This window comes from Zingiber officinale, chromosome 1B (genome assembly GCF_018446385.1).
Source record: "Zingiber officinale cultivar Zhangliang chromosome 1B, Zo_v1.1, whole genome shotgun sequence".
Taxonomy (NCBI): domain Eukaryota; kingdom Viridiplantae; phylum Streptophyta; class Magnoliopsida; order Zingiberales; family Zingiberaceae; genus Zingiber; species Zingiber officinale.
The window spans coordinates 159,647,655-159,713,518 of record NC_055986.1 but is presented as its reverse complement, the minus strand read 5'-3'; the positions used below and the strand labels follow the sequence as shown (position 1 = coordinate 159,713,518).

General features: G+C 39.8%; 4 protein-coding genes across 8 annotated transcripts; all 4 read left to right on the top strand.

Annotated features, from left to right (window-relative positions):
• Positions 1–8,172: 8,172 nt before the first annotated feature.
• LOC121986306 (probable histidine kinase 4) lies at positions 8,173–14,391 on the top strand. The gene is made up of 11 exons (XM_042540189.1): positions 8,173–9,076; positions 9,508–9,741; positions 9,824–9,993; positions 10,371–10,589; positions 10,673–10,859; positions 10,930–10,981; positions 11,068–11,297; positions 11,495–11,593; positions 11,786–12,504; positions 12,921–13,412; positions 13,744–14,391. Exons 1-11 carry the CDS (start codon positions 8,795–8,797, stop codon positions 13,991–13,993), a joined length of 2,934 nt encoding a protein of 977 aa, XP_042396123.1. The 5' UTR covers positions 8,173–8,794; the 3' UTR covers positions 13,994–14,391.
• A 26,742-nt stretch (positions 14,392–41,133) lies between these two features.
• Positions 41,134–42,028, top strand: LOC122014836 (homeobox-leucine zipper protein HOX11-like). Its single transcript, XM_042571323.1, has 3 exons — positions 41,134–41,524; positions 41,709–41,893; positions 41,994–42,028. Exons 1-3 carry the CDS (start codon positions 41,356–41,358, stop codon positions 42,018–42,020), a joined length of 381 nt encoding a protein of 126 aa, XP_042427257.1. The 5' UTR covers positions 41,134–41,355; the 3' UTR covers positions 42,021–42,028.
• Positions 42,029–42,033: 5 nt separating this feature from the next.
• LOC122014605 lies at positions 42,034–43,019 on the top strand. Of its 4 annotated transcripts, none has more exons than XM_042570963.1 (3): positions 42,034–42,122; positions 42,295–42,468; positions 42,582–43,016. In XM_042570963.1, exons 2-3 carry the CDS (start codon positions 42,399–42,401, stop codon positions 42,965–42,967), a joined length of 456 nt encoding a protein of 151 aa, XP_042426897.1. In that variant the 5' UTR covers positions 42,034–42,122; positions 42,295–42,398; the 3' UTR covers positions 42,968–43,016. The 4 variants fall into 4 exon arrangements, with proteins under 4 accessions (XP_042426897.1, XP_042426979.1, XP_042427139.1 ...); XM_042571045.1 differs by lacking the exon at positions 42,034–42,122 and adding an exon at positions 42,176–42,195; XM_042571205.1 differs by lacking the exon at positions 42,034–42,122 and having other exon boundaries at positions 42,240–42,468; positions 42,582–42,791; positions 42,948–43,019.
• A 198-nt stretch (positions 43,020–43,217) lies between these two features.
• On the top strand, positions 43,218–44,521 carry LOC122014498. Of its 2 annotated transcripts, XM_042570844.1 has the most exons (4): positions 43,218–43,266; positions 43,418–44,112; positions 44,225–44,281; positions 44,477–44,521. In XM_042570844.1, exons 2-3 carry the CDS (start codon positions 43,524–43,526, stop codon positions 44,257–44,259), a joined length of 624 nt encoding a protein of 207 aa, XP_042426778.1. In that variant the 5' UTR covers positions 43,218–43,266; positions 43,418–43,523; the 3' UTR covers positions 44,260–44,281; positions 44,477–44,521. The 2 variants fall into 2 exon arrangements, with proteins under 2 accessions (XP_042426778.1, XP_042426696.1); XM_042570762.1 differs by lacking the exon at positions 43,218–43,266 and having other exon boundaries at positions 43,302–44,112.
• The last annotated feature ends 21,343 nt before the right edge of the window (positions 44,522–65,864 follow it).

The window sequence follows — 65,864 nt, the reverse complement described above, 5'->3', positions numbered from 1 at the left end:
ATTTTGGTAGATTATACTGATTTAACATCATCCTAGAGGTTTCAATTAGAGTTTTATTTTATTTTTCTACTATTTCATTTTGTTGGGGTGTCCTAGGATAAGATCATGATAATATCCATTTTCAAGGCAGAATTGATTTGTAACGACCACCCTCCTTACTACTACTCTCTAAGGGTGGACGCTACTTAACTACTCATTCTACTTAACTGATATTGCTTACTCTAAAGATAGTAACACTTAACCCCCTTTAACTGCTCCGGAAAATAAGAACAGAACATGTAACTTACAGCAACTAATGCATGCAATTCAAGTGTAATGACTATATCATATTAAAATTTTCAAGCAACCTTAGCTAACAATAAGGAAAATAGTTAACCCATCAATGAATCCCCTAGCAGCACGAAATAGAAAGTCTGATTCCAAAATTTTCTTATCAACTTAAATAAGGAATTAATCTTAATAAATTCTTTAGCAAGGTCCCAAGGCTTCCATAGTCCATACATCACACATTCATCCCACACCTCCTTGTCGCCTTCCTTCACTGTAGCTTTCCTTTTCCTTTATCTGCAGTAAGAGGAAATGCAACTATAAGCGGATGTTTAGTAAGCGCTATCTAACTCGTAAAACTCGGATATGCATGTGTACAAAAAGGAATCTAGAAACTGAATGCTTTAAAAGAAAAGCTGCTCATGCTCATCTAATAGCAAAGGAACCGAAATCAAAGAAATCAATACTGCAAAGCTAAAGGGTCGGCTGGTCATACCTGTCAAGCTAACAGAGGAATCAAAACAGACTGAAATGCTAAACATGTAAGGCTGTTCATGCTTGCAAATAGCAGTAAGAAAGTCTAAACAGCATGCTAGAATAAAAGAGATAAACTTGCTGGTTTTTAAACCTATGTGAAGCTTATTTCATTTATTCCCAAACTTATACTCTTATACTTCAAAATAATAATCTCTTGGACCCAGGCTTAGTACTATTGCGCGCTCCCTAATAGAAACTGAGGTAGCGAGCCACCGGTCCTACGAGGGTAAAGACCTTGGTCTTACCAGGGCCAAGACCTCGGAATTGGTCACCTGAATTTATTTAACGACAACCTTGGAAGTCGGGTACTAGCTTTTTCAAATAAAATACATATTATCTTTAAATACTCCTAAAATGAAGTGCCTCGGCATTTCTCCAAACACTTGGTGTATGTTTGATCTCAAATTCTGAAATTTGGGATTAAATTAAATCCTTGGTCTTTTCTTACTTATAACTACTCAAATATGTGATCTGTTCATGCTCAATAACTCAACACGAACTAAAAACAAGTAAACTGGGATGCTAAAGGAACATCTAAAACTACATGTCGGAGCGTAGGTAAGGCCGTCCGTGCTAATTGGAAAGCAGAAAAGGTCTAAACGACATGGTTCAAATAAAGATGTTCTTATTCATTGCAGTAACAGAGCAAACCAACATGGTATACTTAAAACACAGGCTGTTCATGCTCCCTAAATCAGTAACAAAACTAAAAACTGAAATACTAACATGCACAATCAAGAAGCAAGAAAACTCAACTAACGTGCTAAGGGTAAGGGGTTGTTCATACCCCATAAATAGCAAAAGAAAATCTAAACTTGCTGGAATTAGACTTCTATTAATTGTCTATTGAAAAACTCAAACTAAAGAAGGAAATAAAGATCCGAAAACTACTCCTACTGCAGGCGAGAGCACTTACCTATGTGTTCTTGAACTTACAGCCGAGAAGAGAAGCTTCTAGGGTTTCAGAGGGCTTGAAATCTCGGCCTCTTCTTCGTGCCTACGGGTTCTCCTCGACGAGAGGGTCTCGAATCTGTGAAGAGCTCACGGAATTACCCCTTGGCCGGTCACCGAAGACGAAGCCCTAGCTTCGGATTCGTTTTCGCCCGAGCAGCGCCGTCGCACGCGAGAGAGGAGAGGATGAGAGGGTTTTGGTCGTGAGGAAATAACCCGATTCCTTTTATACCAATGGGTATTCTCGGTTTCAGTTATTACTTAAATTTATTTCGCCATCACTTTGATCACGAAACACCTGCTTGAGCGCTTGGCTATCGCGCTTCGCTTAAGTCTTGGATCGTGTCGGAGGTCGCGGGTTTGAACCTTTTTATTTTTTACAACTTCTTTCTTTTGGTAAAAATACCAAACGAACTCCGAAAATTTCATAAAAATACTATAAAAATTCTTTAAAATCTCTAGAATATTCCTAAAGCATTTCTAAATATTTATAAGCACTTTTAGAACTCCAAACAATTGAAATTTGGGGTGTTACATGATTGAAGTTGTGATTTTTAAATTCACTTCCATTATCACTTCTGATTCTTTTAATTTTTCTGTCCTTTTCATTTTCAATTTGTTTGTAAAAATTACTAAACACTTCAAATGTTTCATCCTTACTTTAAGAATTTTACCCAGGTAAATTTAGAGTGATCATCTATTATTACTAGGCAATAAAGGTTCCCACTTATTGATTTTATTCCATGGGAGTTAAATAGGTCTAAGTGCAACAGTTCTAGTATATAATTTGTTTGAAGTTGATTAGTTGACTTGTGAGTTGACTTTGTTTGTTTTCCTTGTTGATAGACATTACAAGTTGTTGAGTCTAAGTTAGGTAACTTTGGTAAGCCTCTAACTATTCCATTTAATTTACTTTGATTTCTAAAATTTATGTGTGACATTCTTCTATACCATAACTAGGTTTCTTCTTTTTGTGTTAAGTGACACTTAAGTGAGGAACCAGTCAGGTCTCCCCCTGAATTATTGAACATTTTGAGTTTAACTTTTGGATTTATGTCGATTACTTTTATAGTTATAGCTTACTTGATGGTAATTTGATCCATTTGTTATGAATTTATTTCGTACGTTTGATTTTATTTTATCTTTTAGATTTAGGTTTGATTTTGTTTCTTTTTTAAGTTTAGACTTTGATTTTAGGAATTCATTTTGGTTTTAATTTAAGAGTTTAGTTGGATTTCATTTTTTGGTACATAATATTGATTAATTCCTACTTGCGTGGTTAGACGCAACAACCCAAGCTTTAGCTTGATTCTTATTTTGGTTAACTAATGATATAAAAGATTTGTTGGTTGAGTTGGACTTGTATCCGAGTCCGGACTTATTGTATACAACTCTTTGTGATCCAAGTATCATATCAAGCTCTTTATCGCGAGCTTAGAGAGGTGCTAAATCGATTGGCTAATCAATTCAAACCTCTACAATCGATTGGGTAATCGATTGAAGTGAAATTTCGTAAAGCACAACATTTTCTATGCTAAATCGATTAAGAAAGTCTTCAATCGATTGAGAGAAGTTTGCGACGAACAGTAAACTTTTGAATCGATTGGGTGATCGATTGAAGCCATATAATCGATTGGGAGAAGAAGAAAAGAGCCGTTGTGAAGTATGGATGACTAGATTTGCTAGGATCTAATGTAGCAATCGATTGGGGGTAAGGTCAATCGATTGGGAACCCTAATTTATGCAATATAAAGGTTTTTCCAAAGATTCAAATTATCTCTTCATCGCTGGTGCTTAAGTTGTGGAAGAGAAGTGTTGCTGTACTTTCCAAGTTTCAAGAGGCATTTATAAGCAACAAGAGATCAATAAAATAATATTTTCATTTGTATTGTGTATTTATATCTTATTTTCATTGAATTCTTACATGTAGGCTTGTACAAGATTTCTCCACTATCGGATTGTTTCTGAGAAGGAGTGTTCTTTATAGTGAAGTGTGCGCACTATGAGAATCCTTAGATTAGTCACCTCATGGATACCAAGTAAATCTCAATGTTAATATTATTTTAAATTTTCTGTTGAAATAAATCATCAACGAAGTAATTGAAGCTAATAATCCTTTAACTCCTGAAGTGTCATAATTACTAGCACCCTATTAAAACTTTGGGAGGAGATGAAGATATGAAATCTTTGTTGAGTTGTCGATATCATGCCACAAAGATCCCTCTCTAGCTAGCTCAATCATCATAAAAAGATAGCCCCCACGGGCGGGATCAACCGGTTATGACATGGTATTCTTGCAACATGGGTCGGGAGGTCGAAGGTCTGCGGCAGCAATTGCGATAACATCAATATCTGTCCGTGCTAAACACCTTCGACCGCCATGTCATCGCCGGGCCCGTATTCACCGTGATTTACTCCCTCTCATACTCGTGGGGCAGGGGTGAGGGGGCCGCTGGGCGGCGGGACCCGCCTTTTGCAACATCATCATAAAAAGATAGATTGAAAAATTTTGAAGGAGTTATTTTTACATAAATTGCTACGATCAATTTGCCTTCTTAATAAAGTCATAAAAAGCTTAACTTGAAAATATCACTAAATCTAGAATCACTATAAGCAAACATAATCACTTAATTTTAAATTATGTCACCAAGGTGTCCTATTTTAATAATCAACCAATTAATTACACAACAACTCATACAATCTACTATCGAGTCACTTTTTTAAGCAAGAAGACTTATGATGGATTAGTTAGCATGTATAATACAAATGCCCATAGCCAAAGACAACTTTAATTATTTGCTATCAAATAATAAAAAATATCAATCATGGTCCTAACTTTAAATGCTTTACACTATTCAACTTGATGACATTTCCTGCAGGTATTATAATGTTATATTACACCAGTAGTACAAATTTAAAACCTGATACAAATCAAATACAATGGCATAAATAAATAAATAAATATATAAATATATAATAATTAGATGAGAAGCAGGAGGACCATCTTCCATCATCAAGTATATATTATTTCAAATTATTAAGGTAAAAGGTTGTGTTCGTGAAGAAGTACTGAAGGATTGATTTGGTAGGTGGGGCCAGTGTGTCCCCCGAATGCTTTGACTGATGACATGGCTGTCATAATTTAAGATTTGAATAAATAAATCAAATCCTACTTTTATAATTTTAGATTTTGCCTCTATATAGTCAAATCTTTGACACTGTTTTGCCGACAATACACAGCATGATGAGTACTGGTTTTGAGGCACTCAAGTTTAGTGGGACAAATGCGCAGATCACTTTTCATATCTTTTAATGATTGTGCTATGAAAATCAAGCCAGCTAGATCTCTTCAAAATAAATAAATTATATTAATAATAATTCTTAGTTATTTCAACCTCCACGAATGGTCTTTTTTAAATATAATTTATTAACGAGCCATTTATCAAATATTTTATTTTAAAAATATCTCATATTTAATTTTATTGTAATAATTACTGATCGCTAATAGTAGAGTATTTTTAAGCGGATAGAAATTGATCATTAACCATTTTATATAAATTTATCATATGATGATTAACACGGAATTTTAAGAATTAGGATTTAATCATACTATGTATAAGTATAACTACTCTGTAATTACTATAACATGTACAAGCATTTGATGGCTATTACAATTTTAAAAATCAACTATTTCAATATTAGGATTGAAAATTTTAAGATTTAGGGTTTAATCTCAATGTGTAAAATTTATTCAGTAATTATTATAATGTGTAGAAGCTATTATATGTATAACCTACTTGTTAGCGGTTATAATGTAAAAAATCAATTATTTTCATTAAAATTTTAAATTTTAAATTTTAAATTCTAAATTCTAAATTAGAAATACTATTATATCAAAATACTCTCTTACTTAAAATTGTTTAAATTTTATTAAAATTATTTAAATTGATTAAAATTATTTGAAAATGATTATAACAACTGAGCATTCACATCAAATACCCTATTAAAAAATTTTACCTTAAATTTTGGATAGGGTAACTAAAAAATCTTTACATTAGCTACCCTATCGATTCCTTAAATTATGCATTTATGAACAGTACTTCTCTAAATTTAGGGAATGAATTCTATTCCCTAAACATTATAGAGGAGAAAGAAGAAATAGGGAATCTGATATATGATGTATTAAAAAGTGGATATCCAAATTTAATAAAGTAATTTTTTTATCCTAAATTATACATTTTAGATAGAAAAACTGATGTGGATGGTCTAATAGGTGTTATAATTGATAGTAGTTATTATAATTATATTAAGTGTTATTTGTTGTAATAACTATCTAAGTAATTTCTATCCAATTTAGGAGCTAGTTGTATAGATATTTTTGAGATAAAATATGTAACGGGAGTCCTTTTGAATTTCCTTAATGAAAAATAACGCTTTTTTATATTTACTTAATTCGGGACTTTTGATTTTTACTCATTAATCAAACCATATATTTTAAAACACATATAGTAGGACATGTCATAATTCCAATAGCACAAAATCACAGTGAAAGCCTATCACTGCCACCAGTCTCCTTCAATATTTCTATAAAGTGGGCATATCCATCATGATAACTTAGTCGATGGATTAAAAATCTTATCTTTTCATCAGATTTTATGCCATCACTAGGATTTTTTTTCCTTTTCCCTATTCACATAAAATAAAGAAAGAAAGATAATGAAATAATAATAATAATATCTGTCCTAGCTATAAAGCATTAGTGAGAGGCCCAAATCAATTGAAATTAATAAAAAAAAGTGAGTCTGATACAATTCAAAAAGTCTGATGTATCGCATCATGAAATAAAGGAATCACTTTTGCTGCAGCATCTGCGTGCAGAGTGGCTCATGAGCTGAAACTTCCATTGCTGCCCCAGTCTTCATATTCATTCTTTTATGCCATATATTTTCATGCACTGTATCGTTTTTGCCAAAAAAATTTAAAAAAAAAAAGAAAAATATTTATTTTTTTGACGTCACGTCAGTTTCAATATACTGTAAATTATTATTATTATAATTATAACCCAAAGAGAGCCATGTGATCGCTCTCTGGGTGCGATGGACCACGGTCCGTGCCTTTCGCTATTCACCACCGAGTCACCACAACCGTGACGTCATTAGACAAATCTGTCCCTTTTTTGACGCGGAATTACTGACAACTCCTGTCATATTCTCATCCCATATGGGGACATAACCGTCCTTACGGAGCGCGATTGGCTGCCGCTGAATAGAAGCCGACAGAGAATGGTACAGAACCATTGGTCAGGATGGGGTCCAAACAGGTGGGGCCATGTATCTGGCCAATAGGGGAATCGGTGGTGATGCAAATCCGGAGCAGGAGAGCCCACGGAGTTGCGGGTGGTTTAGTCATTTCAGGCCGCTTCGAGGAAACAAATAACTGCCACTGTGTCGAGGCATCCGGAGAACAAACCGGTCTTATAAAAAAAAAAGGTTCTTCAGAATATCCTGTCGGTGCGCATTCACCGTTCAGGAAACTGACGCTGTTTACTTGGGTTGCAAGAAGGCGGCCACGCGATTTTGAGTTTGGACTTGAACAGTTGCTGGTTGGTGATTTGTCCCCCGCAGGCGAATTCCAGACCGGCAGAGTCCACTACCACACTAGAAAAGGAAACCGTATACTTAAATGACCATATTACCCAAAACAGCAAGCACTGTATTTCAAAGGAGGCGAGTTAGATGAGGGGCATTTTAGTAGTTTCACGGCTCTTCGATCTTGTTAAGTGAGGTGCCCGTCCTTCGAAATCTTTCGGACAGCGATTTTTTTGGTTTTTTCTCCATATTTTTTTCCGCCTTTTATTTTGTCCTCTTTCACGTGGCCGGAAGACGTTAAACCCTAATGGCTGAAACAGAAATAAACCTGAGCAATCCCTGATCCCTCAATGTAGATCTGACGTCGAGAGATTGATTACCTCTCCCTCCGCGTCATCCATGGCTGAAGGTGGGTGAACGCTCTTCCCGGTGCTGTATACCATGCCCCACTTGCTCACGCTGGATTCCGCAGTAATTGGTAATTCGAGTTCACTCGTCCCCTATACAAGGTGTGGTTGAAAACGGGAAGCAAAACAACTTGGTATTGCCATGGAGCTGTTGCTGGATGTGAACGAGCTTGACAGTCCCGCTTTCGAGCTGAATCGTAGCTGGGTATAATGTTTTCTGATACCTATTCGACTCCAGATTTCCACGGACTAGGGGAACAAAATAATTTGGATCTTGAATTAGAATTGGCGAGAAAGAAGAACCTTTTCTGATCAATGTAAAGGCGAAGCAGAAGAGTTATTATTATTTCGGTTCCTCGATTCTTCCCCCAATCTGTTGACTAGAGATCAAGGAGGAGGAGGAGGAGGAGGAGGAGGAGGAGGAGAGGGAAGAAGGGGGGTTGAAGGCGGCCAGCAATTGGTAAAGAAATCGGTGGGCCAAGTGGATGAGATTTAGGGAATAAAATAGTGAGATAATCCAGAAAGGAAATAATTAGTTTAATCGCCGCATATCTCGTGAAAATCCAGAAATTCGATTCAGTTGTTGCTTCGAGAGGAGAGTTGTCTTCAATATCTTCTCGCCTTCATTGCATTGCACTCCACCAAAGAGTTCACTTTCTTTTTTGCTTCGCTGTTATCCTCGCCAGCTCTCTTGTTTGTTTAATATCTAAGAATAGGTGTGCTGCCTCTGGCTTTGTCCGTAATCCCCAGCCAAAGGCCCAGAGATTTGAACAGAAAGGTGCGACTTTTTTTTTAATAGCTGTGTTCCCCCTCTCTTTCACTCATCTCCCCTGTCCGGGATCTGTGAGCTTTTCTTTTGCCCAAGTGCCTGGTGGTGACCAATTTGTTGAGGGAGGAGTTTGAGAATGGAGGCACCAAACTCACTCTTTCATCCTTAAAAGGGAAAGAGCGAAGAATAACAAGTGAGTCTCTTTTACCTCTTTGTGCATACTGGAGCCAAAAAGAGAAAGGGAGAGGCGAGATTGGGTGTTGGACTCTCGTGAGATGGGCTTGGAGGTAGTAGCGGTAGCTGAAAATATGTGGTGGTGGAACAGAAATGTGATCATGGCGATGTGGGTGATGCTTTCGATAGGGTTTTGCATAGGTTTCCATTGTCACATGAGAACAGAAAGTATGAGAAAGGCAGAGGAGATGTTAACGAGCATGTGCGAAGAGAGGGCAAGGATGCTGCAAGAGCAGTTTGCTGTGAGTGTCAATCATGTGCACGCTCTAGCGATTCTTGTATCTACCTTTCATTACCAGAAAGACCCACCAGCCCTTGATCAGGTTTGACGAATTTCTTTCTCATGATTCATTTTGTTTTCTGTTCAACATTCATATCGTTTGGTATGAGTTTAGATTCCCATTTATGCAATAGTTAGGTTTCATTCTTCCGTTTAGCAAACATATTTTTTTACATGTGTAATCAATGGGTCTGCCATACCTTATTGCAAATTGTGAATGATCACAAATTGTCTTTCGTTTTCTTCTTTTGTACTGTTGTTTAATTTTGTTCAAACTCGTTGGTTTTCATGTTGTCATATGTTCTTTTAGCTTGCAATGTTCAATCTTTTCCAATGTCTGTTGCCCAATTACCTTATAAATTCAGCAATCTGGTCCATGCTTCATTTATTTCCTATTATAGGAATTGCTTTATTTACATTTTACTGGATAGTTTTGGATACATGAGTTTATGTGGATTAAAAACTTGCTTTCAGGAGACATTTGCTGAGTATACAGCAAGGACATCTTTCGAACGGCCATTATTGAATGGAGTGGCCTATGCACAACGAGTTATACATCCTGACAGACAACTGTTTGAGAATCAGCAGGGTTGGACAATCAAGACCATGAAACGGGAGCCATCTCCTATCCAAGATGAGTATGCTCCTGTGATATACTCGCAGGAAACTGTTTCCTACATTGAAGCCCTTGACATGATGTCCGGAGAGGTTTTTTCTCTCTCTCTCTCTTTATATTTATTTCCTTATGATTTTCAGTTCCAAAGCTGATTTTATTTCTTTCTACTGTTAGGAGGATCGTGAAAATATCTTACGTGCTAGAGCCACTGGCAAAGCTGTTCTTACAAGACCCTTCAGGCTATTGGAGTCTAATCATCTTGGAGTAGTTTTGACATTTCCTGTATATCTATCAGGTCTTCCTTTTGATGCAACAGCTGAAGAACGCGCGAAGGCAACTGCAGGGTGAGATGCAATTTTTATTCATAACGGTTATTGTTATCCATTAGTTTATGGTATTTAACCTAAATTAGTGGGTTATTTCAGAAATTAATGGCATCCAGATTGCAAACTTGTTGAATGAGTATAGGCTGAACTGACATAGGCATACTTGAGTTGTTTTCAAAATGTCAATCAACAAGCCTTGTTAAATGAACCTTGTTGTAGATACCTTAATACGAGCAATTACTTTTCTAGTTCTTTGTTGTAATTAATATACATGATGCTAGCACATAGCTGTTAATATCTATTAATTATGAGAAATGGTAGCTTTTCTGCTAGTTGACTTGTTAAATAATTGTACATTGTCTTGGTTTAAGTAGTTTGGTTACCTTTACAAACAGGTATCTTGGAGGAGCATTTGATGTTGAATCTCTAGTGGAAAATCTATTGCGCCAACTTGCTGGGAACCAGGAAATTGTTGTGAATGTATATGATGTAACAAATTCATGTGAACCCTTATTAATGTATGGAATCCATCCTCCTGATGGTCACATGTCCCCTTCCCATGTCAGTATGCTCGATTTTGGAGATCCATTTAGGAAACATGAAATGAACTGCAGGTGATGCTTGCTTGGAGTGCAGTTCCAACCTGAGATTAGTCTGAGTCTTGCTTTCATGGGCTTAATGTTGTGTTACCTTTCAGGTACCGCAAGAAGCCTCCAGTTTCGTTGTCATCCATCACTACGCCAACTGGCATTTTCGTGATCTTTATGCTGGCAGGATATATAGGTTATGCTGCTTGGAGCCACTATGACAATGTTAAGGAGGATTTTCGGAAAATGGAAGAGCTTAAAAGGCAAGCAGAGGCTGCAGATGTTGCTAAATCCCAGGTGATTTTTTTTTTATTTATACTAATGTTTATGTCCAAATAGTCTATCTGAATTAGTTTTGTTTTCTCAGTTTCTTGCCACCGTCTCCCATGAAATCAGAACGCCTATGAATGGAGTCCTTGGTAAGCTAGAAACTTTGTTTCTGTAGCATAGAGCAACGATTTAATTATTTGGAAATTGAATGTTGCCTATTTTTTTCTTTTGTCAGGAATGCTTGATATGCTTTTAGATACAGACCTAAATTCAACTCAGAAGGATTATGCACAAACTGCTCAAGTATGTGGTAGAGCACTGATCTCACTAATAAATGAAGTACTTGATTGTGCAAAGATTGAAGCTGGAAAGTTGGAGATTGAGTCAGTACCATTTGACCTACGATCCATACTAGATGATGTCATATCTTTATTTTCTGCAACATCAAGAGAAAAAGGAATTGAGGTCAGTTTAACATCTTTTACTCATTTAAAATTCTAGATACATGTTTTGATTCATAAATCCTTCAATAAGGGCATCATTTAATGAATGACGTTGATCACCAGTTGAAAACAAACAACTGCAACCAGATGTGTATTGGAATTTGATAATTAGCATTTTAACTTCCTCCTTTTTTCTGTTTTCTTTCTTGTCAAATGCAGCTTGCTGTCTATGTTTCAGACAGGGTTCCTAGTATTCTTATGGGAGATCCTGGGAGGTTTCGGCAAATAATCACAAATCTTGTTGGAAACTCTGTGAAAGTAAGTGTATTGTATTATCATGCAATGTGTACCCTCTAGCCAATATGAAAATAATTCTATGATTCTGTGCCCAGTCATCATATAAATAGTATCACTGCTCAATTTTTAGATTGTGAAATTCCTGAATAAGAAACAGACTAGTTTACAATCAAATTGAACCATTTGATCATATATATATTTTTTGTAATTTAGTTCACCGAGCGTGGTCACATTTTTGTCCAAGTTCATCTGGCTGATCATGTGAAAATGGTGATGGATGCAAAAGCTGAACACGGCTTGAATGGACATGCCAGTAAAGTGAACTGTACATCAGCCAATGGTGCATTCAATACATTAAGTGGTCTAGAAGTTGCTGATTATAGTAATACATGGGAAAGTTTCAGACTGCTACTCTCTGATGGCGAATCCTTACCTTACACATTAGGAAATGGTTCAGTTTCTGAAACTCTGGCAGATAAAGTAGCTTTAATGGTTAGTGTTGAGGATACAGGGATCGGGATCCCTGTGAATGCCCAAGAACGAGTTTTCACACCATTTATGCAGGCTGACAGCTCAACTTCTAGGAATTATGGAGGAACTGGTATTGGATTGAGCATCAGCAAGTGCCTAATTGAATTGATGGGAGGCAAGATAAGCTTCTGTAGCAGACCTGATGTTGGAAGCACTTTTATTTTCACTGCAGTCTTCCAGAGATGTAGAAAAGGTGCTGGTGTTGATAGGAAGAGATCAGTGTCTGAAGTTTTGCCAACCTGTTTTAGAGGGATGAGAGCAACTTTAGTTGACAGACATCCAGTAAGATCTGCTGTAACCAAATATCATCTGCGAAGGTTGGGCATAATTGCTGCTGACGTTAGTACAATAAACGAGGCACTTTCTGTACTATCTGGACAAAATGGCTATTCAAATTCTAGGTAAATTTTCAATTGTGTGATTGTTGTATCTTATTCTTTGCAATACATCAAGTTTCATTTATTGGTAATCTTCAAGTTTTCGATATCCATGGCATCCTATGGGAACCATTCCTTGTATTGCTACATTTGTTACATTTCTAGTTATTGTTTTGATAATTTGTTGAAGTTTCTATTCGCTTTAACAATTCAAGAGCATGCATTGAGACATAATATTACTCTTGGAGCACAAACATTTAGTTATTATAACTACTTCCCATGTAGGTAACATCTATCAGTTCCTGTTTTAAATTGAGAATAGATTTGTTTCTGAAAATTTAAACACTTTTCTTCTGATTTGGTATTTGACATGTTACGATTTGAATCAGGTCAATTTGAATGTTTCTTGCGCAACTCATGATATTTTGATATTGCTGCAGTCATCCTGGAAAGCAGCCATCCATCTTGTTGATTGAGAAAGATTCCTGGGATTCCAAAATTGATTTTCGCATTCAGAATGACCTTTTGAAATGGAAAGAAGCTGGTCGTACAAATGATGTGCCCAAGATTGTCTTGTTATTGACTGCTGAAACTGACAAAACAAGAATTGGATCGCATGTAGATGCTGTAGTTATGAAGCCGTTGCGTACAAGCACTATAGCGACATGCTTGCAACAAACATTGGGGATGGGTAAAGTTCAAAATAAAGATACCCATAGCGGTTCAAATTTCCTTCACCATTTGTTGGATGGGAAAAATATACTTGTGGTTGATGATAACAAGGTAAATCTAAGAGTTGCTGCAGCAGCGCTGAAAAAGTATGGAGCAAAGGTAGAGTGTGTTGAAAGTGGCAAAAGTGCACTTTCTCTGCTCCAACCCCCACACAAGTTTGATGCTTGCTTTATGGATATCCAGATGCCAGAGATGGACGGGTATATTGCCATAATCATATCAAATTAAGTTTGTGTGTATATATATATATATATTCACAAAACTAGATGGTAGAAATTCAAAACAACACTGCATATAGGTTAACGTTTAATTAGCTCATCACTAGTTCACTTCTGAAACTCACAGATGGCTTATTACTTGTAAAAGAAAACTGAACTTGGCAGAAGGCGTGTTCTCCTTCATTAGATTTTTTGTTATCATATACAAATCTTACAACTAAAGAACAAAATGAGAATATAAAGCTGTTCTATATAATCCAACATTCTTTCCATGGATGCTGTTAACAGGATCTAACTGTGCTAATATTGTCAGGTTTCAGGCGACTCAGGAGATACGTAAATTGGAGGACATGGCAAGTGAAGAAGCTTATATGGAAGAAGGATCAACAAAGGCTAAATTGCGCGTGCCAATCCTGGCAATGACTGCGGATGTTATCCAAGCAACATATGAGCAGTGTGTCAGATGCGGCATGGATGGGTACGTTTCCAAGCCTTTTGAGGAAGCCCAGCTTTATCAAGCAGTCGCCAAATTCTTGGTTTCACAGCCCATTTCAGGTTCTTGACAGCATTCGCATTCTGGCATTTGCACATTTGAAGGGTACGTTAGTGTACGTCAGTAGATGAATTCTTGCCTGAGGTCCCTTGCATGTTGGAAACTGGCGCAATGGGGGAAAAAAAGCCAGAAGTTCCTTTTTCTATGGAACTGAAAAAAAAAAGAGAGGCTGATTTTGATGATTCGTCTTTGTATTTTCATGGAGCCATTTTAAGTTTAGACTATGCTGTTGTAAATCTGAAACTTACAGCATCAGAGGCTTAAAAAAACATTAAGCATTAGGGGATAACGAATATCATCCTTCCTGTAATCTGGACTGGATGGTGTCTTGGGCAAGGTAAGATCTCAGGACCATGCCATGTAAGTGCTGTAAATTATGTTTATGGTAATTTCTTTCTTTCTTTACAACTCCTGGGAATACAAATGACTTCAACGTTAAATTTCTAGCATATTTAATAAAAAGCCCCTGTTCCAAGCCACGTCCATCCATAGTGTTAATAGGCGGGATCTTCTGGTCTAGGGGTGCAAATGGGCTGAGCAAGTCGGTCAAAGTTTGACTCAAGCTCAAAGTTCGAGCTCGAGTTGGTTCGTTTAATATTCAAGTTGAGTTCGAGCCCATTTAAGATTGTCAGGCTAATTCAGTATTTTAATATTTAAAATAATTTATATTTTAAAATTAAATAATAAGTTAAGGATGTGTTAGTAGTTAGTATATTTCATTAGGTAAGTAGAGGTTTAAGATTCAAATTTCCTTAAGTAGCTTGTTTTATTGTTTCGATTAAATTCATTGTCGAGCTGAGCTTGAGCCCATAATTAAATGGCCGAGCTTGAGCTCAGATTTAAAAATTAGCTCGAGCCTCTTTAGTTTTCTCGAGCTCGAGCTGAGCTTGAGCCTCTTTAGTTTTCTCGAGCTCGAGCCGACCTAAGCTTGAGTTCGGCTCGGTTTATTTACACTCCTATTTTGGTCTCGTCTGTCCTGATCTACCCCTCGTCCAGGAGTAGTGATCGGAGAGATTTAATAGTACTTGAGTTCGGCTTGATTCATTTACACTCCTACTCTGATCTTGTCTGTCTTGATCTACCCTTGGTCCAAGAGTAGTGATTGGAGAGATTCAATAGTCTCCACTTGCAATATAGGTGAGGATCAAGTGGAGACCATTAAATCTCTCTAATAACCGCAATGGACTAGGGCATGAGGATCCCTGCTCTAGTGTTAATGCCCTCTAAATTTTGCACTTACTACGCCTCTTCATTGATCAAATTCTTGTGTGCATAGATAATTGGGATTTAGATCGAAAATTTTCATATTCCTATATCATAACTACTAACATGTGACCTAAAAGTGATGTATGGAAATTATTGACGAACACGGGAAATAATCTTCTAAAATTATTATTGATTTAGCAGAATATTAGTAAAATAGGTCTTCAAAAATTAAATGCCAGAAAAAATTATTGATAAAAAATAGCTTTAAAATTACATAAATAAATAGTCTAAATATCAGCTAAATAAACAATTTAAATAGTCTTGTCAATTAAGGATGGAAATATCCTTAAAAAGATAAATTCTTTGGAGCCTTAAAAAGACTTTAAATGAATAGAAGACTGAGTCGTTACAGATTCTATTCAGTAACCAATTATAAATAAATGAGTTTCGATTAATATGTTAAAGATTTTATACTTCAATCCAAATTAAAAATTATGATACGGGGATCAAAATGACCTCAAAATTCTGGACTCTCTTATTTTGCATCAAAAATGATCTTCCACTCAATGTTTGAAGGATGAATTGACATGCACAAGTCACATGGACATCTACAGCATTTTCATGAGAGTAAAAAGATGAATACATTCGTCTTTAGTGTTCATATTAATCTGTCTCAGAACTAATATGGAAGAGATAAATCATGGATAGTTATTAATTTTGGGAATAGTGATTAACACATAAGAGAGATATTTATCTCGACTATGTCGAAATTTGAACCCCAGACTTCATGATGACAACACCTCATATGCTAACCACTAGACCATCCAAAAAAAACACATCTATAGCATTTCCATGTACTTTGTAAAGACATGTCTCATAGCGTTCAATTGGAGTTAAAGATTACAATACTTGCAGGGAAAATGGGAAATATTTTCCCTAAAGAGCATTTGAGGATTGCATATGAAATTTTATTACAATTCATATATGTAATTCCTTCCCAACACTCAAATCACGTTTACAAATAAGATAGTACGATGGATTGGCCTAGTGTCCATTGCATTACAGGCTGCATAATCATTTCCCTTTTTTGTTAAAATATTTAATAAGGGAATTACTTTTACTTTCTTTTCCATTCATACGTCATTTATAGCTTTTTATTGTCTAATTAACTGTTAGTTTCCAGCACTCAACGGCACATGGAAAATTAATTAGATAACGCGCAATAATTCATTGATGTCCATGCTAGATATGCTGCCGGATTCGACAACATTGGATAAGACGTCCGACTTTGGCAGTTCAAACAATTATTTTTCTTTGTTTTTAGTTGATGAATTATTGCTGCATCGTTGCCCGTGAGAATCCCTACCAATGATTAAATTGGAACCTAAATTGTTTAATAAACTGAATGATAATTCATGGTCTCCTCTGCGTCAGAAAGTGATGAAGAAAAATGAAATTACGATGACTTTGAACAAATTGTGAGTTGGATAGTCGGTTAGGGTTTGTTTATACTAAATCGATGAATTTTTTTTATGAATTAGATTGATTGTCTCTATGATTAATTCGATCGTAAAGGTCAAATATCTGAATTATTTGAATGGTTACCAAGTGAAATTATATTATTTTTTATATGATATTTATATATGATATTATAATTATATGTGGTATTTGGGTATGACATTATAATTATAAGATGCTGAATTATTATTTAAAATTTGAATTTATATCTATCTGGTGTTCATAATTATACGTGTGATCCGGCCGTTCGGACGGAGACCCTATGGAGGGAAGTTAATGTCACATGGTGGTCAAAAGTCAAAAGGGTCAGCATGAGGTCCGGTCGACTGGAGAAGGGTTAGGTCGACCAGCCGAACGGGTCCTGACGGAATCAAAGACAACTCGACAGGGAGTCGAGTTTCCGATGCTCATGGTGAACAAGGTCGTCGAGCCGAGCGGGTAGCCCGCTCGACCGAGGCGTAAATCGGTAATACTGTAAAGAGACGTTCTTAGTCGAGCACGCGATGGGATGAAGTCTTTCCAGTCGGACCGACATCTACGCCCGGTCGGACCGATGCCTACCGAGCGGATGGACGCTCGGTTCGGGGAAAAAGGAGACAAGGGGACATTGGGGAACATCTTCTGACAGCAGACATATTCGACGATCAGGTCATACACAGAATCGTACGACGGAAGGTTCTGCTGTCCCATCAGAGAGGTGCTCAGACTGTAGCAGTATGGTGTCAGGCATGCTCCTCTGGCAAGCCCATACTAAGGTATGGTATAGGACACGTGTACGCCTCGGTAGGTGTGCACAAGCCTCCCCACAGCTCTATATAAGAGCTCTCAGACTTCGCCGGAGGTACGCGATCTCTCGTCTTCGAAGCCACTTCATCATTTTCCTCTTGTATGACTTGAGCGTCGGAGGGTCGTGGCCGGGAACCCCTTCCCGGCCCGACTTATTTGCAGGTTCGCCGGAGATCCATACGGCCGGTCAGAGGTCCACGTCATGATCTGGAAGAGCGTCACGTGCCCAGCGTCCATCGATTCAGCGTTCGGACAGGATCAAATTGGCGTCGTCTGTGGGAACGCATCTGCATCCAAGCGGAAGAGATGGACGAAGCTGAACGACAGCACACCGTGATGCTCTCCCACGTGCCCAGCGTCCATCGATTCAGCTCCTCCTGGGAGAGCATCACGGTGTGCTGTCGTCCAGCTTCGTCCATCTCTTCCGCTCGGATGCAGGTGCGTTCCCACAGACGGCGCAAATTTGATCCTGTCCTAACGCTGAATCGATGGACGCTGGGCACGTGGCGCTCTTCCAGATGATAATGTGGACCTCTGACCGGACCGACCGTATGGATCTCAGGCGAACCTGCAAATAAGTCGGGCCGGGAAGGGGTTCCCGGCGACGACCCTCCGACGCTCAAGTCAGGCAAGAGGAAAATGATGAAGTGGCTTCGAAGACGAGAGATCGCGTACCTCCGGCGAAGTCTGAGAGCTCTTATATAGAGCTGTGGGGAGACTTGTGCACACCTACCGAGGCGTACACGTGTCATGTACCATACCTTAGTATGGGCTTGCCAGAGGAGCATGCCTGACACCATTGTCGGGCCGACCGGGCGTAGATGTCGGTCCGACCGGAAAGACTTCATCTCATCGCGTGCTCGACTAAGAACGTCCCTTTACAGTATTACCGATTTACGCCTCGGCCGAGCGGGCTGCCCCGACGACCTTGTTCACCATGAGCGTCGGAAACTCGACTCCCTGTCGAGTTGTCTTTGATTCCGCCAGGACCCGTTCGGCCGGTCGACCTAACCCTTTTCCGGTCGTTCGGACCTCATGCTGACCCTTTTGACTTTTGACCACCACGTGGCGTTGACTCCCCTCCAGAGGGTCCCTCGTCTGAACGGCCGGATCACTTGCCTTCCCTTCAAGTCTAGTCGAAGGAGGCGATTAGTCCGACTGACTGGACCGCCAGTCACGCCGAGCGGTGTCTCTGTGAAACTATCTTCCGCTCGACCCCCACGGGGGTAGCTATGGCGTCAGTCAACGCCAACATTCCTCGGATCTCTTCTAAATTTGCGCCAATCTCCGTCATTAAGGCCCAGCACGCGCTCATTAAATGCACTCCAGTAGCCGAATGCCACGTGGCGCGCTGTCGTCATCGTACGACGACGGCATCGCGGGCGACGAGACCGAGGAGGTTTAAAATGGACAGCCCGATGCGTGCTTCGGTTCCCGTGACCTGCATCGGACGGTTGAGGCCGCTCGGGCTCAACCCTATAAAGCCTTCTCCTTCTCCCCCTTCGCCGCATTCTATGTCTCGCGTGCCCAGAAGCTTTCCCTGCCGTTGCAGACTTCCGGTGATCCTGCTTTTCTGTTTCCGGCGATCTCCAGCCTCCTCCTTCGATCTTCGTCTGCTTCTTTGTAAGGCCTTCACCATTTCTCCGTTACTCTCATGTTTTTTGTCGAGTTCTCGCTCCCTGGTCACTGCACTGTTTTTCATCTTCTTCCTTCTATCGTTTGCCTTTCTTCGCTTTCTGTGGTTTCATCCGTTCGGACAATGGCTAGTTCTTCTATGCCACAAGACCAGCCCTCGGCCCGTGGTATACTACCATGGAGTCGCGCTTCAATCGGCGTGACGCCGATATTCTGATGGATAATTTCGACATCCCCTCTGATTTTGAAATTATCTTACCCTCCCCCTCCGCTCGGCCACACAAACTGCTGCGCGGAGCTTTCTGTGTTTTCCGCGACCAGTTCATAGCCGGTCTGCGCTTTCCAATCCATCCCTTCATCATAGAAGTTTGTAATTTTTTTGGCCTTCCACTCGGAAGCTTAGTCCCTAATACTTTCCGCCTTCTATGCGGCGTTGTTGTCTTGTTCAAAATCCACAACATTCCCCTCCGATCGGAGGTCTTTTATTATTTTTACTACCCTAAACAGTCCGAGCTGGGCACTTACATGTTCCAGGCTCGGCCCGGTTTAGTCTTCTTCAATAAACTGGCCTCTTCCAATAAACATTGGAAAGAGTTTTACTTCTATCTGCGTCTTCTCGAACGGGCCTCCTTCCGAACCCAGTGGCAGATCGGACCGCCAACCTCCCCTGAGCTAAAGAGGTTCAAAACCCGACCGGATTATCTTCACGCCGCCAACATGCTAGCTGGTCTGAGGCTCGACATCAACAGATTCTTGCCCGAAGGGGTGATGTACATATTTGGTCTGAGTCCGATCCGGACTCCCCTCCCGAGCGGCTTCGGTAAGAATTTTACTTGTGCATTCGCCTTGATTGCTAATTGATTTTCTCCTTTTTCCTTTGCAGCGGACATTGTCGTGGAGTCCGTGATGACCGGCATTTTGAAGAGGAAAGCGGCGGCGCTCGAGGCCGCAGCTGCCAAAGAGATGGAGCAACTGGGCATCACCCCGGTCGGCTCTAACGAAGGAGAGAGCGACACGAATGCGGGGGAGTCGATCGCTCAGGCTTCTCTCCCGGAGCCGGCGGTTGGCATAACTTGTAGCCGAGGTCCTTCCGTCCGGGAGGAAGGCTCCGCTCCGGAGGAAGAGCGCCCTCTTCGACAAAAGAGGCGCCGAGTGAAAACACCACTCCGATTGGCGACTTCCGCGGTCCAGCCGTCCGAACGGACCACCACCGATTCTCGCGGTAAAGCCCCAGCAGTTGAGGCGATTTCGTCCGATCGGACCTCATCCCAGCTGGATGCGTTCGCGGACCCCCTCGAGGCCATTCTCGTCAGCGCCCTTCCGCCCACTCCTCGCTAAGTCCGACGTTCGACCATTTTGTCCCAGTTTTCTGGGTCGGCCTCCGATCCTTCTCCAACTTCCGCCCAGACGACTCCCGGTCGGCACCGTACCATCAGGGTTTCCCTGCATCTCCCCACCGAAGAACTGATGCCCGAGGCCAATCGGCCAACCGCGCCCGAGCACATGATCACCCTGAAGGGGCCCTTAGCCGAAATGTGGGCCGACGCTCGGGCACGTGTCGCAATGATTCCGCTCAGCAATCTGGCCAATAGCCATATGCAATAGGCCACTGGGGTAAGTATGTTTTCTTTGAAGTCTTCTACACACTCTTTCCGATCGGCTGCTAATAATCTTGCTTATGTCAGAGATGGGTGGAGGAGATCGCGGTCTCCAATCGTCTGGCTATGGTGGACGAGGAGCTAAAGAGGCTCAAGGCTTCGGGCGGCCCGCTCAGCTCTCAAGGCCCCTCATACGCCGAGCTGCAGAGAGAGCTAAAAAAGACCCAAGATCTGTTGGCGGCTGAGCAAAAAAAGACGGCTGGCCAGGCCCATACTATAGTCAAATTCGAACGACAAGTCAAGTCCCTTGATCGAAAATAAGCCTTGCCACCGATCGGAAGAAGACAGCTATCTCCGATCTGGAGAAGAAAAATGTCGAGGCGAGGGGCCTGGAGCAGCGGGTCAAAGAGCTGATGGAGCAGCTGGATGGCGAGAAGGTGAGCCGCTCGGCTGAGGCGATCAAACACAAGGATGAATTGAAGACATTGCAGGAGTCTCTCGAGGCTTCTCAGGCTGCCTTCAAGGAATATCAAGAGTAGGAATCTGGCCGAGTCGCAGCCCTGATGCAGAAGCACATCCGCTCGACCGAATTTTCAGAAAAAGTATGCGAGCGGATGTATAATGCCTTTGAGCTGGCCATCACCGCCACAACGGACTACCTGAAGTCCAAGGCTCATCTCCCTGACTCCGCCAGCATCCCGGCCCAGGACTATGCGGCGCTCCTCAGCAACATCCCTAAGGACCTTTATGATTTTTTGGAGTAGAAGTCTTCATGTAATTCGGTCGTTCGGCCAGAAACTCCCGTTTTTGTAATTCGGCCGCTCGACCTTAATTTCCCTAATTTCAATGAAAAACTTATCTTTGTGCAACTTCATTTTTACTTTGCCTGCTTGTGGGTGATTGGTCTGGGCCTATGACACACAACTTCGCCAACTAGGCCTCCCGAGTGGGCGTAAGTGGCATACAACTTGTCACTATTTCCCCTTGCCGCATATCTTTAAGCGTCTTTCGTTCCTATCGGGGGATTTATAGTCGCCGGTTCGACTCTCGATTTTTAACGTCGGAGCTCGACAGTTTTCCGACCGGAGGTTTTATAGTCGCCGGTACGACTCTCGATATTTAACGTCGGAACTCGACGGTCTTCCGACCGGAAGGTTTATAGTCGCCGTCAAGACTCTCAATTTTTAACGTCGGAGCTCGACGGTCTTCCGACCGGAAGGTTTATAGTCGCCGTCAAGACTCTCAATTTTTAACGTCGGAGCTCGACGGTCTTCCGCCCGAAGGGTTTATAGTCGCCGGTTCGACTCTCGATTTTTAACGTCGGAGCTCGACGGTCTTCCGGCCGGAGTTTTTATAGTCGCCAGTGCGACTCTCGATATTTAACGTCGGAGCTCGACGGTCTTCCGCCCGGAGGGTTTATAGTCGCCGGTTCGACTCTCGATTTTTAACGTCAGAGCTCGACGGTCTTCCGCCCGGAGGGTTTATAGTCACCGACGCGACTCTCGATTTTTAACGTCGGAGCTCGACGGTCTTCCGGCCGGAGTTTTTATAGTCGCCGGCGCGACTCTCGATATTTAACGTCGGAGCTCGACGGTCTTCCAGTTTATAGTCGACGCGACTCTCGATTTTAACGTCGGAGCTTGCGATCTTCGACCGGAGGGTTTATAGTCGCCGGCGCGACTCCGTCGGAGTTTGACGGTCTTCCGGCCGGAGGGTTTATAATCGCCGGCACGACTCTCGATTTTTAACGTCGGAGCTCGACGGTTTTTGGTGGGTTTTAGTCGGCGTGACACTCGATTTTTAATGTCGGAGCTCGGCGGTCTTCCGGTAGGAGGGTTTATAATCGCCGTAGCGACTCGATTTTAACGTCGGAGCTCGACGGTCTTCCGGCCGGAGGGTTTATAGTCGCCGACGCGACTCTCGATTTTTAACGTCGGAGCTCGACGGTCTTCCGGCCGGAGGGTTTATAGTCGTCGGTTTGACTCTTGATTTTTAACGTCGGAGCTCGACGGTTTTCCGGCCGGAGGGTTTATGGTCGCCGGTGCGACTCTCGATTTTTAACGTCGGAGCTCGACGGTCTTCCGGCCGGAGTTTTTATAGTCGCCGGTTCGACTCTCGATATTTAACGTTGGAGCTCGACGGTCTTCCGGCCGGAGGGTTTATAGTCGCCGGTTCGACTCTCGATATTTAACGTCAGAGCTCGACGGTCTTCCGGCCGGAGGGTTTATAGTCGCCGGTCCGACTCTCGATATATAACGTCGGAGCTCGACGGTCTTCCGATTCAGCTGACGATGCCCTATACTTGCGCTAATTTTCCGATTTTTTACTCCTGCATTTCAAATATACAGTCGAACGGAAATTATACAGCATATATTACATTGGCGCACCTTTCACCCCGCCCGGTAAGGCTGGAGGTGGTTCGCGCTCCATGGTCGATCCAGTTGCATTTCATCTTCATCCTCCAGATAATAGGCACCCGAGCGGAGCTTTTTGATGACTTTGAAGGGGCCCGCCCAAGGAGCCTCCAGCTTGCCAACGTCCCCGACCAGCTTTACTTTTTTCCACACTAGGTCGCCGACCTGGAATGCTCTGGGGATCACGCGCCGGTTGTAGTTCTGCTTCATTCTCTGCCAGTACGCCATCAGCCGGACGGACGCCTTGGCTCGCTCTTCGTCGATCAAGTCCAACTCTATCTCCCTCCGCTCGGGGGAGGCGTCCGTTCGGGGAGCCTTGCCTTTTCTGTTGTCTCGCATGGGCACCTCGTTGGATGAAGATCCTCGATCACGGTTAACTGTTGCGACTTCAGGAGGCATACGGAATAGGGCCCGATGAAATGGAACGGTGGCCGGCGGTGCTTCCGCTCGACCTCCTGACACTGACGTTACTTGTTGCTCCAACCGCTCGGCTTGCGCCTTCTGTTTCTGTTGCTCTACGAGCTTAGCTGCTCTTGCCTCGATTAGAGCGTCGAGCTCCTCCTGGGAGAGCATCACGGTGTGCTGTCATCCAGCTTCGTCCATCTCTTCCGCTCGGATGCAGGTGCGTTCCCACAGACGGCGCAAATTTGATCCTGTCCGAACGCTGAATCGATGGACGCTGGGCATGTGGCGCTCTTCCAGATGATGACGTGGACCTCTGACCGACCGTATGGATCTCCAGCGAACCTGCAAATAAGTCGGGCCGGGAAGGGGTTCCCGGCGACGACCCTCCGACGCTCAAGTCAGGCAAGAGGAAAATGATGAAGTGGCTTCGAAGACGAGAGATCACGTACCTCCGGCGAAATATGAGAGCTCTTATATAGAGCTGTGGGGAGGCTTGTGCACACCTACCGAGGCGTACACGTGTCTTGTACCATACCTTAGTATGGGCTTGCCAGAGGAGCATGCCTGACCCCATACTGCTACAGTCTGAGCACCTTTCTGATGGGACAGCAGAACCTTCCATCGTACGATTCTGCGTATGGCCTGGTCGTCGAATATGCATGCTGTCAGAAGATGTTTCCTAATGTCCCCTTGTCTCCTTCCCCGAACCGAGCGTCCATCCGCTCGGCAGGCATCGGTACGACCGGGCGTAGATGTCGGTTCGACCGGAAAGACTTCATCCCATCATGTGCTCGACTAAGAACGTCCCTTTACAGTATTACCGATTTACGCCTCGGCCGAGCGGGCTGCCCGCTCGGCTTGGCGACCTTGTTCACCATGAGCGTCGGAAACTCGACTCCCTGTCGAGTTGTCTTTGATTCCGCTAGGACCCGTTCGGCCGGTCGACCTAACCCTTCTCCGGTCGGCCAGACCTCATGCTGACCCTTTTGACTTTTGACCACCACGTGACGTTGACCTCCCTCCAGAGGGTCCCCCGTCCGAACGGCCGGATCAACGTGATTTTAACATCACATCCAGGGCCGTCTCAAAGTTCCACGAGGCCCTAGGTAAAAAAAAAAATTGATTTATTTTTAAAAATAAACTAGATTTAAAAATTCATGTCGTGTAATTTTAATTGGATGATATTTCAAAATTTGACTATTGTTAACACAAATATATAAAAAAATTCTGATGCAATTGCTAATAATTTAGATTGGAGTTCATAATCCATTCCTTCCATAATTTAAAAAAAAAAAGAGTAAAAAGAATATTACCGAGTAAAATAGGAGAAGGATGTCTTCTTAGAGAACATGAAAGATGAAAAAATATATAGAACATTAATGAGAGAATGAGTAGATGTTCAACTAATTATAAAATGAGACGAAAGAAAAGAAATTAGATGTAAGGTCTTATATAGTTATATTATAACTTTAGGATTAGAGAATATAATAATTATAATTAATATGTAATTAAATATAATTGTCATTGGAATTAATTGAAGAGCACAGTAGAAATTAAAATAAAATAAAATCAAGTAAAATCGTTGCATTGGAATCAATGCAAAATCTAGAGAGCACTAGAATGGAAATCAAAGCAAGTCAAATTAAAATAAAATATGTCATTAGAACGGAAATCGAAGCAAGTCAAATTAAATCAAAATATGTATGTATATGTGCATAATGCAGCTTGAGACTGTACAATATATCTTTTAAATATAAGGGTAATGCTAAATGGCCAGAATCTGGCCAGCTAGAATCAATACATGCAAGTGTACACATGAGTATTTTAATAATATTATATGTGTACATTAATTACATGCATGTACATGCATGCATTCTAATTGGAGGATAAAAAATTCTAACTGATCAAATTCTGGCCAACAAGAATTACCGTAAATATAAATATTAGATATTAAATTTATTTATTTACTTTTAACTAATAATGAGTCTTAATTTTTTAGGGACCTTAGGTATAGATTTTAATGATCTAATCACGTCCTAATTATAATGCGCGGTGTAACAGGTGCGTGTTACGAATTCTCTATACTGTAGTCCGTACCATGCGCTATCAATGCTCTTTAATTGTAACGTGCAATGCGTGTTACGAATACTTTTAATAACTATGCTTGCGAATGTTTTTAATCACAACGTGCAACCCGTGTTGTCAATATCTTACATTTGTACAATGCAATCAAAACATGCAACCCGTGTTGTCAATATCTTACACTTGTACAACGCGATAGAATAATTATGCACCATAAAAAGACAAATTTATTAGAGTATAAGAGTCTGATATCTAAATAATAATAATAAATAAATAAATAAATGAAATCCAATTAAGCTCAAGCAAGGTCTAATAATAGGACTTGAATTGAAACTAATTCTCCAAAATCAAAAGGGAGAGATGAAGTGAAAGCCAATTTTCTAGAATTGAGCGAAATGAAAGCCAAATTGGAGCCTAAATAGTTTGATAAATCTCTTACTGCTCTTAGTCTTCCTCATTGGCCGCATCACCTAATAAAGCCACATCACCTAGTTGGGATCCACACTGATAAAGTCTTCGATCTTTGATAGCTAAGCTGGTCCCCGACGAGCCTACATTTTGTAGATCAATACCCGTCAGCAGGGGATCAGCGTTGCCGACTTTACTCCCGTGGTTAAGTCAGCACTAGGCTGAAAAGAAGGATTGCCTTCTCTAAGAGAAGAGCTTGAACTCAGAAAAAAGATGCCTCTCACGGGGGCTTTGGCAAGCTCTAGAAAAAAGTGTCTTCTCACTAAGGAAGGGCTTGAGCTAGAGCTAGAGCTAGAGCTAGAACAGATGATGAAAGAAGCATAGTAATTAACTGAGTCAATCTACTACATTTTACTCACAGTAAACCTTTTTTTTTTTTTTTTTTTTCACAAAATAGCCAAGAGAGTGTTGGTGCGGGAAGCATCCGACGATCGAACTCGTGTTTTGATAACGGCAAAGAATTCAAAGTTAAGATGTTTTGTAATCTAACAAATCTACTTGAGAATGTCAGGAAAGTCCTAGCTGCGGTTAGGCAAAAGGGAAAACCCTAGGGGGTGGTAACCCTATGCGGAAAGTCTTGGCAGGTCGATGGCTTCAGGCAAAAGTCGTAGGGGGTGGTAACCCTAGGTGGAAAGTCCTGGTGTCACGAACCAGGTGAAAGTCTGGACTAGCCGGGAAGCGGATGTCCAGCAGAAAGTCCGGAAGCATCGAGTGCTGAGCAAAATTCCAGTCGATCTGGAGGATCGTGCTGCAACAATATCTCCGAGTGGAGTAGGTGAGGACGCGTTCCCGTAGAGGGAACAGTAGGCGTCGGGTCGACTTAGGGTTTCCGGTCGGAAACCCGAAGTCAGACTCGACTGTCTATACTTCTTTTATAATGTTTATTGTGCTAACTTTGTGTTGCAGGATAGTGTTTGAGACTAACATATCTTGCAGGTGCAAAGGAGCAACCTAAAGCCTCGGATGAACAGTGTCCGAGGCGCCTCCATGGAGCTTGGAGGCGCCTCGGGTGCAAAAGCTGAGCTGGCTGCGAAGCATCACTGGAGGCGCCTTGAAGCAGGCAGAAGGCGCCTTGAGAGGGCTATAAGGCGCCTTGAGAGGATGAAGTTCGACCAGATCAAGTTTGATCCGTGCGGAGGAATCGGCAGCATGGAGGCGCCTTGAATAGCCTTCAAGGCGCCTTGAACACCCTTTATAAGGGGGTTTCGACCAGCACTTCAAGAGATCAAGTCTTAAGTGATTCAAGTGCTACGTGCTGCTCCAAACGATGTTCCGAAGTGCTGCTACTTGTGCCCGACGACCAGGAGCTCCGAATCTTCATTTCTTTGTCGTTGGTATAATTATTTACTGTCGTTTATTGTACTTCAACTTGTAATCTTTTATTGAGCTTATAGTTGTTGCCCACCGGAAGCGATCAAGGATCGCGGGCCTTCGAGTAGGAGTCGCCTTAGGCTCCGAACGAAGTAAACGACCGTGTCTCTGTGTTTGTGTTTATTTACATTTTCCGCTGCGTATTTTACTCCGATAGTTTTACGAATCGAACGAAATAGCCACGAGCGCTATTCACCCCCCCTCTAGCGCGGTCTCGATCCAACAATTGGTATCAGAGCGGGGTCGTCTTGAATCAGTGCAACCACTATTCGAGACAATTTTTTTTGTGGTTTTGTTCGGAGTCGATTAGAATTTAGCCTCATAGCTATATTCTAATTTCTTTTCACGAATCGATTTTCTGCTCAAAGTTGGTCAATACCACTTGAGCCTGTTATTCTTTTTTCTCTTCCCACACTACTAATCTAAGACTCAGTCTTGGAATAGATCTTGTTATTTTTGTTCTTTTAGATCTGAATGGCCCAACAAGAAGGATATAGCACCGTTCGTCCCCCACTATTTGCCGGAGAAGACTTCGGATATTGGAAGGGGCGAATGGAGATATATCTGAAGATCCAGTTCGACACCTGGATGATCGTCAAAACAGGACTGGAACTGCCAACTGGTACCGACGGTAAGCCCACATCATGTGAAAATTGGGAGCCAACATTTATCAAAAAGGTGGAAGCCGACGCAAAAGCCACCTGCACCATCCAATGCGGTCTTACCAAAGAAGAGCTCAACAGAGTCGGTCCATTCTCCTCCGCAAAGGAACTATGGGAGAAACTGATCGAACTTCACGAAGGCACCTCGGAAACCAAGGTAAGTAAGCGTGATTTGTTACTAAATAAACTGTACAATTTGAAAATGCAGGAAGGCGAGACGGCAAGCTCTTTGCACGCCCGAATTCAAGATATCCTGAATTCTCTACATGGAATCGGGCAGAAGGTAGAAAACAGAGACATAATAAGGTATGCCCTTAACTCATTCCCTAGGAGTACACTATGGGCATCAATGGTAGATGCCTATAAAGTCTCTAAGGATTTGTCCTCCTTAAAATTAGACGAATTATTTAGTGAGTTTGAACTCCATGAACAAACTAATGCACAGCCATCCGAGAAAGGGATTGCTTTGGTTGCAGGAACGAGTCGAACACGGGAATCAAGAGGACGGCGAAAAGTTGAATCGGAATCAGAAGATGAACCCGATTCAGAAGATTCAGAAGATGAACTGGCCAGCGAATTTGTGAATCTTGTAAAGAAACTCTACAAGAAGAAGAAGGGCTTCAACAAGAAAGATCTGAAGAAGACAGTTCAATCCAAGGAGGCTCAACAGAACTCAAAGACAAAGTTCGAAGTCACTTGCTACGGGTGCAACCAAAAGGGGCATATAAAAGCCAACTTCCCAAATCAAAAGGAAGCCAAGAAGCAAAGAAGAAGGAAAGTCCTAAAGGCAACCTGGGACGAATCCTCTTCGGAGGACGAAGACGACGAACTCGACCAAACGAGTCTACTCGCATTGATAGCCCGGGACCAGATCAGCGAATCCGAGAGCGAGTCAGAAGCCGACTCCAAGCAAAGCCACGGATCCGCATCCGTTTCCGAAGGGCCAGACTCCGCTGAATTGGATCAATGGATGTTGGATAGTGGATGCTCCAGACATATGACTGGAGATAAGTTGAAGTTTACCAAACTCAAGTACAAGAGTCTAGGATCAGTTGCATTCGGCAACAACGGTAAACTTAAAGTAATCGGAAAAGGTAATATTGAACTTAGTTCCGATTTCATTATTCGAAATGTTTTATTGGTTGAAAATTTTAACTTTAATTTACTAAGTATAAGTCAATTGTGTGACAGCGGATACCTAGTTAATTTCGATAAATCTGGATGTCTAGTTAAAAATATTGAACATCCAGAGATTAAACTTAAGGGACTTAGAAAAAATAACATCTACACAATTGATTTATCAATTTCCTCAATAAAGTGTCTTCTGACACAGCAAGAGGAAACCCAACTGTGGCACAGAAGGCTGGGTCACACACACACAAGACTTATTTCAAAAATGAGTCAAAATGGTCTAGTTAGAGGTTTGCCCAAATTAAAATTTATTGAAAATTCAATCTGTGATGCATGTCAAAAAGGAAAACAAACCAAGTCAACCCACAAGTCAACTAACCTAGAAAGATCCAACACCATACTTGAGCTTCTTCACCTTGATCTATTTGATTCACATGGAGCCAAATCACTAAACAAGAACCAATATTGCTTAGTAATAATTGATGACTACTCTAGGTACACTTGGGTGAAATTTCTAAAAACAAAAGATGAAACCTATGAAATATTTAGTAATTTTTGCAACTTAACGGAAAATGAAAAAGATACTAAAATTAAAAGAATAAGAAGTGATCACAGAGGGGAATTTGAAAATCATAAGTTCACCCAATTTTGTAGAATAAATGGATACCAACATGAATTTTCATGTCCTAGAACCCCCCAACAAAATGGTCTAGTGGAACGTAAAAATAGAACTTTAAAAGAAGCAGCTAGAACTATGTTAAATGAATATCACTTAAATCATCAATTTTGGGCTGAAGCAATAAATACTGCAAATTACATTCAAAACAGAATTTTAATTAATAAATTTCATAATAAAACAACATATGAACTCTACTATAATAAAATTCCCAATCTAAACTATCTAAAAGTATTTGGATGTAAAGTTCACATTTTAAATACTAAAGATTACTTAGAAAAATTTACACCCAAATCTAACCAAGGAATATTCCTAGGATACTCCTCAACCAGTAGAGCCTTTAGAGTATTTAATCAAAATACCTTGAAAGTTGAAGAAACAACTAATGTAATATTTGATGAAGAAAACAATTTACCTAATATAAATGAAAATATTGACACTAATCCTAGAGCAGCAGACGATGATGAAATCCAACCTAATCTTAATGAGTCAGAAGAACCAGTTTCTGACTCACAAATAAGACCAACTAGAATAAGCTCCTCTCACCCACCTGACCAAATTTTGGGTAACCCAAACCTAGGAGTCAGAACTAGATCGTCCTATAGAAACCTTAGTCAGATTGCTCTAATTTCTAAAATTGAACCTAAAACTATAGAAGAAGCCCTGCCTGATCCAGACTGGATCATTGCGATGCAGGAAGAATTAGCCCAATTTGAGAGAAACCAGGTCTGGGACCTTGTACCTAAACCCATAGATAAATCAATCATAGACACTAAATGGGTTTTTAGGAACAAGTTGGATGATCACGGTGATATAGTAAGAAACAAAGCAAGGTTAGTAGCCAAAGAGTTTAGTCAAGTCGAAGGCTTAGACTATGATGAAACTTATGCTCCAGTAGCTAGACTCGAGTCCATTAGGATGTTATTAGCCTATGCAGCCAATAAAGGATTCAAATTGTACCAAATGGACGTTAAGTCAGCCTTTTTAAATGGTTTTATCAAGGAAGAGGTCTACGTAAGCCAACCTCCAGGGTTTGAAGACATAGACTACCCTAATCACGTATTTAAATTAAAAAAGGCAATATATGGACTAAAACAAGCCCCTAGAGCATGGTATGAAAGATTATCTAATTACTTAATATCCAAAGAATTTAACCAAGGACAAATCGATCCTACCTTGTTCGTAAAAACTATAGGAAGAGACATCTTTATAGCCCAAATTTATGTTGACGACATAATCTTTGGTTCAACCAATTCAAAATTCTTAAAAGAATTTGTCAAATTAATGGAAAGTGAATTTGAAATGAGTATGGTTGGAGAGCTTAATTTCTTCTTAGGTTTACAAATTAAACAAACTAAAGATGGAATCTACATTTATCAAACTAAATATGCTAAAGAGTTGATTAAAAAATTCTGTATGGAAAATTCAAAAATAATAAATACTCCAATGGCAACCAACATAAACATTGACTCTGACCCTGAAGGAAAACCAGTTGACTCAAAATACTATAGAAGCGCCATAGGTAGCTTACTCTATCTAACTGCAAGTCGACCCGACATATTGTTTGCAGTAGGTATGTGCGCTAGATACCAATCATGCGCAAAAGAGTCACACCTATCTTATGTCAAAAGAATACTTAGGTATATTAAAGGAACTCTAAATGTAGGACTTTGGTATCCAAGAACTTGCACTTTTGACCTTTATGGCTATTCTGATTCAGACTATGCCGGGTGCAAGCTAGACAGAAAAAGTACAAGTGGTGGCTGCCAGATTCTAGGTCAGTGCCTAGTAAGTTGGTCAAGCAGAAAGCAACATTGTGTTGCTCTATCTACTACAGAAGCTGAATACATAGCTCTAGGAGAATGTGCATCTCAATTGTTATGGATGATGCATACACTAAAAGACTATCAACTAGACTATAAAAATACTAAAATTTTTATTGATAATATCAGCTCAATTAATCTGACCAAAAATCCTATACACCACTCTAGGACCAAACACATAGAGGTAAAACACCACTTTGTAAGGGATCATGTAGCTAAAGGTGAAATTGCACTCAACCACGTTGAGTCCAAATCAAACCTAGCTGACATTTTTACAAAACCCTTACCTGAACTTGAGTTCAGTGGACTTAGAAGGCAAATAGGAATGTGTTGGGTAGAATAGATATCTTACTATTATTATTTTGTTTTCAAATTCTAGGAAATTTTTTTTTCAAAACTCCAATTTTGCTAGACTTTCAAAAGTTGGGTGTAGTCTAGGACTTCCCCCTAGATATCATGTTCCCCTAGAATTAAGCCAGAGCATCTCACAAAACACCTAGGTTTATCTTGATTGTGATTGAAAAACATAGAATGGCGTGAGATGCATAGGGTATAGCCTGGACTCAAGAATGCTTATATCTGTGCATCAATATGAGTCTGGGCGTTAAATATGCAATAAACATTAATCAAGTTAAAGTTCTCCAGCTCTAGTCAAGTCTATCTGGACCTAAATAACTTAACTTGACTAACCTAGTAAAAGCTATTGTCCTATAGACAATCAGCAAGTAACTAAAGGTTAGACAGTTGGCAAAAGATACTCGATTTCTTTTTTCAAGAATGTTTTGTTCTCTATGGCTCTGATACCTAAATATATAAACATGACTTGTGCTTGGACTTAAGGACCAACTGAACTTAAATGAATAATCTTGTCCTAAAAACTTAAATTCCAATTGACCTTAACTTCCAAACTTTGTTGAATATTGCTAACTTTAATCATGTACAACTCTTTATGCATTGCCCATTTTTTGAGTTATGGCAAAGGGGGAGAGTAGCAAAAATGTAAACATAAAATTCGAGTTAAAAATTAAGGGGGTGCAAAAGTTAAGGGGGAGCCAAAGTTAAGGGGGAGTATATAGGGCAAAATTTACTTTAGTTACCTTATTCATCTATACTTAGCAAATTTTGCATGTGTTTAAAATGACTATCTATTCGCTTGTTTACTTAACTTCGAATTTGTGTTGCCATAATCAAAAAGGGGGAGATTGTTGGTGCGGGAAGCATCCGACGATCGAACTCGTGTTTTGATAACGGCAAAGAATTCAAAGTTAAGATGTTTTGTAATCTAACAAGTCTACTTGAGAATGTCAGGAAAGTCCTAGCTGCGGTTAGGCAAAAGGGAAAACCCTAGGGGGTGGTAACCCTAGGTCATAGGGGGTGGTAACCCTATGCGGAAAGTCTTGGCAGGTCGATGGCTTCAGGCAAAAGTCCTAGGGGGTGGTAACCCTAGGTGGAAAGTCCTGGTGTCGCGAACCAGGTGAAAGTCTGGACTAGCCGGGAAGCGGATGTCCAGCAGAAAGTCCGGAAGCATCGAGTGCTGAGCAAAAGTCCAGTCGATCTGGAGGATCGCACTGGCAACAGGTAAATCTCCTGAGTGGAGTAGGTGAGGACGCGTTCCCCGTAGAGGGAACAGTAGGCGTCGGGTCGACCTAGGGTTTCCGGTCGGAAACCCGAAGTCAGACTCGGACAGTCCGGAGACTATCTATACTTCTTTTATAATGTTTATTGTGCTAACTTTGTGTTGCAGGATAGTGTTTGGGACTAACATATCTTGCAGGTGCAAAGGAGCAACCTAAAGCCTCGGATGAACAGTGTCCGAGGCGCCTCCATGGAGCTTGGAGGCGCCTCGGGTGCAAAAGCTGAGCTGGCTGCGAAGCATCACTGGAGGCGCCTTGAAGCAGGCAGAAGGCGCCTTGGAAGGCGCCTTGAGAGGATGAAGTTCGACCAGATCAAGTTTGATCCGTGCGGAGGAATCGGCAGCATGGAGGCGCCTTGAACAGCCTTCAAGGCGCCTTGAACACCCTTTATAAGGGGGTTTCGACCAGCACTTCAAGAGATCAAGTCTTAAGTGATTCAAGTGCTACGTGCTGCTCCAAACGACGTTCCGAAGTGCTGCTACTTGTGCCCGACGACCAGGAGCTCCGAATCTTCATTTCTTTGTCGTTGGTATAATTATTTACTGTCGTTTATTGTACTTCAACTTGTAATCTTTTATCGAGCTTATAGCTGTTGCCCACCGGAAGCGATCAAGGATCGCGGGCCTTCGAGTAGGAGTCGCCTTAGGCTCCGAACGAAGTAAACGACCGTGTCTCTGTGTTTGTGTTTATTTACATTTTCCGCTGCGTATTTTACTCCGATAGTTTTACGAATCGAACGAAATAGCCACGAGCGCTATTCACCCCCCCTCTAGCGCGGTCTCGATCCAACAGAGAGTTCGTTTGATCAACCTTTGGCTGATTATATAAAGACCCCCTCTACACACATCCCTCTCCTTCTCCACTCTCTCCTTGCCAAAGGACGCATATAACCTCCATTTCTATTTTTTTTATTTCATTTAATTTTTATTTAGTTTTAATTTTTTAATTAATTTAATTTAAAAATAACTCTCAGTATATTTTAACTTTTATTTTTTAATTAATTTAATTTATTATTTTTATCAATACTTATTTTTTCAGTTTTATATAAAATTTATTTAGTTTTTATTTTTTAATTAATTTAATTTATTATTTTTTTCATAATACTACTATTTTTTCAATTGATTTTTTAAAATTTTATTTTTTATTGATTTTTTTTGTTAATCAATTTTTTTATCAGTTTTATTTTTTTTAATAATTTTTTTATATGTTTATAATTTGTGTTTATTTTTAGTTTATATTTAAAACTAACAAAAATGCTAACAATTAATAGTGAAAACATTCATAACTTATGAACAAATATAATTTTTTCAAATGAAAAGTACATGTAATAATACAAAAAAAAATGGAAATATATAAAAATAGAAATCTTAATCAATATTGCCTCCAAATTCTGCTCCCGACGCGTTTGGTGGTGGTGCACCTATTACTTCGTATCACAAATAAACATGTGTCCTGTAACGAGTTACCCATCCTTTAGCTTCATACGATAAATGTTGCCACCACCAAGTTGGAATGGATGGTACAGGATAATGAGGATGTAAGAAAACTTGTACGAAGTGATTGCCAACATGAGCAATAGCTATTTCTCGACGCTCTTGGTTTGAAACTGGAGGAGTTCTTAATGGCAAGTGAGTAAAATAACTCCCAATATTCTCACCAAATGTATGAAGCTAAGTACAAGATTGTACCTTAATACGATGACAATTCCCAAAGGCATAGCGTCCATCCAATATATTTCTGGTGCCCACGGCTCGAAATAATTCAATAAGAATAATAGATTGGTTACCAAATTTGGATCTTGATAAAGTTGATCATATAGATCCTTATTTTGTTGAATCTCTTCTATAAGCTCAAATCGTACTTAAACCCAACCTTCTACAAAAATAATAAATAAAATTGATTAAAGAAATAAAACTAAATAAATATTAAAAAAATAATAAATAAAATTAATTAAAAATAAAATTTAAAAAATATAAGTATTAATGAAAAATAATAAACAAAATTAATTAAAAAATAAAACTAAATAAATTAAAAATATATATAAGTATTAATGAAAAATAATAAATAAAATTGATTAAAAATTTAAAATTAAATAAAAATTTAAAAATATATAAGTATGAATGAAAAAATTAATAAATTAAATTAAATTTAAAAATAAAACTAAAAAAAATAAAAATAAATAAAAAAAGATAAAGGGGCAGAACAGACATTTAAAGGGGGGAGAGAGAGAGGGGAGGGAGGTGCGCGTGTCAAGGGAGGGGGGAAAAGCAATTTACTATAAAGATACAACTTCTCGTGTGGATCAACCCATGCTCCAACTACCAGTCTCCCATGTGGACGGAAGGCAACCATCGGTATGGGCTAGCGTAAGGTCATAATCACCTCCTGGGAGCTTCAATCAAAGGCAAGGTCTGACATAGATAAGGGTCCAGGTATGACGTTGAACTTACCTGAGTTGACCGCATACCATCCCATGCTTGTTATCTGACATGCTCAGTTTGCAGACATTATCGAGTGATAATTCATTGCTGACTTCGTCTCAACTTATGCGACCTCCCTTATGTGTTAGTCACTATTTCAAAGGTTAGTAGTCGTCCGTGATTTACCTCCTCCGTGTTAGCCTTGGGACGGATTGGCGGGGGCGCTGGGAGCGAACATATTCGTCTTTTGCCACCAATGTATGCCGACCTCATTTGATTTTGTTGTAACTTTGCCTTGTTCTTGGTTCCTGATACAAGAGGAATTATCAAAGATGGTTAAGTAAGATACTAGGAAGGATTGGAGTCCAGAGGGGATATATGTGGATAAAGATATTATTGCGATTTGGATAATTGCACTAAGAAGGATGTTCTTGGAACCTGAATGACTGAGGGGCTTAGGATTAGGGAAGATATTTTCTCAGGGCATGTTCTTGTGGCTAGATAATTGCACTATCCGTTAGACTATTAGTTAAAGAAGTATTAGCGAGAATGATAAAAATAAAAATCAACGAAGGGGTCTGAGTCCAGTAGAGATATTCTTATGGGGGATGTTCTCGCAACCTAAATGACGTGCCGAGAAAGTTTCCTAATTGGGATGCTCCTATGTTGTCAGTTAGTTATGAAAAGAAAGAGCTTGGAGGGGTTTACTTGAGAAGGTACCCTTGTGAGTTTTTACCATCATAGTTGACCATGATGTTCGTCCCGGTAGGTTGGCAAGAGATGGATGAATAGCTTTGTAAGTTAAAATTATCTTTCTCTTGCTATAGAACTTAGCAAGGACACACACTCAATTAATTAGAAACAAAAATACATAAAAATAGAGTAAGAGACTAGAGATTATTTGGTTTACAGCTAGATAGTTATTGCTAGCCCAAGAACTATATAAAAACACTACTAAAGACTCATTCTTCGAGCAAAGCATCCGAGGCAGAGTAGCCTCTTACAGAAATGAAAGCACAAACAACTAAAAACAAAATTACAAAAATGAAGTACGAGTGTGTTGTGTCTGACTTCAAGGATCAGAGTTCTATTTATAGCTCACTGGTTGAAGTTAATCGTTGGCTGACGTGGTAGCTCCCAGACACTTGAACTCGGTTTGAGCGCTGGATGTGGTCGCCTCAATTCACTCCGCAACGACTTTTGGTCAACGACTTATCGGTTCTCGGGCGCTTGGACCCGATCTGGGTGCTTGGAGTCAGTTGACGTGGACTCCTATGTCGATCCTCGCTGCAATGACTCGTCGACGTGGCCTGGAGTACGTCAGGTGCCTGGAGCTAATCTAGGTGCTTGGTGTTGGGACACTTTGGAGCTGGAGGGAGGGGGGGTGGGGGTGAATGGCTCACTTTGCGTTGATGATGATCTTTTATAGCAGAATACTCGGAGCAAATTTCTCCAATGCTAACAAGATGGATTTACTTGGTATCCACCTCAAGAAGAGGTAACTAATCCAAGGATCCAGTCCTCACTCACACATCCACTATCAAAAACACTCCTTCTCGAAAATAATCCGGAGGCGAAGAAGCCTCTTACAAACTCACACACAGAAATACAAGAAGAAGAACAAGAAGAAGCTAATATAATATGCAATTGTACAAGATTTACAACAAATGAAACCCTAGCTTCTTACTTCTTCCTTGTAGACACCTCTTGATCAACTTGGAAGTGTAGCAACACTTCTCTCTAAGTCTCCAAGAATCTATCTCTAAGTCTCCAAGAATCTAGTGTGAAGTGGTATGCTCAGTAAAGAGAGTGGAAGAAAAGAGCTGCTGAAACAGTGCTCAAAACCCTTTTCTAGGGTTACCGTTGGCGCCTTAATCGATTAAGAATCCCCTTAATCGATTACTATGTTAGCAACCTGCATAAACAGCTATATTTTCAGCCTTAATTGACTACCCTAGTCGATTAGGCTTTGTTGAATCGATTAGTCAGATCAATTCAACACCATTCTGTTCGAAATCGAAAAATAGCTTAAGCTTAAGCTTCGAACAGAACCATTCTGTTCGAACAAAAGGCACCGTAAGCAATTACCCTAATCACTTATGGTGTCCTAATCGATTACACCAACCAATTAGAAGACTTTTCTCATGATTTCAAGCTTAAGTGATTATCATAATTGATTAAGCTTCGATAATCGACTAACCTAGTCAAATACCAAACCCTAACTTCCAAACCTAAGTCTAGGGTTCCCTTACCCAACATCCAGTCAACCTTGACCTGTTGGAACTTCTCATTGCCTAGCATTTGGTCAACTTTTACCTGCAAGGACTTCTTTACCATGTGTCTGGTCAATCATTTGACACACTTGGACTTTTCTCTTTGTACCAAGTGTCCAGTCAATTCTTTGACCTATTTGGACTTCCAATCACCAAGTGTCCGGTCAACCTTGACCCACCTAGATTTTCACATGTCTGACATCACTCATCAGGACTTTCTCACTGCCTAGCTTCACTCACTAGGGCTTTTCACTTAGCTTCACTCACCAGGATTTTTCAATTGCCTGGCTTCACTCACCAGGACTCCTCATCTTCCTAGCTTCACTCACTAGGGTTTTTCACCTTGCTTTACTCACTAGGATTTTCCAACTGCCTAGTTTCACTCACCAGGACTTTCACTTGGCTTCAGTCACTAGGATTTTCCTTCTGCTGCCAACCTTCCTGTTGATCTTTTCCTTGTCTAACTTCTAGTTAGGGCTTTCCCAATCAAGTATCTGGTTAACTTTTTGACCTACTTGACTCTTTTTCTCATCAAACTGGTCAAACCTTGATCAGAGGGGAATTGCACCAACAATCTCCCCACATAGACAATTGCAACTGCAATCTCCATAAATTGTCAAATATCAAAACTCAAACATTAAGACTCAAGCTTGAGCCAACTCAAGCTTAGTAAAACTGATTAACCTTAACCTAGGGAAATTGTACTAACACTTTGGATCCAGGCAACTGGACCAGGTCCAGGCGCTTGGACAAAGTTGACTTAGCATTTGCTTATCCGGTTGCTTCTTCGGTCACTTTTGTGATCCTCCGACCGTCTAGAGTTGAGCTCATTTGAACTCAACTTTGGTCTTCTCCTCAAGTAACCTTCCTCCTAGGCTTCTCGTCGGTCGGAAGCGTCATGCGCTTCCTTCTCATCCTTTGGTGTACTCTTTCACAACTCCTCATCTCTCGAATGCACCGAGCCCGTCGACTCATTTCCTGTGCCATCCTTCTCACTCCCTACGTCGTCCGCTCCACTTCTTATGTTCCTAAGTCTCTGCATAGTTAGACATAATATATCAAAAATGTAGAGTCTAACTTAACTCAGTTGATTACATCAAAATCAACTTGGGATACTTAAAATCTCTCCCTTTTTGATGTGCATCAACCCAAGTTAAGTTAGAGTTATAACAAATAATAAAACAAAATAAAGTTGTAATTATTTAAAAAAATTGTAATCAATTCAAGAACATGTTAGGGAAAATAATATCAAATAATATACCTCACTTTTAACTTAATCCTTAATTTTCTCCCCTTTGATCAAATCAAAAACATGTTAGGAAAAATTGAAACACAATTAGAAAAATATTTAAACTTTTTCTAAGGGTTTAAAACATAATTGTCAGTTATATGTATTTTAATCGAAATTATTTTTCAAATATAATGAATTTTACTAATTAATTCTCTGTTTTGACAAAAATAATTAAAAAAATATTTTTAAGTTTCAAAAAGTACTAAAAACTTCTAATAGAAAAAGTTGGATAAAAAAAATTCATGAAAAATATATTTTTATTTTGACCAGAATAAATATTTTATTTCGAAATAATCATTTTCAAATTTAAATGCTTAAAAATAGAATTTTTATCTAAAAATCTTGCTGATTATTTTCAACATTCAAAATATAACGGTCTTTAGTCAAAAACAATTAGGGTTTTCAAAATTTAACCATTTTTCTTAAAATTTAAAATTCCTTTTTTCAAAAAAAATAAAAAATAAAAAATTATATAAGATTAAAAAAATCTCAAAATTTTTTAATCTAAGAGAAAACATAATTCATTATTAAAGAAAATTAAGTTTTCTAAAATTAATTTTTGAAATAACTTTAATCATTAAAATTCATTTTTTAAAAGATTTTGTATATGAGCTAATTAATTTTGTAAATAATGTTAAAAATGAAAGTAAATTAAAATTAAAGTATTCCAAAAAATTAATTTTAATCAAACTAAGTATGATTTAGGAATCTAAAATAAGTTCCCATCTATTGTATTTATCAAAAAAATTTATGGAATATAATTCCTAGGATTTTTTACAATTTGACCCTTATAATGTTAGCGCAGGTAGACCAATAAGAGGGGGTGAATTCCCTATAAAATAAAATTGATCTTTCTCGATCCTTCAACTTTAATTAGTAGCACAATTATACTAAATTAAATCAACAACTAAAAAGTAGAGACAAAGAAATTACTTAGCTACAATCTAGGTGGTTGTTAATTCAAGACAAAAGAAAACACTAAAAATTTTGTTTTTTGAAGGCGGAGAAGTCTCTTACACTCGTTGAACACTCAAAAAGTTGTGAGAAAATGAATACAATAGTTGTTGTTTATTTTCTAGGTACAGGGGTCTTTTTATAGTCCATAGAAAAAGTTATCCGCAGCTTGTGTTGGAATGTATACTAAAAACCTAGCTTTTTGTATAAACATTTACTTAGAAATAAGAATCATATTGATCAAATATCTACATTTATAAGCTAAGTGTAGTTGTTCAATTAATTTATATTGTAGATAACATGGTGTGTGGTGTCACACACAGAAGACCATGTTATCAGTTCTTTATAAATTATAAACAGTTGCTCACGACTAAGTTGGATAGGAACAAAACACTACAACAAAATCGCTCATAGACATCAGTGGAACAATAACGGTTTTAGGCTAAAACCGAAGTCTTTGAGTATTTTACACCGGTTTTTCTAAAAACCGGTGTCTATGAGCGCAGATTTTAGCTCATAGACATCGATTTTTTAGGCGATGTCTATGAGCGCCCTTTTTTTCGTTAATAGACACCGATTTTAACATCGATTTTTAAAACCCGGTGTTAATGAACCAAAATAAAATATTTTAATATTCCCACCAGCCAAAATTTGTAACACTGTGAAGTTCCCTCCAAACCTAAATCTATATCGCGCCCCTTCCTCCGCGCGACCATCTCTCTCGCCTAAACCTAAACCTAAACCTCCGACCATCCGACCATCTCTCTCAGTCTAAACCTAAACCTCCGACCATCTCTCTCAACCTCATCTCCCTCTTCCCCCTTCCTAGATTGACGCCCCTTCCTCTCCCGATCAGGATCAAGATACGACGCCCTTGCTTCTCCGTCCAACCACACCACATCTCCTCCAACTCCTCCATTTGGTTGAGAAAAGGAGGCCTTCTTCGTATTCCGGCCGGTAGGCCCTTCTGGGCCGCGAAGACGGCGGAGGCGGCAGAGAGAGGGAGTCTGGGGATTTTGTTTGGGATGAGATTAGGGGAAAAAGAGGACGCAATGGAGGAGGAGGAGGAGGAAGAGGAGGAGGAGGAGAGGGGTTCCGCTGCGGCGCCGCTGCAGCTTAAGCTCCTTCCTCTCTTGCCTCATTCCGCGCAGCCTTCGTTTTCCCAGCTGCGGTTCCCATGGGCGTCCGAGGCCGGTAAGGGATCTGTCGGAGTTTCGGAAATTTTTAGGGGTTGGACGATTTGGGGACGGTTTCTGCTTGTTGTCTTCTCGATCGTTTTTCGAACGAGGGTTTTGAGATCTGAGATATCTTTGTCTATCAACATCTCTACTGCGAGAAATGGTGATGGATACTCGACTCGTGTTTTTTTGTGCCGCAGGGAACGTGGAACTGTCGATGCGAGGCTTTGATGTGAACCGGGCGCCGTCTGCCGGGGAAGCCGAGGAGGTGGCGGCGGCGGCGTCGTCGTCGCCCAACAGCACTGTCTCTTCCTTCCAGATGGAGTTTTCCGCCGGGGGAGGCGAGGGCGGAGCGCTGCCGGTGGAAAGGGCCTGTTCGAGAGCGGTGTGTTCTTTTTCCTTCCATTTTCTTAAAAGTTTGTTGCTTCGCGTCTAAAGCCGTGTGTTCAGATGGGGACGTTGTCAACTTAGTGGGTACTTTGTAGAGACGCTTGTGGTGGGGGACAAGCTAGGCGTACTTCTGCACACTATCCGGGTCTCCCTCGAGGGGGAGCTCTTCGCAGTCGACGCCACAAATAACAATATAGTTCGGATCACTCCGCCTCTCTCCCAGTGTAATTCCCCCGTTCCCTTCACTTCCTAGTTTTTCTATTGCGATCTACCATAAGAGATTGGAAGTTGTATCAGGTATATGCCATCATTTTCCCTTATAGCTCTTTGTGTCTATTTGGAGATCTTCACTTTATAAAGTTTTGCGAGCTGGTTTCGACAAAAATCGCGTTGCAGATAGCAGAGCAAGATTTGGTTGCCGGGTCATTTAAGGGATTCTCTGGACATGTAGAGATGGTAAACCTGCAGATGCTCGTTTCTATCGTCCAAAAGGTGCCGCTATGGATGACAAAGGGAATGTGTATGTTGCTGATATCTCCAATATGGCTATTCGAAAGATAACTGAATCAGGTACAACACTTGAGCAAATTCCTGTATTTAGATTCAAAGAAATATAAAATTAAAGACCACAATTCTGCAATTGAGTCAAAAAGTCTGTTTTTTACTTGTGATGGCTTCTTCAGGTGTGACTACTATTGCTGGAGGAAAATCAAATATAGCAGGTTATAGAGATGGCCCGAGTGAGGATGCTAAGTTTTCTAATGACTTTGATGTGATATATGTTGGAATAACTTGTTCTCTTCTAGTCGTGGACAGGGGTAATGCTGCTCTTCGCCAAATTTCTCTTCAGCAAGAGGACTGCCAATACCAGTATACTTCAGTATCAACATCAGGTTACCTGAAGCTTCCCAGTGATGTTCTTTGTAATTCTTTTTGTACACAACAAACATGGAACTATAACATATTACAACCTTACAATATGGCACCATCGGTCCAATATTTTCTGTTATCTTACATATCTTATATGGTTGCATCTACATATGTAGAAGACCAGGAAGAAAAAAGTTGACAACAGACAAGAGAAGTCACCAGCAGCCGATACTTTGCTGCAGCATCAGTGCACGGATGCCACCAGCAGCCTGACCCCCTGCATGGACTATGGCAGCTGCAGTAGTGACCGACCCAACAACGACTGCTGCGACACCGTGAGGAACATCCGGGGCACAAACCCCGTCTTCCTCTGCTACGCCGTACAGCAGACGCACAACTGCTCCTCCCCCTGGAGCGCCTTAGGGCTCAAGGTCGAACGCTTGCTCATGCTACCCGGTGCTTGCAACCTCGACAACTCCAACGCTAGCAATTGTAACGGTAGCTATTATTTGTTTCCTTCTTTTTATTTTTATTTTAAAAAAATATTTTAAAATATTGAAATGTTCTTGCTGCTGCATTTGGCAGCCAGAGATCCTATTGAAGGGTATGATTATCTCTCTAGTCTAATCAGTTTCTTCACTAAATTTAGGAACTACTGTGTTTCTTCTTCTGCTAGTGAAGAGAAACATCTTGAGGAAGAAAGAGCTGAAAAGGATAAGAAACGGAGAGTTGAAGCTTTGTCGGTTTTTTCTGAGATGATAGAAACTGATCACATGATGGATTCTTACTGGTCTGACTTGATATCTCATAACCGCCCTACTAAAATCGAAGTCGAAGTTCATGCTCCGGCTCAAAGGAAAAAGAGGAAAACTTCAAGACAAACATCTGCTCTGATTTATGTTCCTGTTGTACAAGCCACAGAACATATTCAAATTGGAATAGCTTGTCCCACTATGAAGCAAGTGCTATCCTCAGATAGGCCCATAATCAGTGTCAATGCAAAGATAGTCGATAGGTGTATGCCTACAGCTTTGGTTTTGAATTTCAATAAATCCAGTCCTCTTCCTTCTGAAGTTGATCTGATTAGGATTTTCTGTCGCTATGGGCCCATAGTGGAAGTAGCAACAGAAGTTCAACAGGAGAGCAACAACATCAAACTAATTTTTAAGCGGCTTACTGATGCCGAGATGGCTTTTAGTAGTGCCAGAAAATATGGATGGTTTGGGCCATCACTTCTCAGTTATCATCTCAGATATCTATCATCAACACCAGATACTTTTGCTGACATCCAACAATCAGACAATTATGCTGCACTACCAGAACATAGCAACTTGGAAACTCCAGGTAATATCTGTTTAATTATGTCTAATGTTTTTCTAGAAGCCAATGTTTTAAGATACAAACAATATAGCACTCATCAAAAGCAGCAACATAAACATTCTTCATTCATTGCCAGGGAATGATTCTGAACAGTTGCATTCTTGCTTATGAGATTTGGAAGATGGCATCAGAGGTAGTACAATAAATAGTATATCTCTTCATTTGCTTATTAACTATGAACATTTTCTTTGTTCTTCTATGCTTCCTTCACTGTTATATTCGTTATCTTCCACAGCAGCCTTTAAAAACTCAGTATTCTATTTTATTTGATGCATGCATACATTTGTTTTAGTTATTTGACATATGGTGAATTTATGTGTTTTTACAGTTTACAAATCTCAAGTACTCCAGAGTTGAAATTGATGAAGTACGGTTCGAGTGGGCTGAATGCATGCTATATTACATTTGAGACAATTGTACCTTAATGTGTTAACAGAATGTTATACTTTGATTTTGATATCTATTAGCTAGCTTTTGATGTAAAAAGAATGTTTGGGTATTTTATGAATATTGTTGTAAGAAGATTATTTATATAATTTGTGAATATTTGTGTATTTTATGGATATTATTGAATGAAGAATATTTGTACAATTTGTGAATATTTGTGTTTTTTTTTGTTATTGTCGATTTTAAAATCAAATCTGTGCTGTTAGAAAAAATACATATTACATCGGTTTTCCACCGATGTAAAACCGGTGTTATAAAGTAATATTACATCGGTCATTTACCGTTGCCAAAACTGGTGTTATTAACAAAAGCTATTACATCGGTTTTACACCGTGTATGAAACGGTGTCGTTAAGTGATACTACACCGGTTAATAACCGATTCGAAAACCGATGTCGTTAAGTGATACTACACCGGTTTTAACCCGATGTTTAAAATGACAGACTTTTAACATCGGCTTCATAGACATCGGTCGGAAATCAAATAGACACCGGTGGAAAACCGATGTTTATGAGCGATTTTGTTGTTGTGAAACCATTAGAATAGTCGTAGTGTAATGATATTAGTTTATCTTAACTATAAAATTACACTAGTACACTCAGAGTGTATTGAGCTGGACCATTTAAGATAAGTTCTTTTTATACTGACTGAATAAAAGAACAAGACCTTTGTTATTATGGAAGTATGTGCTCTTAATCATAATATAATAACAAGCACATATACTTAATATTCATTTCTTTGATTTATCAAAGGGTGCGATTTAGTTCAATAAATCAATATGCCCGATAAGTTGAGAAATGATATTATTTATATGATGTGTTGTTGATTATAGAATGAAACTGTGTCATAGTAATCTAGGTTGATAATGTCCCCAAGAGGAGCTCATAAGGATTGTCATGTTAAACCCTGCAGGTGGACTTAGTCCGACATGACAATAAGGTTGAGTGATACTACTCTTGAAATTAGATATTAATTAAATGAGTTGTCAGTAACTCATTTAATTAGTGAATATTCGATATCTTAAACACAGGAAGACTTACACACTCATGATAAGAAGGAGCCCATATAGTAATATGAGATTGATGCGGTAGTACAATAATAACTCTTTAGTGGAATGAGTCATTATTGATGAACTCGAGTTGGGTGTTCGGGGCGAACACGGGAAGCTCAAGTTCATCAGGAGACCAAAACCAATTCCTCCTCTCGGTCCCTATCGTAGCCTCTTATTTATAAAGTATTATACCCACCTTCTTACCCACCTTAAGGTGGTCGACCACAACACAATAAAAGGATTTTAATTTTTTAAATATTTTCTTATGTGGAAGCCATGGTTTTAAAAGAGAGTTTAAAATTTAAATCTTTCCTTTTATAACTTTCTACAAAGGATTAAGAGAAAGGTTTGATAGCTTTCCTTATTTGTAGTTAAAAGGAAGATTTTAATTTTTTGATAAAACTTTACTTTTTTGTAACCATCCTTATGATTTTAAAAGAGAGTTTTAAAATTATAAATCTTTCCTTTTATGATTTTCTACAAAAGATTAAGAGAAAGATTTGATATCTTTCCTTATTTGTAGTTAAAAGGAAGATTTTAATTTTGGAGAAAATTTTCCTTTTTGTAATCATACATATGTTTTAATAAAGAGATTTTAATTTATAAAAGTTTCTTTTTATAACCAACCATGAAGGGAATTTTTAAAAGAGAAATTTTATTTTAAAAATTTTCGGAAACAAATTAGGAAGTTTTAATTTTGTGTTTAAAACTTTCCTTGTTTGGAAGAGATTGTAGGGGCCGACCATTTAGGTTTGATAAGGAAATTTTAATTAAATTTTCCTTCTTAAACATCGACAAGGAATATAAAGAAATTTTATTTATAAAACTTTCCTTATTTGCCAAGACCAAGGAATATAAAAGAGAGGGTAGAGGTGTCTCACCTCATAACACATAATCTAGTATTCCTCTCTTCTATTCCTTGGTAGTGTGGTCGGCCCTCTCATCCTTCATCTTCTCCTATTCTTCTTCTTTGGTGGCCGGCGGCATCTCATCTCAAGGAGCTTGGTGGTGACCGGATCTTGTTAGAGGAAGAAGGAGAGATAGGAGGCTTTGTTTCTTAGCATCCCTTGGAGCTTGATTGGTGGCCGAAGTTCTTCATCTCAAGGAGTTTGTTGATTGTCCGAAACTTGGAAAGAGAAGAAGGAAGCTTGGGTGAATTCTCGTCTCAGTAGATCGTCGCCCACACGACGTCCGAGATAAGAAGAGGAATACGGTAGAAGATCGTGAGGTCTATAAGCTATAAAAGGTATAACTAGTTATTAGTTTCCGCATCATAACTAGTTCATCCTTTTATTTAGATCTTGAAATACCAAACATAAGAGGCTAATGAATCTAGGTTATCAAATTTATAGTTTTGATTTTGTGTTTCTTTTGTTTTTCAAATTTGTGATTCGATTGTTCTTTTTGGTTAAACCTAGGGTTACTATAAGGAAATTAAATATTGAATTTCGTTGAAAGCCTTTGTCGAGGTAGTGGTGGATGCTCCTATACCTAAGAAGGACTAGTGCCTCACTATGTTTGACCTGGGAGCCGATCTCTAAAATTAATATTTAATTAAATTTATAACATGGGCGGATTTGGATCAATAATGTTAAGGATCATTTGCGATCCAAGTCTTAACCACTAAGAACAGATAAGTTGAATTTGAAATCAATAATGTTAAGTTTTGTTTGCGATTCCAAATTTAATTTCTAAAGAACACAATAGGTTATTAGGAAAGGTTCAGGACTTGTACAAAATTTTTGTACAGGGGAACCAGTACGATATTCTGAATAACAACCAACAATTGGTATCAGAGATAGGTTTTGCCTCTGTGTGTTTGGTTTTCAGTTTAATTATGCACATGTCATACATATTTTAGGCAGGATAATAGTAGGATATGCTAACTCTATGGTTGCAGGCTCCAACTATTATGACTTAATGTGATTGTGTGTGATTGGACCCTTGGACATGTCAAGGGCATTTTATGTGTGTGCATGATTGTATTTATTAAATACAGCAGGAGCTGTATTAGCCCTAGGGTTTTACCTTTTTGTTCGATCTAGATTTTATGTACATTCCCTTGTGGAATATAGGATCGATATATGTAATTTTTTTTGTTGCGGATCATATCTTTGCGAGGCGTGGTACGATTGGAGGACCAGAGGCGCAGCAGAAAAGGAAGCTTAATGGACTCAACGATATGAACCCTAGGGCTGGCAGCACACGGAGGATAGTGATGGAAGAAGTCATAATAGTTGGAAAATTAATTTCTAAATTTATTGCTTTTATTTACTGTGATGTGTGTGTGCATGTGATGTGTGCTTGCATAGTTAAAATTCCTCACCTTAAATAACTAAGTGGGAGAGGGATTTATAAATAAATTCCACTGTCTCTATTACTAGTTTGTAAGTGATGCAACAAACTTGCGTGTTGGCTCTGAGTGCCTTCCTCCACAACGGATGAGTTTGTTTACGGATCACTAGATCAAACTTCCTTTATGAATGATTACTGGTTTATAGGTGATGCATTCAAACTTGCGTGTTGGCTCTGAGTGCCTTCCTCCACAACGGATGAATTTGTTTACAGATCACTAGATCAAACTTCCTTTATGAATCATTACTGGTTTGTAGGTGATGCATTCAAACTTGCGTGTTGGCTCTGAGTGCCTTCCTCCACAACGGATGAGTTTGTTTACGGATCACTAGATCAAACTTTCTTTATAATTACTGGTTTGTAGGTGATGCATTCAAACTTGCGTGTTGGCTCTGAGTGTCTTCCTCCACAACGGATGAGTTTGATTGTGGATCACTAGATCAAACTTCCTTTATGGGTAATTATAGGAAATTGTTTAGGTTTGTGTGATCTTCTCTAGGCGAAGGAGCACAATCCTATAAGTAATCATGTAATGGTATACACTTAGGCACATTCAATAGTATCCTCCCCAATCACTATGTGAAAATCGCTAATAGACTTCGGATATTATCTGAAGTAATAGGTAGATATTTACCAAAGTAGACGCACGTGAAGTAAAAGGGGTATTTTTTTACTTCAGCACACGATTATCGAAGTCTATCACCGGTCTAAAACCGGTTCAAAATCAGACCGATTTCGAAGTAAAAAAACTCTATTACTTCATCAAGACCAGTAAAACTACCGAAGTAGTTGATGATATATTACTGCATAGGTTACATTGTCTGACGAAGTTTAAAGAAGTTACGACTTCATAATTTTTTATATTATGGTGTAGTAAATAGTTAATATTACTTCTGCATATTTTAGCTTGATCGAAGTAAGTGTTATTGTATTACTTCATCGTAGTATGGAAGTAAAAAGCATATTTTACTACACTTCAACAATTTAAGTTAGCATAGTAATACATACGAACGACTTCAACAATTTTAATCAATGACAAAGTAAATAGTTTCTTTAACTATGACAATATTTAAATTAACTGAAGTCTTATGTATTGTATTACTTCATCATTTTTATTTATAGTATCGAAGTAGTTGACTATATTTTACTACAATACAAATTTAATTGACAAATATATTAACTGAAGTATATATCACGAAGTAAAATATTAGATAAAATTAGAAGTAAAGTCCGTATTTTTTAATCTATGAAGTCTAAAATAGTATTTACTATATTAAATTTTGTACCAAAGTTAATTGTAATATATTACTTCATAATTTCTGATTACCGAAGTAAACAGTGGCGAAGTCTAATACAGATTTTCACATAGTGAATGGAGTCACTGCTATTATTTGTGTGACCAAAGGAAAATCAACTATTAATTGTCATAAAGTTAGGTTGACAAGATAATTAATGAGTAAGACCCTCCTCTTACAAATGTCTAAATTTGTATACGTCTACACTAACATGACATACAAAATTCACGGTGTTTGAGGTGTTGGTGAATTTAAATGATATTGTTTTGAGGAATCAATATTATTTTAAATTCGAAGTTTTGACCAAATATTTGATCAAAGACAGACCAATTATTAATTTTATTTGTCATAAAGTTAGGTTGACGAGATAATAAAATTAATGGATAAAATCTCCTCTTAAAAATTGGATTTGTATACGTCCACACTAACGTGACATACAAAATTCACGAAGATTTTGAGGTGCTGGTCTTGTCCAAATATTTTTGGGATTCTTAGGATTTCAAATGTTTGTCAATCCTCTAGCTGTTATACTATAGAATAGACTTAGTAGTCCCAATTATAATGATTGAAAATAAAACTTGGACTATAAGGTGAACTGTCCTCTCAGAAATGAGAACAATAAAAGTGTATTTTATTTATTAGTTGTTGAAACATATTTAGTGGTGTTATCTACCGGTACATGGTGTGTAGATACGGGAGCCACTGATCATGTCTGCAATTCATTGCAGGGGTTCTAGGAAACCTGACAACTATATGAAAGGGAAAATACCGTCTACATGGGCACTGCTACAAAGGTAGCAGTTGTTGCAGTGAGAGATGTTTATCCTTTGAAAGGAATAAAACATTGATTGTCTTTACGTACCAAGTTTTAGAAAGAACTTGATTTCAGTTTCTAAAACTATTTAAGAATAGATATTCTGTCTATTTTGATAACAAAGTTGTTATCAAGAAAAATAGGGAAGTTATCTGTTCTGGTATGTTGGTTGGCAATTTATATATTCTAAATCCAAAAACTTCCACGATGCAACAAATGGAAATTATTAAAACATCTTCTAACTCTAATAAGAGAAAGCAACCTTCGAAAATGAACCGATCATATCTTTGGGATCTAAGGCTAGGTCATATTAACTTGAGTATGATTCAAACGATAATAGCCGATGAACTTTTGGGTTCATTGGTGGTGGAAAACTTTCCAACCTGCAAGTCTTACTTGGAAGGAAAAATGACCAAGAGACTTTTTAAGTCTAAGGGGTATAGAGCCAAAGATGTGTATGAATTGGTTCATTCTGATTTGTGACCTATGACTATCCAGGCAAGAGGTGGTTTTGAATATTTCGTCTCTTTTATAGACGACAATTCGAAATACGGGTACATTTACTTGATGCGCCGCAAGTCTAAGTGCTTTGATAAGTTCAAAGAATACAAGGCTGATGTGAAGAAACGTCAAGGTATCAAGACACTACGGTGAGATCGTAGTGGCGAGTACCTCTTAGGAGAGAGTTTAGGAGTCACTTATCAGAAGTCAGGATTCAATTCCAACTGTATGCACCAGGTACACCCCAACAGAATGGTATGACAGAACAAAGGAACATGCCTCTTATGGAAATAGTTAGATCAACGATGAGTTATTCAGAATTACCAAATTCATTTTGGGGATATACTCTGGAAATGGCAGTGAACATAGTACCTTCTAAATTAGAATCCTCTACTCCCATAGAATTGTAGAATGAGCGTAAGCCTAGTCTGAAGCATATTCAGAATTGGGGTAGTCCAGCACATGTGCTGAAGGGAGATACTGATAAGTTAGAATTATGAACAGGAGTTCACTTGTTTATGTGTTATCCTAGAGAAACGAAGGGAGGTTTAATAGTCTTAAAAATCATAAGGTCATTGTTAGCACCAATGTTCGATTTTTAGAAGAGGACTATGTAATGAACCACAAGCTCATAAGTAAATTTATTCTTAAAAAAATAATAAAGGACACGTCTAATCTAGTATCAATAGTACAAGTTGATATACCACAAGAAACTACAACATGAGTCACAAATGATGCACAATTACAGATAGTACCTCGTCGTAGTCGGAGGGTTGTTAGGCAACCTGAAATATTCATGTTTTGGGAAAGTATTTGGACTAGATCCCTGGTAAACATTAACCTAATTCCCGAATATATGACGAAGCGCTCCAAGATAAAGATGCAACATCTTGGCAAAGAGAAATGAATACAGAATTAGAATATATGTATTCTAATAAAATCTGGGAGCTTGTAGAATCATCAAATGGTGTAAAAGCCGTTAGGTCTACAATAGAAAAAGGAGGACAGACGGGAAGGTGGAAACTTTCAAAGTAATGCTTGTTGAAAAAGGGTATCGATTATAAGGAAACATTTTCATTGGTAGTCATGCTTAAGTCTATCCAGATTCTTTTATCTATTGCTGCTCATATGGATTATGAGATGTCAAGACAGCTTTCCTTAATGGAAGTCTTGAAGAAAACATCCATATAAAGCAACCAGAGGGGCTCATTGCAAAGGGCAAAGAGCATCTTATATGTAAGCTCAATCGGTCTATGAACTGAAGCAAAGCTTCAAGGTCTTGGAACATCCGGTATAATGAAGTAATCCAGATCTATAGATTTATTCAGTGTCCAGATGAGTCTTGTGTATACAAGAAGTGTGATGGATACGTGGTGATATTTTTTGTACGATACGTAGATGACATTTTTGATAGTTGGAAACAATATCAAAGTGTTGTCGGAAGTAAGGGTATGGTTGTCCAAGCAATTCGATATGAAGTGATGGATCGAAAGCGCTAGAGGGGGGGTGAATAGCGCTCGTGGCTATTTTAACGATTTAAAACACAGAATAGAAACGCAGCGGAAAGTAAAATCAAAACACACAGAGACGCAGGTGTTTTACTTCGTTCGGAGCCTATGGCGACTCCTACTCAAAGGCCCGCAGTCCTTGACCGCTTTCGGTGGGCAACAACTATATATCAGAAAGATTACAATTAGAATTACAATTAATACAATAAGTAAACTAATACCGACAACAAAAGATCGAAGAGTTGTCGACGTCGAGTAGTAGCACTTCAAGGTCGTCTCGTTGGCAGCACTTCACAAAAGAAAGCTTGGAATTCGTTGTTCTTTGAAGCTGCACCTCAACCCTCCTTTTATATGCGGTTCTGGGCACCTGGAGTGTGACGTGGCCAACCAACCAGGATGCTCCACGTGGCGAAGTCGCGGCAGGGATAAAGTTTGGTCCCGGGCGCCCGGACCACCTTTTTCCAGCAGGTTCCTCACCTGCAAAACAAGGTTAGTCCGACCAAAATCCCCTGCAAGACAGTGTTAGAATCTGATAAAACACAGTAAGGAATAACTGACAGTCTTCGGACTGTCCGAGTCTGACTTCGGATTCCCAACCGGAAACCCTAGGTCGACCCGACGCCTACTGTTCCCTCTACGGGGAACGCGTCCTCACCTACTCCCCTCAGGAGAGATTACCTGATGCCAGTCCGGTCCTCCAGACCGACTGGACTTTTTCGCCTAGGGTTACCACCCCCTAGGACCTAGGGTTACCGCCCACTAGGATTTTTCCTCCACCTAGGGTTACCGCCCCCTAGGACCTAAGGTTACCACCCCTTAGGGTTTTTCTCCACCTAGGGTTACTACCCCCTAGGACCTAAGGTTGCCGCCCCTTAGGGTTTTCCTCCACCTAGGGTTACCGCCCCCTAGGACCTAAAGTTGCCGCCCCTTAGGGTTTTTCTCCACCTAGGGTTACCGCCCCCTAGGACCTAAGGTTGCCGCCCCTTAGGATTTTCCCTTTGCCTAACCGCAGCTAGGACTTTCCTGAAACACTTATTCAGCACGTTAGATCACCACAAACCTTAACTTTGAATCCTTTGCCATTATCAAAACTCAGGTTCGATCGTCGGATGCTCCCCGCACCAACATGAAGGACTTGGGAGAATGTGCGTATATTCTTAGGATCAAAGTAATAAGGGATCGCAAGAAAAGAATATTGTGCTTATCCGAAGCTTCATATATTGATACGATCCTAGCTCATTTTAGCATGCACGACTCCAAGAAAGGTTTTCTACCTTTTAGGCTTGGAGTATCTTTATCTAAAGAGATGTCTCCGAAGACATCAAAAGAGATAAAAGAAATGAAGGCAGTTCCTTATGCTGCAGCTGTAAGAAGCCTAATGTATGCTATGTACGAGACCAAATATCTGTTTAGCTGTGAGCATGGTTAACAGATATTAAAGTAACCCAGGACTGTGACACTGGACTGCTGTAAAGCATATATTAAAGTACCTGAGAAGGACTAGAGATTATATGCTAGTTTACAAGGCAGATGATTTGCTCCCTGTGGGTTTCATGGATTATGACTTCCAATCTGAAAGGGGCAATAGTAAGTCGACCTCAGGGTTTTGTGTTTACTTTAGGAGGTGAAGTCATAACAATGGAGGAGTGTTAAGCATAGGTATTTTTTCGGACTCCACCATAGAAGCTGAGTATGTGGCAGCCTCTGAGGCAGCCATAGAAGTTATATGGCTCAGAAACTTCATCATGGACTTAGACATGATTTCTGGTTTATCGAAAAATTATTACAATTTATTGTAATAATAGTGGTGCAGTAGCAAACTCGAAGAAACCATAAGTCCATAAGGCAAGAAAACACAATAGAGCACAAGTACCACCTAATACGAGATATTGTATAACGAGGAGAAGTTATTGCCGCCTAGATTGCATCAGACAATAACCTGGGAGATCCTTTCACTAAGACCCTTAAGGCAAGAGCTTTTGATGGACATGTTGAAGGGTTGGGCATCAGATGTATGGCAGGGTATATGACAACATAGTATTTTAGTATAAGTGGGAGATTGTTGGAATGTATACAAAAAGCCTAACTTTTTGTATAAACATTTACTTAGAAATAAGAATTATATTGATCAAATATCTACATTTATAAGCTAAGTGTAGTTGTTCAATTAATTTATATTGTAGATAACATGGTGTGTGATATCATACACAGAAGGTCATGTTATCAGTTCTTTATAAATTATAAACAGTTGCTCACGACTAAGTTGGATAGGAACAAACCATTGGAATAGTTGTAGTGTAATTTGGTATTAGTTTATCTTGACTATAAAATTATACTAGTACAATCAGAGTGTATTGAGCTGGACCATTTAAGGTAAGTTCTTTTTATACTGACTGCATAAAAGAACAAGACCTTTGTTATTATGAAAGTGTGTGCTCTTAATCATGATATAATAACAAGCACATATACTTAATATTTATTTCTTTGATTTATCAAAGGGTGTGATTTAGTTCGATAAATCAATAGGTCCGATAAGTTGGGAAATAATATTATTTATATGGTGTGTTGTTGATTATAGAATGAAACTGTGTCCTAGTAATCTAGGTTGATAATTTCCCCAAGAGAATCTTATAAGGATTGTCATGTTAAACCTTGCAGGTAGACTTAGTCCGAAATGATAATAAGATTGAGTGGTACTACTCTTGGAATTAGATATTAATTAAATGAGTTGTCAGTAACTCATTTAATTAGTGGATATTCGATATCTTAAACACAGGGAGACTAACATACTTATGATAAGAAGGAGCCCATATAGTAATATGGGATTGGTGCAGTAGTTCAATAATAACTCTTTAATAGAATGAGTTATTATTGATGAACTCGAGTTGGGCGTTCGGGGCGAACACGGGAAGCTCAAGTTCATCGGGAGACCAAAACCAATTTCTCTTCTCGGTCCCTGTCGTAGCCTCTTATTTATAAAGTATTATACCCACCTTCTTACCCACCTTAAAGTGGCCAGCCAAGCCTAGCTTGGAGCCCAAGCTAGGGCCGGCCAAACCAAGGTGAGTTGGTTTCAAGAAGTGGCCGACCCTAGCTTGAACCCAAGCTTAGGTGGCCGGCCACAACATAATAAAATGATTTTAATTTTTAAAATCTTTTCTTATGTGGAAGTCATGGTTTTAAAAGAGAGTTTAAAATTTAAATATTTCTTTTATAGCTTTCTACAAAGGATTAAGAGAAAGGTTTGATATCTTTTCTTATTTGTAGTTAAAAGGAATATTTTAATATTTTGATAAAACTTTCCTTTAATTTTTTGACCTGGGAGCCGATCTCTGAAATTAATATTTAATTGAATTTTTAACATGGGTGGATTTGAATCAATAATGTTAAGAATCGTTTGCGATCTAAGTCTTAACCACTAAGAACAGATAAGTTGAATTTAGAATCAATGATGTTAAGTTTTGTTTGCGATTCCAAATTTAATTTCTAAAGAACACAATAGGTTATTAGGAAAGGTTCGGGACTTGTACAAAATTTTTGTATAGGGGAACCGGTACGATATTTCGAATAGCAACCAACAGCTTGAAGGCGCCTCCAAAGAGGTCCAAGGCGCCTTCAATTGGATATAGTTTATCCGTCGAGGATAAAATGAAGGTGCATTCAAAGGCTGAAATACGCCTTCATACTATTCATTGAAGGTGCCTTCCAGCCATGGAAGGCACCTTCCAAGTGACAGATCAGCTCTTTAGTAGTCGATCTCTTCACTTAGGTGATTTTACGGCTAACCGGAGTTGAGCTCACTCGAACCTAACTCCAACCTTCTTCTCAAGGAAGCTTCCTCCACAGCTTCTCATCCCTCGAACGTCGCGCATATCCTTCTCATCTACCGGTGTATTCTTCCGTAACATCTCATCTTTTGGATGCACCAAGCCCGTCAGCTCCTTTCCTGTGTCATCCTTCTCACTAGCTGCGTCTTTCGCTCAATTTTTTGTGTTCCTAAGCTCCTGCAGACTTAGACACAAGGATTAAATATCACAGGACCTAACTTAATTTGGTTAACAACATCAAAACTGTTAGATCATAGAGCTCGCTAGAGGAGGGGGGGGGGGTGAATAGCGATCAAAAATTCGTTATCGAAATAGAGTAAGCAGCGGAAAGAAAAGACAAACCACAACGCTAACACGAACCAATTTTACTTGGTTTGGAGTCTTCGTCGACTCCTACTCCAAGGTCCGCACTCGTCGAGTGCTTTCGTTGGGCAATTCACTAGCAGCTCAAAAATTGATTACAACGTTAAGTATAGGAATAAAGATGAAATACTGACAATAGAAAAACAATAAGCTCGAATCGTAGGTTGTCGGAGCAGCCTCGCAGCGTCGCAGGAGTAGTGCGCAATGGAGCAGTCGTAGGAAGAAGTTGTTGTCTTGATGCTCTGTGGATGCCTTCTTTAATAGGCATGCTCTGGGTGCTCGGATCCCTTCCGAGTGACTGGATCGTGACGTTGGCCGTCCAATCAGCGCTTGCCTAACTATCAGGATAACTTTTGTCTTCTGGGTGCCCGGATCCCTTTCGGGCGCCTGGACCAACTCCGGGCGCCAGGACCAACTCCGGGCGCCCAGACCAACTCCGGGCGCTCGGTCCAACTTGTTGGTTGCTACTGGGAATATCGTATCGGTTCCCCTATACACAAATTTTGTACAAGTTCTGAACCATTCCTAACAACCTATTGTGTTCTTTAGAAATTAAATTTGGAATCGCAAACGGAACTTAACATTATTGATTCCAAATTTCACTTATCTGTTCTTAGTGGTTTAGACTTGGATCGCAAACGATGCTTAACATTATTAATCCAAATCCACCCATGTTACAAATTCAATTAAATATTAATTTTAGAGATTGACTTCCAGGTTAAACATGGCGAGGCACTAGGCCTTCTTGGGTATGGGAGCATCCACCACTTCCTAGACAAAGCCTTTCAACGAAATTTAATATTTAATTTCCTTATAATAACCCTAGGTTTAACCAAAAAGAACAATCGAATCACAAATTCGAAAAACAAAAGAAACACAAAATCAAAAACATAAATTCGATTACCTAGATTCATTAGCCTCTTGTGTTTGGTATTTCAAGATCTAAATAAAAGGATGAACTAGTTATGATGTGGAAACTAATAACTAGTTATACCTTTTATAGCTTATAGACCTCACGATCTTCTGTCGTATTCCTCTTCTTATCTCGGACGTCGTGTGAGCGACGATATACTGAGACGAGAATCCACTCAAGCTTCTTTCTGTTGGTGCAACATCCCTCAGGTCAAGGTTGACCTGGTTGACCAAGCTGAGTCTTGGTTTGAGTTTAGATGTTTGACAATAAGAAATTGATTGAAGAAGAGTCAAGTAGGTCAAGGTTGACCGGATACTTGACTGGGAAGTCCTAACTGGGATGTTAGGTAGAATGGAAGTCCTGATGAGTGAAGCCAGGCAGAAGGAAAGTCCTAGTAAGTGAAGCTAGGCAGATTGAAAACCCTAGTGAGTGAAGCTAGGTGAAAGTCCTGGTGAGTGAAGCCAGGTGAAAGCCCTAGTGAGTGAAGCTAGGCAGATGGAAAACCCTAGTGAGTGAAGCTAGGTGAAAGTCCTGGTGAGTGAAGCCAGGCAAGGGAAAATCCAGATGGATCAAGGATGATCGGACATCTGGTGTTGGGAAGTCCAAGTAGGTCAAAGGATTGACTGGATACTTGGCACGAGGAAATACAGATAGGTCAAAGGGATTGACCAGACATCTGATGGAAGTCCAAGTAGGTCAAGGGAGTGACCAGATACTTGGCATGAATAGAAAAGTCTAAGTGGGTCAAAGGGATTGACCAGACACTTGGTGGGAAGTCCTAGCAGGTCAAAGGAGTGACCAGATGCTAGGCATGATGTACCAACAGGTCAAGGTTGACCGGATGTTGGTTTGAGAGGCTTGGAACTTGGTTTTGGGCAAAAACCAAGTGTTGGATCGATCAGTGGATCAATCCAGGATCTGGATCGATCAGTGGATCGATCCAGGCCTTTTCTAGCGAACAGAGAGCCTCTGGATCGATCCGTGGATCGATCCAGATGTCCCAATCGATCAGTGGATCGATTGGGACGCTGCTGCTTCGCGCGATAAGCGCCGGATCGATCCGTGGATCGATCCAGGCATTTTTCCAGAGCACAGAGGCGCTCTGGATCGATCCGTGGATCGATCCAAAGCCTCCCCGATCGATTGGGAACATTCGAATCGATCGGGATCCGACCGTTGGCGTCGATAAAGGCCGCAGGCGCACGATTCCTTCGGTATCTCTTCACCGATTCACTCCAGATCTCTCGCCAGCTCCTCCACAGCACTCACACAGCTCAGATCGCCAGTTCTTGAAGGATCTTGGAAGTTCTCCAAGTCAAGAGGCAGATCAAAGCCAAGAAGAGAAGCTAGGGTTAGGGTTTATACTCATTGTAAGCTTGTAAGCTTGTATTTCTTGTATCCTTTCCCTCTCTTCTTGTGTTGAGTCTTGTAGGGCTTCTCCGCCTTTGGTAGTTATCATAAAGGAGTGTTATTCATAGTGGAGGGTGTGTGTGTTGGTGTGGATCCTTGGATTAGTCACCTCTTGTGAGGTGGATACCAAGTAAACCAACCGTGTTAGCGTTGTGTGATTGTTTCTTTGTATTTCCGCTGCACATCTTTGAAGGAACAAGCAACGCCGACCACCGAGCGAACGCGACGAGCTATTCACCCCCCTCTAGTTACTTTTGGTCCTAACAAGTGGTATCAGAGCGAGGTCGCTCTTCACCGGAATCATCGCCGGAAGGGTCAAGCATAACAAGAAGAGCTAGAGGGTGAAAAAGTTGAAGCAAAATTGTCAAAGTCAAAGAAATTCAAAAGCTCAACTTCTACAATGGAATTCTGAGATGGGCTCGGATTCAACACAAGAGTGGCTCCACCATACACTTCCACGAGCTTCGATTCTTGGAAATCAAGAATCAAAAATTTTCTTATGATGGAGATAGAGCAATGGTTTGCTCTTATGGAAGGCTTCAAGACTCCAACAAACTCAAAGGGCAAAGTTCTCAAGAGGAGCAAGTGGAACCAAGAGAAAGTCCAAAGGTACGAGGCCAATGACAAAGTGACCAAGCTTTTGGTAAATTTATTGCCAAGAACCATCCTTTGCAAAATTGGAGAATTTGAAGATGCAAAGGAATTATGGAGCAAATTAGCCAAGCTTCATGAAGAGATCCCCTCCACTGTACAAGAGCAAGAAGTATCCAGAGAGGGTGACTCTTTGGAGCAAGACCAAGAGGAGGACTCCGAGGTTGAGAGATGCTCAACCTCCGAAGAAGAGGAAATCCAAGAAGCTTCATCCTCAAGGGAATGCAACGAAGGGAACAAGGAGGGAGCATACTCCTTGTTTCATATTCAAGATGATGAAGTCTCCACCTCTAGGATTGAGGGGGAGCAATCCTTGGTGACGCCGGATCAAGAAGAAGGAGAAGCTTCTACATCCGGGTCAAGAGACGAAGAGGAGGAAGAAGATTCTACCTCCACAAGTCAAGAAAAATCAAATGGAGGAGAATCAAAGTCCGATCAAGAGGAAGCTTCTACCTCCGGATCCAAAGGAAAAGATGTCACCCCTACAAGCAAAGGTATAAATATTTCAATTAATAATAAAAATCATATTATATGCTTTGAATGTAGGGAACATGGGCACTACAAGAGCAAGTGCCCTAAATTGGCCAAGAAGAAGGGCCAAGTGGCACAAAAGGGCAAGGTGAAGCCCAAGGAGATCATCCCCAACACAAAGAAGAGCAAGGAGCATATTATATGCTTCTCTTGCAATCAAAAGGGGCAAAGTCAATGCCCCAAGGGGAAGAAGGTGGTCAAGGCTCAAGGAGGCACTAGTCAAGGGGGAGCCTCCAAGGTAAAGAAGAAGGTATCTTTTATTGAGCCTACCCCTTTACATTATGGTAAAAAGTATGATAGTTCTAATTTTTATCATTTTAATGCAATTTACCATAAGAATAGAAAGCATGAGGGCTTTAAGGAAAAGCATGTGGCCCTACATGCCAAAACTACCCAATCTAAGGTTAGGAAGGTAGATAGACACTTGGGCGAGAACACTAAGGATAATAGATACATGCCCAAGAACAAAAATGCTCATGGATCAAATGAAAAATCAAATATTAAGGACTTAGTGAGAGAAAGTCAAGTCTTAAGGTCAAGACTTGATAAAATGGAAAAGACCCTAAAAAGGATGGAAAATATCCTATTAGGGCAAAATGAGCATAGCCTAGGTTTAGGGGTACAAAAGTCATTCAATGGCCATAGAGGTTTGGGATACAAACCCAAAGCTAAAAAGAATGTGCCGAGTTATCATAGGGTTCCATATAGCTATGGAATAAACCCTAAGTCTAGAGGTCAAGTCAAAGATACAAGGAAAGATATCCCTAGAAGTATCTTTGCAACCAAAGTGACTAAGACTTCTAAGAAGTCTAAGAAAGTCACTAACAAGGTCACAAGGGAAGATATCCCTAGAGTTGACCTAGAAAATGTGACCAAGGCTTCTAAGAAGCCCAACAAGATCACTAGGAAGGTATCTAGGGAAGTTATCCCTAGTGAGTACCTAGAGCATCCAAGGAGCATCAATAGGTGTTGGGTTCCTAGGAGCATTTTCTCTACCCCATAAATGGGTTAGAGAGTGTCAACTCCGATTAGAAGGGTAGTTAACCCAACTTTGAGGAAATTGACACTCAAGGAGCATTTTCAAGGTTTTGTTAACCTTTGAAAATGAAATGGAATTATTATTTACTCCTTGAAAGAGTAAAATGTGCCTAATGGTGGAAGAATTGATTTTAATCTTAAATGGCACATATTGGGAAATTCATAAAAACTACCAAGTTGGGATTTTGGTATGTTCTTAGGAAATTTAAGGCGATCCGGGCCTTAATTTAAAGGTGCTACTCTTGTGGGAAAATGAAATATGCCAACATTTGAGGAATGCTTATTTTCAATTGGCATGCATTAATCAAGGGAATTAGAAATGCCAATTTAGGCTTTGGCATTTTCATGAAGCACTTTAGGGCAATCTAGGTTTAAGTTGTAAGTTTAGCTAAGATTTTAAGGATACTTAGATAGTTAATCTAGGTATATTTTATTTATGCTAAATCTTGCCATGATTGTTTGCCCATCATATGCCATGACATCATGTCTATTTTTGCATTCATGTTTTATTATGCAAAATCCAAAAATACCATGTCATGACATTCATACATCATGTAGTTATAGGAATCTTTCTTTTGAAAGTTATTTTATTTTGATGTATGCCATAACATTATCATGCATTAGTTTAATTCCTTGTAATTAAGGACAAATGACATTTAACAGCACTTATTAACAAGTGACATCCTAGGTGGATGTCTAATATCTTTAAAATGCCTAGATAGATATGCATGATCCCTAGATTAGGGCAAAACTAAAATCTACATCTCACAAAGACTATAAGGTGACGTGTATGTGCTTTAGTGCACATTAGATACAAGTGAGATGTTAGGATGATGAACAAAGCTCAAGATGTTGATTTAGTGCATTCTTTTGAGTTTTTAGGTTCATCAAAACACATAGTTATGTGTTTTCCCATCATTGGGAAAGCTAATGTACAAGTCATGTGCATTATGCCCAAGGAACATGATGGGATATTGGTTTTGAAAATGTTTTTACAAGATGCTTTTCGAAAACCATGGTGAAGGCTATCTTTTGATAGTAATCACCATTGAATAGTTAGACACAAACTTGAAGAAAACGCTAAAGTTTCAGCAAGTTTTCAAGCTTGTGTCAATCTTTGAAAATATGATGTATTTTTATAGAAAACTATTTTTCCATGATTAAGTATGCCCTAAATAATGTCTACACGAAATTTTATGATTTTTGGATTTTTGTAGAATTTTCTAGGGGTTTCTGAAGTTGACTGAAATGGAATTTCAGCAACTATCAGAGCTTCAATCGATCCATGGATCGATTGGAGTGCCTGAATCGATCTGAGGATCGATTCAGAAGGCAAGTCTCCCGCGAGCAGAAGCTCGCTGGATCGATCAGCCGATCGATCCAGGTAGTCTGAATCGATCAGTGGATCGATTTAGAAAGGTTCAATCGATTGGAACCCAACTCCAATCGATCCAAGTTGCTGATTTTGGTTGGGAAGGCCTGATTTCAGCATCGTTGAACCTCTTTGAGTCTAGGTAACCATTCCAAACCCCTAAAATACATTTGTATACATACAAAGGGTGTTTTCATGTGAAAACAAGGATGAATTGGTTAAGGAAGGCTTCATTGAAGTTTAGGTTGAGGTTTGTTTCAAATTTTGAGTATTTGAACCTCAAAACTTCTAAATTTGGGTTTCCTAAAGGTTTAGGGATTCCAAGTCATTGTTGGTGCAATGACAGAAGTTACCACCATGTCTTTAGGGGGAGGGACTCTTTAAAGACATGAAAAATTATTTTTCATGAACCTTGAAAGGTGGTTAACCTTCTTTAAAGAAAATGCTCATGTATGAGTTTTTGAACTTGAAATGGGGAGTGGATATCCTCATTATTTCAAGTGGGAACTCAAGTGGTTAGAAAATGCTCAAGGTTGGGTATTTGTCTACATTGAGGGAGCAGTTAAGGATAAATGAAGGGTATGGGACCTTCATTATCGTGTTGATCACAACGAGTGATGTTGTGAACAACGAAGAGCAACTCTTCAGGGGAAGAGTCGTCAACAAATGGATTTGTTGATGTGTACCCAAAATTGGGGCATGGGTTGAAGTGTGCCCAAAGATGGGTTGAAGTGTGTCCAAAGATGGGTTGATGTGTGCCAATAGGGGGAGAATGAAAGGACCTGTGAATGGGTGTAAGTTAGGCTTTCATTACCTAGAGGGAGTGCGCCCTCTTAGGGGGAGAATGAAGAGCTTAATTTATGTGTTCATTACCTAGTGGCATGAAGATTGAGGCTATAGGATTAGCCTAACTTACATGTGGTATTGTAAGTGTTATTGTGGTATTGTCAAACATCAAAAAGGGGGAGATTGTTGGTGCAACATCCCTCAGGTCAAGGTTAACCTGGTTGACCAAGCTGAGTCTTGGTTTGAGTTTAGATGTTTGACAATAAGAAATTGATTGAAGAAGAGTCAAGTAGGTCAAGGTTGACCGGATACTTGACTGGGAAGTCCTAACTGGGATGTTAGGTAGAATGAAAGTCCTGGTGAGTGAAGCCAGGCAGAAGGAAAGTCCTAGTAAGTGTAGCTAGGCAGATTGAAAACCCTAGTGAGTGAAACTAGGTGAAAGTCCTGGTGAGTGAAGCCAGGTGAAAGCCCTAGTGAGTGAAGCTAGGCAGATGGAAAACCCTAGTGAGTGAAGCTAGGTGAAAGTCCTGGTGAGTGAAGCCAGGCAAGGGAAAATCCAGATGGATCAAGGATGATCGGACATCTGGTGTTGGGAAGTCCAAGTAGGTCAAAGGATTGACTGGATACTTGGCACGAGGAAATACAGATAGGTCAAAGGGATTGACCAGACATCTGATGGAAGTCCAAGTAGGTCAAGGGAGTGACCAGATACTTGGCATGAATAGAAAAGTCTAAGTGGGTCAAAGGGATTGACCAGACACTTGGTGGGAAGTCCTAGCAGGTCAAAGGAGTGACCAGATGCTAGGCATGATGTACCAACAGGTCAAGGTTGACCGGATGTTGGTTTGAGAGGCTTGGAACTTGGTTTTGGGCAAAAACCAAGTGTTGGATCGATCAGTGGATCGATCCAGGAGCTGGATCGATCAGTGGATCGATCCAGGCCTTTTCTAGCGAACAGAGAGCCTCTGGATCGATCCGTGGATCGATCCAGATGTCCCAATCGATCAGTGAATCGATTGGGACGCTGCTGCTTCGCGCGATAAGCGCTGGATCGATCCGTGGATCGATCCAGGCGTTTTTCCAGAGCACAGAGGCGCTCTGGATCGATCCGTGGATCGATCCAAAGCCTCCCCGATCGATTGGGAACATTCGAATCGATCGGGATCCGACCGTTGGCGTCGATAAAGGCCGCAGGCACACGATTCCTTCGGTACCTCTTCACCGATTCACTCCAGATCTCTCGCCAGCTCCTCCACAGTACTCACAAAGCTCAGATCGCCAGTTCTTGAAGGATCTTGGAAGTTCTCCAAGTCAAGAGGCGGATCAAAGCAAAGAAGAGAAGCTAGGGTTAGGGTTTGTACTCATTGTAAGCTTGTAAGCTTGTATTTCTTGTATCCTTTCCCTCTCTTCTTGTGTTGAGTCTTGTAGGGCTTCTCCGCCTTTGGTAGTTACCATAAAGGAGTGTTATTCATAGTGGAGGGTGTGTGTGTTGGTGTGGATCCTTGGATTAGTCACCTCTTGTGAGGTGGATACCAAGTAAACCAACCGTGTTAGCGTTGTGTGATTGTTTCTTTGTATTTCCGCTGCACATCTTTGAAGGAACAAGCAACGCCGACCACCGAGCGAACGCGACGAGCTATTCACCCCCCTCCCCCCCCCCCCCTCTAGCTACTTTTGGTCCTAACACTTTCTTCTCCAAGCAAGTTTCGGCCACCACAAGAACTCCTAGAGAAGATGAGGTTTGGCCACTACCACCAAGCTCCAAGGGATGCTAGAAATAAAGTCTACTTTCTCTCCTTCTTCTCCAAGCAATATCCGGCCACCACAAGGACTCCAAGAGAAGATGAGGTTCGACCACAAGAAGAAGAGAAGGGAAGGAAGAGGGTCGGCCACACCAAGGAAGAAAAGAGAGAGGAATAGAAGATAGATTGTTGTAAGGTGAGGCACCTCTACCCTCTCTTTTATATTCCTTGGTCTTGGCAAATAAGGAAAGTTTTAATAAAAACTTCCTTATTATCTTTGCCATTGAAAGGAAAGTTTAAAAAATTTCCTTTTCTCAATCAATGTGGCCGACCACCTCTAATCCTCCAAGCAAGGAAAGTTTTAAACACAAAATTAAAACTTCCTAATTTATTTCCAGAAATAAAAATTTCTCTTTAAAAAATTCCCTTTATGGTTGGTTATAAAAGAAAACTTTTATAAATTAAAATCTCTCTATTAAAACATGTGGATGATTACAATAAGGAAAGTTTTCTCAAAATTAAAATATTCCTTTCAATCTACAAATAAGGAAAGATATCAAATTTTTTTCTTTTAATCTTTTGTAGAAACTATAAAATGAAAGATTTAATTTTAAAACTTTCTTTTAAATCATGAGGATGGTTACAAAAAAGGAAAGTTTTATCAAAAAATAAAATCTTCCTTTTAACTACAAATAAGGAAAGATATCAAATCTTTCACTTAATCCTTTGTAGAAAGCTATAAAAGGAAAGATTTAAATTTTAAACTCTCTTTTAAACCATGGCTTGCGCATAAGAAAGATTTTAAAAAATAAAAAACCTTTTAATTTATTGTGGCCGGCCACACCAAGCTTGGGTTCAAGCTAGGGTCGGCCACCAACTCACCTTGGTTTGGCCGGCCCAAGCTTGGGCTCCAAGCTAGGCTTGGCCGACCACCTTAAGGTGGGTAAGAAGGTGGGTATGAGTGAGTATAACACTTTATAATTAAGAGGCTATGATAGGAACCGAGAGTAGAAATTGATTTTGGTCTCCTGATGAACTTGAGCTTCTCGTGTTCGCTAGTATAACACTTTATAATTAAGAGGCTACGATAGGGACCGAGAGTAGGAATTGGTT

What these genes read in the sequence shown, in the direction of transcription:
- LOC121986306 (XM_042540189.1), top strand. Translation starts at nt 8,795, where the DNA reads ATGGGCTTGGAGGTAGTAGCGGTAGCTGAAAATATGTGGTGGTGGAAC. An exon ending in ACCCACCAGCCCTTGATCAG is followed by an intron (nt 9,077 to 9,507) that starts GTTTGACGAATT and finishes ACTTGCTTTCAG; the next exon opens with GAGACATTTGCTGAGTATAC. An exon ending in CAGATGCCAGAGATGGACGG is followed by an intron (nt 13,413 to 13,743) that starts GTATATTGCCAT and finishes TAATATTGTCAG; the next exon opens with GTTTCAGGCGACTCAGGAGA.
- LOC122014836 (XM_042571323.1), top strand. Translation starts at nt 41,356, where the DNA reads ATGAGATTAGGGGAAAAAGAGGACGCAATGGAGGAGGAGGAGGAGGAA. An exon ending in CCCATGGGCGTCCGAGGCCG is followed by an intron (nt 41,525 to 41,708) that starts GTAAGGGATCTG and finishes TTTGTGCCGCAG; the next exon opens with GGAACGTGGAACTGTCGATG. An exon ending in AAAGGGCCTGTTCGAGAGCG is followed by an intron (nt 41,894 to 41,993) that starts GTGTGTTCTTTT and finishes GGTACTTTGTAG; the next exon opens with AGACGCTTGTGGTGGGGGAC.
- LOC122014605 (XM_042570963.1), top strand. Translation starts at nt 42,399, where the DNA reads ATGGATGACAAAGGGAATGTGTATGTTGCTGATATCTCCAATATGGCT. An exon ending in TCGAAAGATAACTGAATCAG is followed by an intron (nt 42,469 to 42,581) that starts GTACAACACTTG and finishes TGGCTTCTTCAG; the next exon opens with GTGTGACTACTATTGCTGGA.
- LOC122014498 (XM_042570762.1), top strand. Translation starts at nt 43,329, where the DNA reads ATGTTCTTGCTGCTGCATTTGGCAGCCAGAGATCCTATTGAAGGGTAT. An exon ending in TAGCAACTTGGAAACTCCAG is followed by an intron (nt 44,113 to 44,224) that starts GTAATATCTGTT and finishes ATTCATTGCCAG; the next exon opens with GGAATGATTCTGAACAGTTG.